This window comes from Budorcas taxicolor, chromosome 8 (genome assembly GCF_023091745.1).
Source record: "Budorcas taxicolor isolate Tak-1 chromosome 8, Takin1.1, whole genome shotgun sequence".
NCBI lineage: Eukaryota > Metazoa > Chordata > Mammalia > Artiodactyla > Bovidae > Budorcas > Budorcas taxicolor.
This window is the reverse complement of record NC_068917.1, coordinates 95531892-95603980: the sequence shown is the minus strand read 5'-3', so window position 1 is coordinate 95603980 and position 72089 is coordinate 95531892.

The window sequence follows — 72089 nt, the reverse complement described above, 5'->3', positions numbered from 1 at the left end:
TAAAATATTTTCTTATTCTTAATTGATATACAATTAAATTTGTTCAAGTTAAATATAGCAATGATGTATTTGGGTTTTTATAACCTATAAAAAGTGAAATGTGTGACAATACTGTTATAAACTATCAAGAGAAATCAGAAATGCTTTTCTCTAAGGTTCCTGCATTAATGTGAAGTGATATAATATTATTTGAAATAGACTCAGATTTATTTTAAGTGTATATTACAAACTCTATGGTACCACTAAGGGAAAAAGAGAAAAAATATGTGCTAACAGAGGAGAATCTCTTCATTGAAAAAGCAAGAGAGTGTCAGAAAAAAATATCTACTTTTGCTTTATTGACTTTATTGTGTCCAACTCTTCATGACCCCACGGACTGCAGCAAGCCAGGCTTCCCTGTCCATCACCAACTCCCTTGGTGATGCCATCCAACCATCTCATCCTCTGTCATTCCCTCCTCCTCCCACCTTCAATTTTTCCCAGCATCAGGGTCTTTTCCATTGAGTCAGTTCTTTGCATTAGGTGGCCAAAGTATTGGAGTTTCAGCTTCAACATCAGTTGTTCCAATGAAAATTCAGGACTGATTTCCTTTAGGATGGACTGGTTGGATCTCCTTGCAGTCCAAGGGACTCTCAAGAGTTTTCTCCAACACTGTAGTTCAAAAGCATCAATTCTTTGGTGCTCAGCTTTCTTTATAGTCCAACACTCACATCCATACATGACTACTGGCAGAAATATAGCTTTGACTAGATGGACCTTTGTTTGTGAAGTAATGTCTTTGCTTTTAATATGCTGTCTAGGTTGGCCATAGCTTTTCTTCCAAGGAGCAAGTGTCTTTTAACTTCATGGCTGCAGTCACCATCTGTAGTGATTTTGGAGCCCAAGAAAAGAAAGTTTGTCACTGTTTCCATTGTTTCCCTGTCTATTTGCCAAGAAGTGATGGGACTGGTCACCCTGCTTATTTAACTTACATGCTGAGTACATCATGAGAAATTCCGGGCTGTAGAAACACAAGCTGGAATCAAGATTGCTGAGAGAAATATCAATACACTCAGATATGCAAATGACACCATCCTTAAGGCAGAAAGTGAAGAGCAACTAAAGTGCCTCTTGATGAAAATGAAAGACTGTGGAAAAGCTGGTTTAAAACTCAACATTCAAAAACTAATATCATGGCATCTGGTCCCAGTCGGTCTGAATCAGACATGACTGAGCAACTGGACTGAACTGAATGTTGGGCTTCCCTGATGACTCAGACAGTAAAAAATCTGTCTGCAATACAGGAGATCTGGGTTCAAACCCTGGGACAGAAACATCCCCTGGAGAAAGGAATGGCAGCGAAATCCAGCATTCTTGCCTGGAAAAGCCCATGTCCATACGGTTGCAAAGAGTCAGACATGACTGAGCAACTATCACTTTTTTCTTTAACCAATATTAATTACTCTAGGAAACTTAGATTTTAAGACTTTAGTAGGAAACACAGTCCAGTTCTCCTGAGGTGCTGACTTCACATGAGAAACATAAAGCCTGATGTTATTTTGCCCGCCTTTTTTTTTTTTTTTTTCCTAGTGATTGGCAGGAGTTCTCCCAGTTAGTGACAGATTTCCTTTCTGCAGAACACTTTTATGTTTATGAAATATTTTAGTTAGTAGCAGTAGCAGACTTTCTTCCAGAAAGTCCTTTCAAGTTCTTACTATGTTTTATGTCTCAGAATTTCCAGGGAAGAGAGAAACTCTTATGTATTGAATATGATTATGAGAAAGTGAAAGTGAAAGTCACTCAGTTGTGTCTGTTTCTTTGCAACCTCATGGACTATACAGGAATTCTCCAGTATTCTGGAGTGGATAGCCTTTCCTTTCTCCAGGGAATCTTCCCAATCCAAGGGTCGAACCCAGGTCTCCCACATTGCAGGTGGATGCTTTACCAGCTGAGCCACAAGGGAAGCCCATGTGAAGACTCATCATGGTCTCAGACCCAAATTCATAAGCCTGTCATGCAAAAATATAAAACGTGACATTGCAAGTTTTATTCCAAGTTTTTTTTTTTAATTGAGGTATAGTTGATGTGCAATGTAAGTTTCAAATGTATAATATGGTGATTCAAATTTTTAGAGATTATATTGGCTATGGAGTATAATATATTTTATAACTATAAAATATTGGCAATATTCTCCTGTGCTATATAATATATCCTGTAGCTCATTTATTTTATGTATAGTAGCTTGTACCTTTTAACTTCCTACTCCTAACTTGCCCTTCCCTGCTTCCTTCTCCCCACTGATAGCCACTAGTTTGTTCTCTTTATCTGTGAGTCTCTTTTTCCTTGATTCACTACTTTTAGTTTTTAGATTCCACATGTATGAAATATCATACAATATTTGTCCTCCTCTGTCTGACTTGTTTCACCAAGCAAAATACCCTCCAAATGCATCAGTGTTGTTGCAAATGGCAACATTTCATTCTTTTTTTTTTTATGGCTGTGTGGTATTCCATTGAGTGTATTTATGAATCTATGCATTCATCTCTTAATGAACACTTAGGTTGCTCCTATATATTGGCACTTGTGAATAATGCTGCTGTGAGCATAGGGGTGGATTTATCTTTTCAGATTAGTGTTTTCATTTCTTCAGACATATACTTAAGAGTGGAATTGTGGTTTTAATTTGGAATTGTGGTTATTAAAGATGTTGAGCATTTTTGTTTTTTTGTTTCATTTTCTTGTTTGCAGTCTGTATGTCCTATTTTGAAAACTGTCTATTCAGGTCTTCTCATTTTTATTAGGTTGTTTGTTTTTTTTTTAATGTTGAGTTGCATGAGATGTTTATATATGGATGTTAACACCTTATTGGTCATATCATTTCATATCATTTGCAAATATTTTCTCTTACTAAGCAGACTATCTTTCATTTTGTTGATGATTTCCTTTACTGTGCAAAATCTTTTAAGTTTAATTAGGACCTGTTTGTTTTTGCTTTTAATCTTTTGCTTTGGGAGACAAATCAAAGAAAATAATACTATGGATTTTGTCAAAGAGGGTTTTGTCAGTTCTTCTAAGAACTTTATGGTTTCCAGCCCTACGTTTAGGTCCTTAATCCATCTTCAATTTAAGTCTGAATTTGGCAATAAGGAGTTCATGATCTGAGCCACAGTCAGCTCCCGGTCTTGTTTTTATTGACTGTATAGAGCTTCTCCATCTTTGGCTGCAAATAATATAATCAATCTGATTTCAGTGTTGACCATCTGGTGATATCCATGTGTAGAGTCTTCTCTTGTGTTGTTGGAAGAGGGTGTTTGCTATGACCAGTGCATTTTCTTGGCAAAACTCTATTAGTCTTTGCCCTGCTTGATTCCACATGCCAAGGCCAAATTTGCCTGTTACTCCAGGTGTTTCTTGACTTCCTACTTTTGCATTCCAGTCCCCTATAATGAAAAGGACAACTTTTTTAGGTGTTAGTTCTAAAAGGTCTTGTAGGTCTTCATGAAACCATTCAGGTTCAGCTTCTTCAGTGTTACTGGTGTGGCATAGACTTGGATAACTGTGATATTGAATGGTTTGCCTTGACTGTGTGGATCACAATAAACTGTGGAAAATTCTGAAAGAGATGGGCACGAGGTGGCTTCTCCTGGTCACCCCTGGCCTCGGACGTGGGGTAGCTCCTTCTGGCCGCCGCCCTGACCTTGGACATGGGGTATCTCCTCCCTGCCGGCACTGACCTCGGACATGGCATAGCTCCCCTCAGCTGTACCCCTAACCTCGACTCAGATCATGAATTCCTTATTGCCAAATTCAGACTTAAATTGAAGAAAGTAGGGAAAACCGCTAGACCATTCAGGTATGACCTAAATCAAATCCCTTATGATTCTACAGTGGAAGTGAGAAATAGATTTAAGGGTCTAGATCTGATAGATAGAGTGCCTGATGAACTATGGAATGAGGTTCATGACATTGTACAGGAGACAGGGATCAAGACCGTCCCCATGGAAAATAGATGAAAAAAGCAAAATGGCTGTCTGGGGTGGCCTTACAAATAGCTGTGAAAAGAAGAGAAGTGAAAAGCAAAGGAAAAAAGGAAAGATATAAGCGTCTGAATGCAGAGTCCAAAGAATAGCAAGAAGAGATAAGATAGCCTTCCTCAGCGATCAATGCAAAGAAATAGAGGAAAACAACAGAATGGGAAAGACTAGAGATCTCTTCAAGAAAATTAGAGAAACCAAGGGAACATTTCATGCAAAATGGGCTCAATGAAGGACAGAAATGGTCTGGACCTAACAGAAGCAGAAGATATTAAGAGGTGGCAAGAATACACGGAAGAACTGTACAAAAAAAGATCTTCACAATGCAGATAATCATGATGATGTGATCACTCACCTAGAGCCAGACATCCTGGAATGTGAAGTCAAGTGGGCCTTAGAAAGCATCACTATGAACAAAGCTAGTGGAGGTGATGAAATTCCAGTTGAGCTGTTTCAAATCCTGAAAGATGATGCTGTGAAAGTGCTGAACTAAATATGCCAGCAAATTTGGAAAACTCAGCAGTGGCCACAGGACTGGAAAAGGTCAGTTTTCATTCCAATTCCAAGTAAAGGCAATGCCAAAGAATGTTCAAACTACTGCACAAGTGCACTCATCTCAAATGCTAGTAAAGTAATGCTCAAAATTCTCCAAGTCAAGCTTCAGCAATACGTGAACCGTGAACTTCCTGATGTTCAAGCTGATTTTAGAAAAGGCAGAGGAACCAGAGATCAAATTGCCAACATCCGCTGGATCATGGAAAAAGCAAGAGAGTTTCAGAAAAACATCTATTTCTGCTTTATTGACTATGCCAAACCTTTGACTGTGTGGATCAGAATAAACTGTGGAAAATTCAGAAAGAGATGTGAATACCAGACCACCTGACCTGCCTCTTGAGAAATCTGTATGCAGGTCAGGAAGCAACAGTTAGAACTGGACATGCAACAACAGACTGGTTCCAAATAGGAAAAGGAGTATGTCAAGGCTGTATATTGTCACCGTGCTTATTTAACTTCTATACAGAGTACATCATGAGAAACGCTGGACTGGAAGAAACACAAGCTGGAATCAAGATTGCCGGGAGAAACATCAATAACCTCAGATATGCAGATGACACCACCCTTATGGCAGAAAGTGAAAAGGAGTAAAAAAGCCTATTGATGAAAGTGAAAGAGAAAAAAAAATGAAGAAAGTGAAAGAGGAGAGCGAAAATGTTGGCTTAAAACTCAACATTCAGAAAACGAAGATCATGGCATCCGGTCCCATCACTTCATGGGAAATAGATGGGGAAACAGTAGAAACAATGTCAGACTTTCTTTTTGGGGGCTCCAAAATCACTGCAGATGGTGACTGCAGCCATGAAATTAAAAGATGCTTACTCCTTGGAAGAAAAGTTATGACAAACCTAGATAGTATATTCAAAAGCAGAGACATTACTTTGCCGACTAAGGTCTGTCTAGTCAAGGCTATGGTTTTTCCTGTGGTCATGTATGGATGTGAGAGTTGGACTGTGAAGGAGGCTGAGTGCCAAAGAATTCATGCTTTTGAACTGTGGTGTTGGAGAAGACTCTTGAGGGCCCCTTGGACTGCAAGGAGATCCAACCAGTCCATTCTGAAAGAGATCAACCCTGGGATTTCTTTGGAAGTAATGATGCTAAAGCAGAAGCTCCAGTACTTTGGCCACCTCATGAGAAGAGTTGACTCATTGGAAGAGACTCTGATGCTGGGAGGGATTGGGGGCAGGAGGAGAAGGGGAAGACTGAGGATGAGATGGCTGGATGGCATCACTGAATCAATGGACGTGAATCTGAGTAAACTCCGGGAGATGGTGAGGGACAGGGAGGCCTGGCGTGCTGCGATTCATGGGGTTGCAAAGATTCGGACACGACTGAGCTACTGAACTGAACTGAACTGAACTGAACTGAATCTTCTTCAGTTTATTTAGATTTGCAGAGTTGTGTTCATCTCCCTACCTTTAACATGAGGGGAGGAAGATGTAGTCGCATAATGTTTTTTTCTATTGCAGTGATTTTCTTGTGGTTCCAGTTTTAGTTGCCCTCAGAATAATTCAGTTTCCTTTTTCTGAGTCTCTTGCTTCTTCAGATATATAAATTTAGATCCCATGACATGTGAACCTCAGGTTTACATTCCACTCTGAAGACACACAGGATTTCTGAGCTATTACAGGTTTCCCAGACACTTTCTAAGCTGGTAGAGGTTTTTATTTTTTGTTTATTTATTTAAAATTATTTCTTTACAAAGTCAAGTCAGCCTTTTTAAAAGGTGCCAGTTGTGGATCTTTAGTTTCATCAATATGCCTTATTGAGTTTAATTTCATCATTTCTATGTTCTAATGGGAATTACGGTCTATTGTCTAGTGTCATTGTTTGAGCTTCCTGGGACACCATAGAGTCAAATGGTAAGTTAACACTGACTTTAAGCTCTCTCCATTTATGGTAACTTGAGATATCCTTTCCTTACGTTTCCCCCAAATCTAACTGTGAATAAATGTTTTACATTTAATTTGTGATTTAAATGTGTGTGTGTGTGTGTGCGTGTGTGTGTGTGTGTGTTTACAGTGAGGATAGTAGGAGAAAAGGGGAAGGATGTCTATAACATCTTGATAGGTCATGGAGTTAGAAGGAACTCTAAGCCATTTTCTGTAATGTTGTTGTTATTCAGTTGCTCAGTTGTGCCCCACTGTTTGTGCCATCCTGGATTGAAGCACACCAGGCCTCCCTGTCCTTCACTATCTCCTGGAGTTTTCTCAAGTTTATGTCCATTGAGTTGGTGATGACATTCAACCATGTCATCCTCTATCACCCCCTTCTCCTCCTGCCATGAATCTTTTCCAGCTTCAGAGTCTTTTCCAATGTGTCAAATCTTCAATTCAGGTGGCAAAATTTTGGAGCTTCAGCTTCAGCATCAGTCCTTCCAATAAATATTCAGGGTTGACTTCCTTTAGAATTGTCTGGTTTAATCTCCTTGCTGTCCAAATGACTCTCAAGAGTCATCTCCAGCACCACAATTTCAGAGCATCAGTTCTTCAGTACTAAGCCTTCTTTATGGTACAATTCTCTCATCTGTACATGACTACTGGGAAAACCATAGCTTTGATTATATGGACCTTTGCAAAATGATATCTCTGCTTTTAATACACTGTCTAGATTTGTCTAAGCTTACTTTCAAAGAGTAAGCATCTTTTAATTTCATGGCTGCAATCACTGTCTGCAGTGATTTTGGAACACAAGGAAATTAAAATTTGTAACTGTTTTCACTTTTTCACCACCTACTTGCCATGAAGTGATGGGACCAGATGCCATAATCTTAGTTTTTTGAATGTTGAATTTTAAGCCAGCTTTTCCACTATCCTTTTTCATCTTCATCAAGAGGCTCTCTAGTTCCTCTTCACCTTCTGCCATTAGAGTGGTATTATCTGCATATCTGAGATTGTGAAAATCTCTCCTGGTGATCTTGATTCCAGCTTGTGATTCATCCAGCCCAGCATTTTTCATGATGTACTCTGCATATAAGTTAAATAAGCAGGGTGACAATATACAGATTTGATATACTCCTTTCCCAATTTGGAACCAGTCCATTGTTCCATGTCTAGTTCTAATTGTTGCTTCTTGACTTACATACAGGTTTCTCAGTAGGTAGATAAGATGGTCTGTATTCCCATCTTGTGAAGTATTTTCCATAGTTTATTGTGATTCGCACAGTCAAAGGCTTTGGCGTAGTCAATGAGGCAGAATTAGATCGATTTCTGGAATCTCCTTGCTTTTTCTATTATCCAACAGATGTTGGCAATTTGGTCTCTTATTCCTCTCCTTTTACTAAATCCAGCTTGTGCATCTGGAAGTTCTCTGTTCACGAAGACACCTAGCTTGAAGAATTTTTAGTATTACCTTTCCAGCATTTTCTGTATAACATGAGATAAAGCTTTAGAACACCTGTGGAGGGGACTGGTTCTTGATACTTGAGGGATACATGAAGGTCTGTTAAGCAAATAAAACAGAAACTATTATTAAAAGGGGATGAAGGAGTGTGCTTGTAAGGATTTAAAGTGTTTTGTGTAATAATGAAATTGCTTGAATATGGTGTGTTGGTGTTCTTTACATACTATGTACATTTCCTCAGAAGTAATACTTCCTCAATAGCATAGACTTTAGGTTGTTCTGTGCCTGTAAAGTCATATTTATTTTTCTGGAGAAGTAGTTGCTTTGTGTCGTTTTGTTTATGAACACTTTCAAAAGACTGCAGGATAGTGCAGCAGGTCTTATTTCTGAGAGAATCAAGTTGGAAAGATTTATTAAAGTATCTGGGTGGAACTTAATAAGTTCTGTCTTGGATTTAACAGATAGTTTTCTGAATTTTATTTTATATGGATTTTTGAATAATGGGACATGTACCTGGGGTTTCCCAGTCAATAATTTGGAAAGAGTTCTAGATAGATACTATTATCTTGTCCTTCAAAAAAACAAAAAACAAAAAACTGATTACATGTAGTTTATCTCCTTGGATCTTCTTGCTAATTTAGAAACTGGATCATTACAGGAAAAAAAAAATCATTCCTTCAAATATTTTTGAGATAGGATATATGATCCTGGAAGTTGCTCAGTCTTTTGAGTTGAGACGTAACTCTTATCCCTTCTAAGGGTTCATTCTCTGAACTGGATTCTGAGCATATTATATATGCTCAAGAGCACCCTGAGGTGAATCCGAATTTTGACACAGAAAGAGTGGCAGGAAGAGAGGAAACTTTCTGACTTGTTAGAAAGGCATCTAGGAAAATCTTCCTGCTCAAAGCATGGTAAGGAAATCCGCAGCATCACTAGGAACATGTGACCTACCTCAGACTTACTACACAGTCTCCATCTAGACAAGTTTCCCAGATGATTTCTAATGAACACTCCAGTTTAAGAAGCCCTGTGGTTAATGAATTGAACAAGATGTGTCAGAGCTAGATATTTTAATTTCTGTCATATCTGTTTGGTAATTTTAATTATTTGTATAATCTATTTAATACTATCCATTTATTATCCTCGAATCTTTAGTAAAGAACTATTAAACTATTTCAATCTAGTCTGTTTGCAGAAGCAAATTAAGTCATGCATGTGCATCTGCTTTGGGTCAAGAGTGACAAAATAGAAATAAGTGCCCTCAGAGGTCACTGTGATAAGAAACATGAACTTTAACACATTAAGTGTTAAGTACTCCAAACTGCAGAAGATACTGACAGGCTGCACGGTTAGTAGCCTATAGATAAAATAGCTCTTGAGATTCACAGGTAGTGGCACAGACAAGATCTGATTTGACTCTACACTGTGTCAGTGGTTGGAACTGGATAAATATTTGTTGAATTAAGTTGAATACAGTGAATAAAAGCTTCTTGTCATGTGGATTATTTCATTATTTATTCATCAATGTAATTATGTTAAGCCTACCACTTTGAATCTTCTGCAAATTAGTCTTCATTCTGCCCTCTAAAACTTTATACAATGAGCTTTTGTTCTTATATAAAAGCAGCCCTTCAGTATTTGAAGCTCTCTGTTATGATATTCCAAGCTCAAGTACCCAACACTTTATCTCTTCTACAGGCTAACCACACACACATTTTTTCAAATATCTTCCCTTGGATTCATTTATCCAGACCCTTTATCATTGTGACCACAGTACTCTTATCAAGCATTAAAGTTTTTGTGTCTCTTTTTAGAAAGAGATACAAGAATTAGATAGGCAAGGGAGAGACTGTTTTCCTCTTCATATCCAAAGTATATTCTGAGGATATCAGAGTTCTAAAGAGTTGAAAGAATTAAGCTGAAGAAAACTCATCTGAAGTGTTTGAATAGACAAAAATCAATGACTGCTGGTTAAATGAGAGGCACATAGAAAATACACTGTAAAATGAATTAAATGGTAATTGAAAATACCTGCAGAAAATCTGATTAGAATCTGGGGAATCTCAAAGGTAGCTAGAGAATAAGAAATGCATTTCCAAAGCCCATTTAATTCTGTCAGTGTATCTTAGTCAGTAAATTTGCAGTTAGTTTCATTAAATGAATTAATTTAAATACATCAAACTTTTCATATTAAAGGTAGTGTTGCAGGAAACTTTTGCATGCACTTGGAGTTATTTCCCAAGTGGCTCTACAGGGATAGGTTGTTTTAACTAATTTTTAGAAGTTTAAAAATATTTTATTAAACTCAGTCTGCCATACTTTGCAAAATTTATAAACTTAGAATGCCATTTACTTTACATGAATTCAAGTTATAAACTTATAGATGTTTCAGGTATAGTATACTTTCTCCTATACTCTAGGAGAGTATTCCAAAATATTATCTTGAAGTTTCAAGTTATTGGGGATTATATCATTGTAGTCTGTCAAAAGGAAGAATCAGTTTTTGTAAAATATAAGTTCAAGTGTGTATATAAATAAATAGAAAGAACTTTTAAAATATTTAGGCATGAAATAAGAAAGTCAAGGATTGGAGAAGTAGCTGAGAACTTCCAATATATTGGGTTGGTCATAAAGTTCATTTGAATTTTTCTGCAACATCTTACTTTTTGATCAATCCTGTACTTGGATATAATCTAAAATAAAGAAACCAATATATGTTAGTAAATCTACTTTTATATGCTCAGTGAGAATATTATTAGGACTCAAATGATCACAAAATGAAATAATTATTTCCAACATAATGAAATTAAAGCTTATGATGTAATAACATACCCTCAAGGACAGGGACAAAAAGAGCAGAATAAACTGAGAATCAGAGACCCAAGAGAAAGAATCAAAATTATAATCTTAAGAAACAACATAAAGCAATGTAATAATAACATATAAGGTTCAAGAAGACAGTTTTTATCAGTGGTCATTTTAGATGGATTTGGATAGCTGGAAATCTATTATTAATAGTGAAGACTCAAAGAATGAAAAACAAAATCTTAGAGTAACATATGGATTAATATCTATAGTTGAATTGTGATCAGGGTTAGTAGCCAGGAAATCAGGGCTTACACAGCAATATATAGAGATTAACATTTAGGCTCTAAATGTGGGCACACCTGATTTAGTTGTGAGCTGTGCCTTTAGAGAATACAGGCATGTAGATTAAATAAATTAATGATTTTGCTTAAATAGTATCACACTGTTCCTGTCCTTGTATAGAAGAGGAAGATAAGGCATATAGAACAATGAGGATGCTACCTATGTTAAATAAATTGCTACAGATTTTAATTGTAGTAAGTATAGAAAAAGATCAAAGTAAGCAATTGCTACTGGAAAAAGATAAAAATTGACTTGGTCATTCAGGGATCTTTGAAGAATGCACTGTCAAGCTGTGTCTCTGTGTGTTTGTTCTAAATAGCTCTGGTATAAATCTTAGCTTGGCCTTCTAGATACCTGTGTGGCCTAGGACATGTTACTTAATTTCTCTGTACAACTGCAGAATAAGAATAACAGTATAAGTTGTTTTGTCATTATGTTGTAGCTTTCTCATTTCTTTCACTAAAGAATTAAAATATTATATGGAAATAAACTTGAAAATGTTTTTTAGTTTTTAATATGTTGATATGTTCTACCATACAGCTGCTTTCAAGCCATAGTCTTTAATTAGTTCTGTAATGACATCAGAGTGCTTCCTTGGTGTCTCAGTGGCAAAGAATCTGCCTGCCAACATAAGAGATGCAGGTCCAATCCCTGGATCTGGAACATCCCTTTGGAGAAGAAAATGACAACCCACCACAGTATTTTTGCCTGAGAAATCCCATGGACAGAGGAGCCTGCAGGCTACAGTCCATGGGGTCAGAAAAGAGTAGGACATGACTTAGCAACTAAACAACAAATTATATCAGAGGGGATATGATATAATGTGTACAGGGAGCTATAAAAATGAAACACTGCGTTAATCTTCATCTTGAAACTCTCAATCTTATGAATCATATTGTCGTCTGTAGTGTCCTATGAAGTCAAGAACTGAATTCCACAGTAAGAGACAATAACTTGAGGAGACTTGCTAAAGGTCACTGAAGACTAAGGCTTTTAGCATCCAAGAAGCTAGGATTAAAAAAAATAATGGATACAGAGGACTACTTTGAACTCAGATTAAGTATGGTTTATTCTTTCGGAAGAATGTTGTATAATTATGGGCCTGAGATAGAATACAAACATATGTTTGAGCATGAAATAGACTGCAGAGCAAGATGTTAGGTTACTGGTTGAGAGAAAATGATGTGATGAATCAGGATATGGTGTGTATTTGAGTGTGTGAGTGAGAGTGAGAGAATAATATTTTCTATGATTGTGTCAAATTATTACATTCTGTAGAAAGAATGATTCCGTGTCAACCAGAGCCAATAGGAACAACGTAAATCCCACAAAAGTATTAGTGTAAGTAATAATTAAAGTTTTGTTTTTACTTATCTGGGAAATTCCAAGGCTTCAAGCTTGGAAATGGCTAGCATGGAGATAATTTTTTTTTTTAAAGGTAAAATATCAATAAGCCCAGGTACTATATAGCACTGGAGAGTCTAAAGGTGGCAGTGAAATAGGACAATAGCTAAGATGAGTGTGAAAACAGAAGCCAGATACATTTAGAAGTACAAAAGTCTACAAGCAATAAATGCTGGAGAGGGTGTAGAGAAAAGGAAACCCTCTTACCCTGTTGGTGAGAATGCAAACTAGTACAGCAACTATGGAGAACAGTGTGGAGATTCCTTAAAAAACTGGAAATAGAACTGCCTTATGACCCAGCAATCCCACTGCTGGGCATACACACCAAGGAAACCAGAATTGAAAGAGACACGTGTATCCAATATGGTCACCGCAGCACTGCTTATAATAGCCAGGACATGGAAGCAACCTAGATGTCCATCAGCAGATGAATGGATAAGAAAACTGTGGTACATATACACAATGGAGTATTATTCAGCCATTATAAAGAATACATTTGAATCAGTTCTAATGAGGTGGATGAAACTGGAGCCTATTATACAGAGTGAAGTAAGCCAGAAAGAAAAACACCAATACAGTATACTAACGCATATAAATGGAATTTAGAAAGATGGTAATGAGAACCCTGTATGCGAGACAGCAAAAGAGACACAGATGTATAGAACAGTCTTTTGGACTCTGTGGGAGAGGGTGAGGGTGGGATGATTTGGGAGAATGGCATTGAAACATGTATAATATCATATATGAAATGAATCACCAGTCCAGGTTCGAAGCATGATACTGGATGCTTGGGGCTGGTGCACTGAGACGACCCAGAGGGATGGTATGAGGAGGGAGGTGGGAAGGGGGTTCAGTATGGGGAACATGTGTATACCTGTGGTGGATTCATGTTGATGTATGGCAAAACCAATACAATATTGTAAATTAATTAACCTCCAATTAAAATAAATAAATTTATACTAAAAAAAAAGAAGTACAAATTTGGAAAGACGTATCTTCCCTGGTGGCTCAGTGGTAAAGAATTTCCTGCAATGTGGGAGACATAGGTTAGATCCTTGGGTGGGGAAGATTCCCTGGAGAAGGAAATGGCAACCCACTCTGTATTACTGCCTGGAGAATCCCATGAATAGAGGAGCCTGGTGGGATACCGTCCATAGAGTCGCACAGAGCTGGATATTACTGAAGCTACCTAGCATGCACACCTGTGCATCACAACATAGAAATTCTTTCATGAGAAAAAGTAGATTGATACATCCATACTACAGTTTCCAGCACGATAGGTACTGTAGCAATACTAGAAATGAAAATGCATTCCTGAAGTTAAACTGATTCCTTATATGCAACATTCAGGGACTTACCAGATGGCTCAGTGGTAAAGAATTTGCTTGCCAATGCAGGAGAAATGGGTTCCATCCCAGGCTTGTGAAGATCCCCTGGAAAAAGAAATGGCAACCCATTCCAGTATTCTTACTGGGAAAATCCCATAGATAGAGAAGCTTGGTGGGCTACAATCCATGGGGTCACAAAAGAGTCAGGCATGATGTTGTTTAGTGTCTAAATAACATGCAATCCCCAAGGGACATATATCTGATTCTTTTAACATGAATTTAGAGGCCCTTTAAGCTTGTCGATCTGCTTTTTAAAATTCCCTCTTGATTCCTTTGAATTTATGGATTCCACATTGACATAACTATTATTGCTTATTTTACTAAATTATATTTACATGTGGTTTTTATATTATATGTTCACTGATGAATGTTTCTAGAGTAGGAAGTACCTTTTGGAGACAAGCCTAGCAGGGGTTGTGTTAAATTTTCTGTCATTTGTGACAAAAGTTATTTGTTAATGCTGGTCAAAATATCTGTGGTTTTTTATTGAAATCATTAGAGGTAAAATATATATAATATATGTTTCCAGCTTGTCAAGTTATAATTTTTCTTTCTACCCCTACATTTAAGGCTTTAAATTCTGGTATTAAATTTACTTTGTTTAAATTCCAACTCCAATACTGAGTAGTTGCATGACCTTAATTGAATTATTTCTTCCTCTATGACTCTGTTTTCTAATCTGTAAAGTTGCGTATATGCTTCAAATGGTTGTCATGAGGATTAAATGGAATATTATTGTAAACTGATTAGAAGAGTGCTTGGCACATAATGTGCATACAACAAATATTTGATATCATTGTCATTTTGTCAATCAAAAGAAAAAAAATACCCATTAAGTGAAACTAAATCTTTTTCACACTTATGTCAATGTCCTATAATAAAATTTAAGAAGCTGTCAGGGTGAATGCTGATTAAACTCCATGGCTTACTAAGATTTTCCTTAAATTTTATTTTAAAATTTATACCTTACAATTGCTGCTGTCATATTAATAACTATCACACAATGCTTTGGATTTTTATATCCCACCTTTACCTTTGGGGCTTCCCTGATAGTTCAGTTGGTAAAGAATCCACCTGCAATGCAGGAGACCTGGGTTTGATTCCAGGGTCGGCAAGATTTGCTGGAGAAGGGATAGGCTACCCACTCCAATATTCTTGTGTTTCCCCTGTGGTTCAGCTGGTAAAGAATCTGCCTGCAATGTGGGAGACTCTGGTTCAATCCCTGGGTTGGGAAGATCCCCTGGGGAAGGGAAAGGCTACCTACTCCAGTATTCTGGCCTGGAGAATTCCATGGACTATATAGTCCTTGGGATTGTAAAGAGTCAGATAGGATTGAGTGACTTTCACTTTCACTTTACAAAGAGTGAAGGGATCATTTCATGTGGAAAGCAATACAAAATGAAATTTAGATCATGTTTAATAATTTACCTTAACTAAAATTCTCTGACTGTGAAGACAGAGTCTTAGTATTTTCAGAGCTGTAGAACTCCAGGTGGGCAATTTAAAATTAACAGCACTGGCTACAGATGCAATTAAGCACAAACTATTACACTTAACACAGTCTTGCTCTCTCTGACCATGTCTATGCCTGTGCATTTGCACATGCACACATTTCCTGTATATCTTTCTCCTTTCTCACCTCTTCTAAATACTATCAAGGAAAATAAGTACTGAAATAAGTAACTATTTTTTCAAATGATTTCATAATTTACAGTTTTCTTTCCACAGCTGTAGTTCATTGGCATACATAGAGCTGTTCACTAATGAAACGTTTCCCTCAAGGTTATCTTTGTGTATTCAGATATAAGCAGCAGTGCATATGATTTTTCTTTTGGGGTATCAGTAAATATTTTGAGAAATTTCTAATGTGCAGTACAAAACAAAATTAATGATCATATTTAGCAATATTCATTAAAGGATATATTATATTTGAACAGGGAGGCCTGGTGTGCTGCGATTCACGGGGTCGCAAAGAGTCGGACACGACTGAATGACTGAACTGAACTGAACTGAACTGAGCTGAAGTTCTGACATACAATAATACTAATTTACAATTGAAATTAATCTTTATGTATGAATTAAAGGAGGCATAACCAAATATATGTGATTTTTATTGTTGTGATTCCTATTTCAGTTTTTTTCTAAAACTAATAAACTTTATAGGAGTTTTAGGTTAACTGCAGAATTAAGCGAAAAGTGCAAAGAGTTGCCTTATACACGCTATGAATCCCCTCCAACACACACACACAGGATTAGAATCCTACATAGCACTGGTACATTTGTTATAATCAATAAACCTACATTGACACATCATTATCTCCCAAAGTCCATAGTGTACATTAGGATTCACTCTTAGTCTTGCACACCATTGTAGCATTTTAGTTTTGATCAATAAAAATAACTTTTAACATTCACACCTATATCTTTATCCATCTTCTTAAGACTTTCTGTGTGCCCTGAAAATTTACCCTTCTGCCACCACTTTAGCGAACAAGTGTTGAAACCATATCTATACTTCTCAGGCCAAAGGAACTCCAATAGGATAACAGTTTTTATTAATCCCAGAACACAAATAAGTAAAAGTAGTAATGTCCATCTACTCAAGGCTATGGTTTTTTCAGTAGTCATGTATGGATGTGAGAGTTGGACTATAAAGAAAGCTGAGCACCGAAGAATTAATGCTTTTGAACTGTAGTGTTGGAGAAGACTCTTGAGAGTCCCTTGGACTGCAAGGAGATCCAACCAGTCCCTCCTAAAGGAGATCAGTCCTGGGTGTTCATTGGAAGGACTGATATTGAAGCTGAAACTCCAATACTTTGGCCACCTGATGCAAAGAGCTGACTCATTTGAAAAGAACCTGACGCTGGGAAAGATTGAAGGCAGGAGGAGAAGGGACGACAGAGGATGGGATGGTTAGATGGCATCACTGACACAATGGACATGGATTTGGGTGGACTCCAGGAGTTGGTGATGGACAGGGAGTCCTGGCATGCTGCAGTTCATGGGATCACAAAGAGTGGGACACGACTGAGCGACTGAACTGAACTGAACTGAGTAACTGTATTCACAGTCTTACAAATTCAGTAAAGTATATTTTAGATATTTATTGCATTACTTCACATTAAAAACTCTCAATTTGTTATCGTTCCCAAGGTGGACTAAATATTCACATTGAGACACATCACAGAAGATGCTTTTCAAAATAAAATAACTCATGTAATATGAGATGCCATCAAAAATGGCTTAAAATATGTTACTAAAATGATCTAACATGTTAGATCTATTTGCAAGTTATTATGTGTTCATTTTAACACTCGTATACCATGCTTGATTTTGGCTTTGCAGGTGGCACTGTGATAAAGAACCTGCCTGCCAACGCAGAAGACAGAGAAGACGTGGGTTCAATTCCTGGGTCAGGAAGATCCCCTGGAGGAGGGCATGGCAACCTACTCTAGTATTCTTGCCTGGAAAATCCCATGGACAGAGGAGCTTGGTAGACTACAGTCCACGGGGTTGCAAAGAGTTAGACACAACTGAAGCGACTTAAAATATTGAGCTTATTTGCTGAGTCATGTTGGACTCTTTGTGACCTCTTGAACTGTAGTCTGCCAGGCTCCTTGGTCCATGGATTTCTACAGGCAAGAATACTGGAGTGGGTAGCCATTCCCATCTCCAAGAGATCTTCCCAACCCAGGAATTGAACCCAGGTCTCGTATACTGTAGGCAGATTCTTTACCTCTGAGCCACCAGGAAGCTCTTAACATTCATAGTATATATATATATATATATATATATATATATATATATATATATATATATATATATATAATATATATATGATTTTTAAAGATTTACTTTATCTTGAATTAGGAATGAATATATTGGCAGATATGTAGATAAATTATAATATTTAAAACCTTTAACATCTTAAAGATATACAGTTATTAAGAGTGAAAGTTCTATAGTAAGATTGTCTGGTTTGGAATCTCAGCCAAACATGTAATATCTGTATGATCTGGGGCAAGTTGCTTTTCACGTTTAAGTTCAGATTACTCATCTGGAAAATTAGAATAGCCATGGCAACCACAATATAGCAGAATTCAAGTGGTAAATCAAGGACTTCCCTGGTGATCTGGTGGTTAAGAATTCACCTTGCGATGCAAGGGATGCTGGTTCAATCCCTGGTTGGGAACTAAAATCTCATATGCCATGGAGCAACTAAGCCAATGCACCACAACTACTGAAGCTCATGCATTCGGGAGTGCTCACACCATAATTAGAGAGTCTGTGTGCCACAATAAAAGATGCCACGTGCCACAACTAAGACCCAATGCAGCCAAATAAACAAATAAATATTTAAATGGAGTAAACCAGATAACTGCTGTCAAGATCTAATCAGAGTGACTAAAACTTAAGTGGTCAGTCATTTCTACCTGATTTTTATTGTTGTATCTGCATTTATTAACTCTCAGTTTAAAGACAGTGTGTGAATTCTGTATCTCCAAAGAGGTAAAAAGATATGTGAATCTCTAATGCTAGATGTAAAAATAACTTAAGATGTGCACATATACAATGTGTATATACTTGTATAAATTTTTTCTTCCATATCATATTTGGAAAAGAGTCCAGTGATTATGTGCTAAGCTAATTATGTGGATTAAGCAGTAGTACTTGGCAAGCATTGCATTTTTGAATGATTACAGCATGCCTCAGGTGGCATTAAAACATACCAAGCTGAAGGCTATCAATTTTACCACCTGAGAGGTGTTCTAATTAACCAAAAATGCAGAACCTAGAATGGCTGTTCCATTACTGTCAATAAGAGCAAACAGTTGGATCCTTAGATTTATTAGCCTGCAAATTGCTGACTGTCAGTTCCAAAATACCAACTGTGCTTTCCATTTGCAAGTTTTTTTCAGTGTTTTGCTGAAGTATACTGTTAATTGTAGAAGAACAAATATTAAGTGGTAATAGAAGGGCCTGGGAATCAGGGGGCAAAATTACCTGCTTGGAAATGTAGCTCCCACATTTTGCTATGTGACCTTGAAGAATTAATTAATTACAGCATATTTCCCTATATATGCATTGAAGATGGATAATTTCTTTATATATTTTAGCAAAGTTTAGTGAAAATACACTTAATGTGTCTGGAATAGTTTTGAACTGTAATAATCACAGGTGCTATTTTTTCCTACTTTTATCTCTCATCCTTCATACTATACCCAGGAATTTAATCAAACAAATGATTCCATTTTAGACAACTGCATGTTTTATTTATTTATATATTTTTAATATAAATCTATTTATTTTAATTGGAGGTTAATTATTTTACAATATTGTATTGGTTTTACCATACATCAACAAAAATCCACCACAGGTATACACATACGTGTTCCCCATACTGAACCCCCCTCCCTCCTCGCTCTCCATACCATCCCTCTCGGTCGTCCCAGTGTACCAGCCCCAAGCATCCAGTATCATGCATCGAACCTGGACTGGTGATTCATTTCATATATGATATTATACATGTTTCAATGCCATTCTCCCAAATCATCCCACCCTCGCCCTCTCCCACAGAGTCCAAAAGACTGTTCTATACATCTGTGTCTCTTATGCTGTCTCGCATACAGGGTTCTCATTACCATCTTTCTAAATTCCATATATATGGATTAGTATACTGTATTGGTGTTTTTCTTTCTGGCTTACTTCACTCTGTATAATAGGCTCCAGTTTCATCCACCTCATTAGAACTGATTCAAATGTATTCTTTATAATGGCTGAGTAATACTCCATTGTGTATATGTACCACAGTTTTCTTATCCATTCATCTGCTGATGGATATCTAGGTTGCTTCCATGTCCTGGCTATCATAAGCAGTGCTGCGATGAACATTGGGGTACACGTGTCTCTTTCAATTCTGGTTTCCTCGGTGTGTATGCCCAGCAGTGGGATTGCTGGGTCATAAGGCAGTTCTATTTCCAGTTTTTTAAGGAATCTCCACACTGTTTTCCATAGTGGCTGTACTAGTTGGCATTCTCTCCAACAGTGTAAGAGAGTTCCCTTTTCTCCACACCCTCTCCAGCATTTATTGCTTGTAGACTTTTGGATCACAGCCATTCTGACGGGCGTGAAATTGTACCTCATGTTTTAGTCTTATTTTATTAACTTATTAGGGGATAATATTGCCCAGTCTTCAATAGTACAATGTTATTTATTCTGTGTAATGCATAACTATTTCCTCAAATTCACATTTTTTCCCCTGAAAGCATTAACAGGTTAATAGCAGCAGCAGCAGTGTATCTGTTCATTGCTAAGGAAATCAAAGTGTTCCACAGAGAGAGACCTTTGTATTTATAATAAAACTTCTATTTTACTCAGTAGAAAAGAATACCTGTGATTTCAGCCCTACTGTTGCATCTAAAATGTTTACAGTGACACAGTGACACTTTTACTTCATTGCTATTTTCAATGATCCATACTGTAGAACTGCTTTAAAGAAGAGCATGGTTTAAAATGTTTCTAAATCAGTAACCAAATCGTTTCCTTTGAATGAAAAACAAAGTACATCTAATTATATGCTGAATTATTCAGGATGATGAAGGCAGTTTTATGAAATGTTTTAAGTTTATTTGATAATCAGGAAGCCCTTTGAAATAATAGTATGAAGTGTAATCCTCATAAAAAGTAAAAAACAAAAATGTGAACTTATATTAGGAACATGGTTACTATAGTCTTCAGATAAAATAATCAGAAATTAATAAGGATTTTTATCAACTTTGTTGTGATGATATTGTATAGATTCAGGTCTGCCTTCATAGTTCCAATATACAATTTTTCTCTGGCTGGAGCATGAAGTTATATTTGTGTAGCCATGTGAAAGCTACCCACTCTAACTTCTGAGGCAGAATACAGATTCTCAACATCCCCACTCTTGTCCTAGCCTAATAACGACATTATCAAAAGGCAAAAAGATAGGACACTGAAAGATGAACTCCTGAGGTTGGTAGGTGCCCAATACGCTACTGGAGATCAGTGGAGAAATAACTCCAGAAAGAAGGAAAAGACAGAGCCTAAGCAAAAATAACATCCAGTTGTGGATGTGACTGGTGATGGAATTAAAGTCTGATGCTGTAAAGAGCAGTGTTGCATAAGAACCAATGATAGGTCCATGAATCAGGGCAAGTTGGCAGTGGTCAAACAGGAGATGGCAAGAGTGAACATCAACATTTTAGGAATCAGCAAACTAAAATGGATGAGGATGGGTGAATTTATTTCAGATGACCACTATATCTACTCCTGCGGGCAAGAATCCCTTAGAAGAAATGAAGTAACCATCATGGTCAACAAATGAGTCCGAAATGCAGTACTTGGATGCAGTCTCAAAACTGACAGAATGATCTCTGTTCATTTCCAAGGCAAACTAATCAATAACACAGTAATCCAAGTCTATGTCCCAACCAGGAATGCTAAAGAAGCTGAAGTTGAAGTTCTATGAAGACCTACAAGACTACTGAGAACTAACACCTAAAAAAGATGTCCTTATCATTACAGGGGACTGGAATGCAAAAGTAGGAAGTCAAGAAATACCTGGAGTAACAGGCAAATTTGGCGTTGGCGTACAGAATGAAGCAGGGCAAAGGCTAATTAAGTTTTCCCAAGAAAATGCACTGGTCATAGCAGTCATAGCAAAAAACCCTCTTCCAACAACATAAGAAAGATTCTACACATGGACATCACCAGATGGTCAATACCAAAGTGAGATTGATTATATTCTTTGCAGCCAAAAATGGATAAGTTCTACAGAGTCAGCAAAAACAAGACCAGGAGCTGATTGTGGCACAGACCATGAACTCCTTATTGCCAAATTCAGGCTTAAATTGAAGAAAGTAGGAAAACCACTAGATCAGTCAGGTATGACCTAAATCAAATCCCTTACAATTATACAGTGAAAGTGAAAAATAGATTCAAGGGATTAGATCTGATGGACAAAAGGTCTGAAGAACTATGGACAGAGGTTCCTGACATTGTACAGGAGGCAGGGATCAAGACCACCCCTAAGGAAAAGAAATGCAAAAAGACAAAATGGTTGTCTGAGGAGGACTTACAAATAGCTCTGAATAGAAAAGAGAAATGAAAGGCAAGGAAAAAAGGAAAGATATACCCATTTGAATGCAGAGTTCCAAAGAATAGCAAGGAGAGATAAGAAAGCATTTCTCAGAGATCAATTAAAAGAAATAGCGGAAAACAGTAGAATGGAAAGTCTAGAGATCTCTTCAAGAAAAGTAGAGCTACCAAGGGAACATGTATGGAAAGGTGGGCACAATAAAGGACAGAAATGGTATGGACCTAACAGAAGCAGAAGATATTAAGAGGAAGTGGCAAGAATACACAGAAGAACTGTACAAAAAAAAGATCTTCAAGACCCAGATAATCATGATGGTGTGATCGCTCACCTAGAGCTAGACATCCTGGAATACTAAGTCAAGTGGGCCTTAGGAAACATCACTATGAACAAAGCTAGTGCACGTGATGGAAATCCAGTTGAGCTATTTCAAATCCTGAAAGATGATGCTGTGAAAGTGCTGAACTTAATATGCCAGCAAATTTGGAAAACTCAGCAGTGGCCACAGGACTGGAAAAGGTCAGTTCTCATTCCAATCCCAAAGAAAGGCAATGCCAAAGAATGCTCAAACTACTACACAATTGCACTCATCTCACATGCTAGTAAAGTAATGCTCAGAATTCTCCAAGCCAGGCTTCAGCAATACATGAACCGTGAACTTTCAGATGTTCAAGCTATATTTAGAAAAGGCAGAGGAAGCAGAGATCAAATTCCCAACATCCTTTGGATCATGGAAAAAGCAAGAGAATTCCAGAAAAACATCTATTTCTGCTGTATTGACTATGCCAAAGCCTTTGACTGTGTGGATCACAATAAACTGTGGAAAATTCTTCAAGAGATGGGAATACCAGACCACCTGACCTGCCTCTTGAGAAAAATGTATGCAGGTCAGGAAGCAACAGTTAATAATGGACATGGAACAGACTGGTTCCAACTAGGGGAAGCAGTACGTCAAGGTTGTATATTGTCACTCAGCTTATTTAACTTATATGCCTAGTACATCATGTGAAATGCTGGGTTGGATGAAGCACATGCTGGGTTCAAAATTGCCAGGAGAAATATCAATAACCTCAGATATGTGGATGATACCACGTTTATAGTAGAAAGTGAAGAACTGAAGAGCCTCTGGAGGAAAGTGAAAGAGGAGAATGAAAATGTTTACTTAAAATTCAACATTCAGAAAACTATGATCATGGCTCCTGATCCCATCACTTCATGGCAAATAGATGGGGAAACACTGACAGATGGGGAAGCAGTGAAAGACTTTATTTTTTTGTGCTCTTAATCACTGCAGATGATGACTATAGCCATGAAATTAAAAGACACTTGCTCCTTGGAAGAAAAGTTATGGCCAAACTACACAGCATAATAAAGAGCAGGGACATTACTTTGCCAATAAAAGTCCATCTAGTCAAATTATGGATTTTCCAGAAATCATGTATGGATGTGAGAGTTGGACTATAAAGAATGCTAAGCACAGAAGAATTGATGGTTTTGAAGGGTGGTGTTGGAGAAGATTTTTTTTTTTTTAATTTTACTTTATTTCACTTTACAATACTGTATTGGTTTTGCCATACATCAACATGAATCTGCCACGGGTGTACACAGAGAAGACTCTTGAGAGTCACTTGAACTGCTGAGATCCAACCAATCCATCCTAAAGGAAATCGGTCCTGAATATTCATTGGAAGGACTGTTGCTGAAGCTGAAACTTCAATATTTTGGCCATCTGATGCGAACAACTGACTCATTGGAAAAGACCCTGATGCTGGGAAAGATTGAAAGCAGAAGGAGAAGGGGATGACAGAGAATCACATGGTTGGATGGCATCACCAACTCAATGGATATGAATTTGAGTAAACTCCTGGAGCTGGCGATGGACAGAGAGGCCTGTTGTGCTGCAGTCCACGTGGTGGAAGAGTCAGACATGACTGAGGGACTGAAGTGAACTGATCCAAATAAGGATGTATTGTTCAAAGTAGTGAAAAGTGAAAGTGTTAGTTGTTCAGTCTTGTCCAACTTTTTGTTACCCCATGGAGTATAGCCCCCCAGGCTTCTCTGTCCATGGAATTCTCCAGGCAAGAATGTTGGATTAGGCAGCCATTCCTTTCTCCAGGGCATCTTCCCATCCCAGGGATTTACCTTGGTCTCCTGCATTGCAGGCTGATTCTTTACCATCTGAGCCACCAGAAAAGCCCAGCAGGTGACATGAAAAGACTGATATTTCTGTTGGAAGATCAAATATATTTTTCCTGTATTGTTTTTGTTTTGTGTGTCTGTGTTCCTACATGTGTATGTTTTATAAAATCTATTAAAATTCTACCTTAAGGTGGGATAATAGCAAGGAAGGAAATTATTGCTTTATGGTAATATAAAATGTATGCTTTTTCTAAATTTAATTGTGCTCTAAAATACACTCACCAGAAGCTATATCTGATCATTGAACACTAAACATGTAAATACAAATTGAGATGTGATATTAGTTTAAAAATAACACACTGGATTTCAAAGATCTTTATTTTTAAAAAATGGTTAAAAATACCTCAAATGATTTTCTGTTGATTACATAATATTTTGGTAACTAAAACATTTTATTAAAATGTTTTGCTTATTTTTATTTACTTTTTAAAATGTGGCTTCCAGAAAAATTAAAATTATATATGTTATACATACACACATACACATACATGTATGTATACACACATACATATCATTTGGGCTTCCCTGGTGTTTAAGACGGTACAGAACCTGCCTTCATGTAGGAGACTGAGTTCAATCTCTGGGTCAGAAAGATCCCCAGGAGAAGCAAATGGCTACTGACACCACTGTTTTTGCCTGGAGAATTCCATGAACAGAGGAGTCTGGTGGTTCTACAGTCCATGGGGTCACAAAAAATCGGACAAAACTGAACTACTAAACACTATATATATATATATATATATATATATATATATATATTTAGTTGCATCATCTGTGGAATACCAACTACAAAACAACTATATATTTAAAATCTGTAAGATGTATAAATAAAGCATGTTTCTAATGCATAACATTGATGCTGCAGGTCACGTGCAGTTATGTGAATAGCATATTTAAATTATTATCAGAAATGGCCCAAGGATGTGTTTTGTTACCCTAAAACAATAAAATGGCCAAATATTTTTACTAGCAAAATGGATCTATTTGGGAGGATCAGAGAACTGCACTTCATCCTCTGCAACCATTGGTGAACCACAGCATGTCTGGTAAAGCAAAGTAGAGGAAACTTTTTCATAGAGAAGGGGAAGTTGGGAGGGACTGTTATAAACAAAATGTCCACTGAAGGAAACTAAGAGTTCTAGGTATGGAGCTTTTTATTGGCTGAATTGTGACAGTCTCTCATTGGCTAAGCTGTTACTAAAAAAGAGAAAATCAATTTTTCTTCTAGATTGACAACAATTCTAAACATATGCACAACATGAACAGCAAGCTAATTTGCTTACATATAAAATTTTTATTTGAAGATAAAGAAGTAAGAATAGCCATAAATTCCTAAAACTAAGTAAGTGAAATTTTTTTCCTTTAAATTGTGAAGCTTGTTATAAAGCAACTGTAAATTAAGAGAGTGTGGTATTAGCGAAAAGAGAAATTAGACTATTCAGCTGTATATTCCACATATAGAGGGAACTTTGTAAATGTGAGCGGTGTCACTGCACAGAAGAAGGAGAAAAAGCTAATTTATGATGAAAGTGAAAGAGGAGAGTGAAAAAGTTGGCTTAAAGCTCAACATTCAGAAAACGAAGACCATGGCATCTGATCCCATCACTTCATGGGAAATAGATGAGGAAACAGTGGAAACAGTGGCTGACTTTATTTTTCTGGGATCCAAAATCACTGCAGATGGTGATTGCAGCCATGAAATTAAAAGATGCTTACTCCTTGGAAGGAAAATTATAACCAACCTAGATAGCATATTCAAAAGCAGAGACATTAATTTGCCAACAAAGGTCCGTATGGTCAAGGCTATGGTTTTTCCTGTGGTCATGTATGGATGTGAGAGTTGGATTGTGAAGAAAGCTGAGCGCCAAAGAATGGATTATTTTGAACTGTGGTGTTGGAGAAGACTCTTGAGAGTCCCTTGGACTGCAAGGAGATCCAACCAGTCCATTCTGAAGGAGATCAGTCCTGGGTGTTCATTGGAGGGACTGATGTTGAAGCTGAAACTCCAAAACTTTGGCCACCTGATGCAAGGATCTGACTCATTTGAAAAGATTGGGGGCAGGAGGAGAATACGATGACAGAGGATGAGATGGTTAGATGGCATTACCGACTCGACAGATGTGGGTTTGGATGGACTCCGGGAGATGGTGATGGACAGGGAGTCCTGGTGTGCTGTAGTTCACAGGGTCACAAAGAGTCTGACACGACTGAGCAACTGAACTGAACTGAAAATGGTGTAATGGCGTAGAAAAATATTCTTTTTTCCACAGGGAAAAATGAAAGTGGATGTCTGTATAGTAACAACCTGTTATTAATTCCATATAAATAATGGGCTTTAGTATAAAAGAATAAACTTTAAAGCAATGTTAGCTATTAGTAGTGTCTATGAAACTGGAGTAGGAAAATGTTTTCAAGCAAACATACATATATACTTATTCCTGTAACATATAGTAAACTTTAAAGGAAAAATATTAATAAATTTGACTACTTTAAGATTAACTTTCATTTATTAAAAGAAGCCATAAAGTAAATGAAATGACATAAATTGAAAGTGCATATTTGCAATCCATTAAACTAACAAAAGGTTAATATCAAGAATAAAAACATGATTCCTGATACTCAGTAAGAAAGACCAAAACCAAAAAAAAAAAAAATAAACCACATAAATATGAAATTTGTATAACAAGCTTGCCTAGACACTTCATTGAAAGGAAAACATGACACACCAGTGAATACATGAATGCCCTATACCCATTTCCAGCATTAGTATTCACCATACATACCACATCTCCACACCAAAAACAAAGAAAAGAAAAACTATTTACAAGGCTTTAACTGTAGGACTATTATACTCCTTTTAGGCATGTGCTTTCTGATATCAATAATATGGGGTGTACATAATCTAAGACATGAAAATTTTTCTATAATTAATAATGTGCATGTGAACTAAGTGATATGTAAGACAGTGAATAGTATTCTGGGTTTTGATTAAAAAAAAAAAAAAAACACTGGAAAAAAAAATCCAAGTATCTGTTTATTAAAGAATAGCAGCAAAATTATGGTGTTTTTTAAATGAAATATTATTCAATAATGAAGATGAATTAACTGAATTTTTATACATCATTATGGTTGAATGGCCCATGCATAATAACGTGTATCAGGACAAATCACAAATTTATGCAGTATGAATCTGCTTATACAGAATCTCAAAACAAAAGCTAAGAAATACTAGAGAAAATGCAATTCATATATACAAGCAAAAAGGAAAAACAATTTCATGCAACTAGATGGATACAAGTCAAATTATTATACTCAAAAAAAAAAAAATCCAAGCACAAAAGACTAGATACTGCATCATATACAAACTACATTTTGGCAAAAGCCAAAATATTGGGATGGAAATCAGCTAGAGACTGCAGGAAAGAAGAGAGAATCAACCTCAAAAGAACCAGATGGAACTTTGTATGGGGATGGAAATGTTCCATATGTTCATTTTTTGTATTGGGTATGTGAAATATATACATTTTCTAATAGAACTTGCATAAATTTAAAAAGCTGTCTATTTAAATAAAGCTGACATTAAAGAAAACTGAAGAGAATTCTGTGACCTTCCAGGAGTTAAGACTTAATGCTTCCACTGCAGGAGGCACAGGTTCAATTCCTGGTCAGGGAACTAAGATTTCACATGGCCCAGCCAAACTAAACTAACTAACTAAATAAAATGTATGAAGTAAATAAATGCATAAAAACAACTAAGATACAATATTCAGGAAGTATGTGTATGTAATTAAATCATAAATACAAAAGAATTATAAGCCTATATTTATCATGATAGTAACTGATGTAAGAAATGAAAGGAAGATGGGCTCAGAGGAAACAGTGATTTTAAAGTTATGTTTGAGCTCCATTTCTTAAGGCTGTTTGTTATGAAACTGTATTATTTTTACTACTACTATTAAAATTGTATTATATGTATGAACTGCATATCACCCATAATGATATGAACCGTAATATATATATATATGAAATAATTAGGTTTTTTTAAAATTTTTACTTTATTTTACTTTACAATACTCTATTGGTTTTGCCATACATTGACATTAGGACGGAGTTAAACAGAAAAATTGAGCACTTTTTAAAAACTACAATTATTTATTTATTATTATTAGTGAAGAGATGGACCAAGGTTGTTCAAAAATTTTACCTAAAATAGATATAGCAGTACACACCTATGAGAATGACTTAAAGGATGAATACCAAGTATTACTAAGGATAATAAAGGAATTCTTTTTTTTTTTTCATTATGGTATAAAACACAGAGAATGAAATCTACCCTATTCATAAATTCCAAGTGTACAGTATTGTTAATATAAGCACAATGTTGTATAGCAGTTCTCTGGAGAATCCCATGGACGGAGGAGCCTGGTGGGCTTCAGTCCATGGGGTCGTGAAGAGTTGGACACGACTGAGCGACTTCACTTTCACTTTTCACTTTCATGTCTCGGAGAAGGAAATGGCAGCCCACTCCAGTGTTCTTGCCTGGAGAATCCCAGGGATGGGGGAGACAGGTGAGCTGCCGTCTATGCGGTCTCAGAGTCAGACACGACTGAAGGGACTTACCAGCAGCAGAGGCAGGACTTCTCCATCTTGCATGACTGAAACTGTGTCCATTGCAAGGCAACTCTCAGTTTCTCTTCTCCACAGGCGTTGGCAACCTTCATTCTACTTTCTACTTACATGAAATTTGACTACTTTTCGTATCTTATATAAGTGGAATCATGTAATATTTGCACTCTGTGATCAGCGTATTTTACTTAGCATGTGGCCTCAAGATTTATGCATTTTGTAGTATGTAACAGGATCTTCCTTTTAAAGGGTGAATAATATTCTGTTGTGTGTACATGCCACATTTTCTTTATTCAGTTCAGTTCAGTCGCTCAGTCATGTCTGACTCTTTGCGACCCCATGAACCACAGCACGCCAGGCCTTCTTATCTGTTGGCAACTACTGGATTCTACCCAAACCCATGTCCATTGAGTCGGTGATGCCATCCAACCATCTCATCCTCTGTCGTCCCCTTCTCCTCCTGCTCTTAATCTTTCCCAACATCAGGGTCTTTCCAAATGAGTCAGCTTTTCGCATGAGGTGGCCAAAGTATTGGAGTTTCAGCTTCAACATCAGTCCTTCCAATGAATATTCAGGACTGATCTCCTGTAAATGGATGGACATGAAAGTTTTTTTCACCTCTTGGCTATTGTGAATAATGCTGAAATGAACATGGGAGTGCCAATATCTCTGAAATTCTGTTTTCAGTTCTTCTGGATAAATCATCCAAAGTGGGATTTCTAGATCACATGGTAGTTTTATTTTTAAATTTTTTGAGTAATCCCAATGCTGTTTTTCACAGCAGCTACACCATTTTACATTTCTACAAACAATACACAACAAGGGTTGTTTTCAGACACTCCTGCTAACCTTATATTTTAAATAATGAACATTCTAAGAGGTATGTGATGATACATAATTTCATTTTTTTATTGTTTTTCTTTAATGGTTAGTGATATTGAACATATCTATTGGCCATTTGTATGTCTTTTTAAATAAATGCCTATTCAGTATTTGCCCATTAAAAAAAATAGGTTATTTGCTTTTTTTTAATTGAGTGGTATGAGTTCCTAGTTTATTTCAGAAAGTAACCCCTTACCAGATATATGGTTTGCAAATATTTTCTCCCATAAATAGGTTGTCTTTTTAAAAGTATTTTTATTTATTTGACTGTGCTGGGTCTTCATTGTTGCACAGGCTTTTCTCTAGTGTGGCATCTTCAACTTTGTTCTTCTTGATTATTTTGGTTATTCTGGGCCTTTGGTGGTTCCATTTGAATATTAGGATTTTTTTTTTCTATTTTTACCAAAAAAATAAGTGTCATTGGGATTTTGATGAGGATAGCATTGAATCTATAGATGACTTTGGTAGTATGAACATTTTAACAATATTAAGCCTTCTCATCCATGAACACAAACGTCTTTCCATTTATTTTAGTCTTCTAGTTCATTTCAGCACTGTTTGGTAATTTTCATTGTATGTGTCTTGCTTTCCTGGTGAAGTTTATCCCTAAGTTTATTTCTGTAAACAAGGAAAAGGGCCTTCACTAAGAAACCTACTGTGTTGGCACCCTGAATCCAGACTTTCAGTCTCCAAAACTGTAAGTAATAAATGTTCATTTATACCACTCAGCCTGTATTTTTGTTGTTGTGCTTATAGCACCTTGAACTGGCTAAACAGAAGGTACTTGTTTTATTTGTTCATGTTTTTATTTAAATACTATCTAAAACTATGATATAACTGAAAAATTACAGATGGTGAGATGTAATAAGGTTTTACTGCTAATTTATAAAACTAAAGTAACAGGGTATCAAACTGTCTAAAAATGAAAGATTGAATAAAGGAAATTCAAAACAGATTATAATATCTGTAAATTCATTGTAGTCAAATTTCTTCACTTTAGAAGAACTTTTCTATTCTAATACCCCTAATTGTAATGTAACCATTTATATGAAATGGAACAAATTTCTCTATTTCAGTTAAATGTTACTTTTATCTATAAAATTCAATTATATTTAATAGCACTTCTATTCATAAAAGTTGACGTGAACACTATGGCCATTATTTTTAAAAAAGTCTATTTTTCTATCTGTATGTGAGAATAAAGAGAATTTTAGCTTATTTATTTTTATTTACTGAACTTTTTCTCATTCTTAAGAATAATATACCTATATATACACATTTATATACATTATTTATATATATACATATATAAATTCACATTTATACACACATATAAACACATATATTTGTACATATTTATTTAAATTAGCTATTAAAATAATAATTTGTGCAAGGGCATTGGGTAGACTTATTTTAAAATAGTCTGTATCTTTAATTCTGTGGTTTAAAGTGGTTATATGTATAACTTTGAATTGGAAGGGAAAAAATAATTCTATAATAACATCAGGTTATAAAATAGAATATACATAATCACCAGTACTTAACACATAAATACTGTTTAGTGATGCAATATGACATTCTTTTATACAGAACATCTTTTCACCTAGGTTCTTAATACTGTTTATGAAATCAAATATATTACTTTGTAAGCTCTCACACAAGATGTCAGAATCTTTACATATTTTGCTTTCTTCTTGGGTATTTCTCTATTCATTTTATTTGTGATGAATTTCAAGATTTACTTTAAGACTCTGCTCAAATAAAATCTTCTTTCAAGCTTTTCCAAACTTCATTGTTGAATTAATCATTTTCTCCTTTCTATTTCCCAAAAGCTTTATACATAACTTCTTTGACTGTAATGAAATACGTGCAGTGTCTAGCCAATAGCAGGTCTTAATAATGACAATTATCTTTCGTGTTCTTTACTATGATACTTTCCCAATATTAAATTGTTAAAAGATCTCCACTGCACTACTGTGACTTCTTAATGTCAGTCTTTTTATTTCCAGTGTTCAACTTAACGCCTACAACATAGCTGATTATTCAATAAATGTTTGCTCAAAAAAATGTTTGCAAAAAATAATGTGTTTAGAGTGACAAAAGAAGAAATGTTCAGAAAATGAATCACCTGTGTTAAATGACTCCCCATTTGGGGAAGAAATCTGATGCAGAAAAAAATTACATTTTTTAAAGATGAGTATAAGTATATGAATAACAAGTATTGGGAAGAAAACTTTTACAAAAATAAAGACTATGAAATTCACATTTTTTAACAGCATGAAGTAAGACAATCTGAGTGCTGTTTTAGTCAACTCAGCTCAATCCTGTAAAACTTTATTGATCTCCATATATATATATATACACACACACACACACACACATATATATATATATATATATATATATATATATATATACACACATACACACACACATATATCACACAGTGTTGATGTTGTGATATTTTCAAAGTTGAACAAAATGTGTCTTAAAATTCTACTACTACTTAGGGAAAAACATAAATGTAGAAAACAATTAAGAAAAGCAAAGTATATTATTTCTATCTTTCTTTTCTATTTATTGGAACACAAGTTTATCTGTGAATCCAAAGAAAATCAGGCATAGACATTTCCCTTAAGTGACATTTTTTATATCTTTTGACAGTTCTTTAAGGGAAGTGGGATTAGAAGGATTACATTATTTATTCCCACTTCTCAGGTAATAAATAAATAAATTGAATAGCTTCTACCTTAGATAGTTCTATCAAGAATGAGAAGGATTCTCACATGGGGATTCATCAGAATGTGTAGGCTCTACAGACATCTGATTACAGTAGCTGAAGCAATCCCTCTAATGCTACTACTTTCAGATTCTCTTTTATGCCTAGAAGTCTACCCAGTACATTATATGAATTAATCTATTCAAAGGCTATTCCCTTTCCCACTTAGATATCTTCAGTGCCTTACTATGTAGGTATTTTATTTATGAACAGAAGGCAGATTCATGTTTAGCTATATCTTGAATGATATATCAAAGTTATTAAAGATAATGTAACCATATGTCTTAACTTGCCCAGAAAGATTCTGATATATGCTTGTCAACCTGATGTGATTATTAATAGCACCACTTTTTATTTTCCAAAGTGTCTCAGTTTGGACAATAAATTATATGGTCACTATCTTTATAGACCTACTGGTGTTTTAGAACTTCTGAAACACTTCTTAAGCAGTGAGAAAGGCTTCATATATCACGACTTGACTAACTCAGAGTCATTCTTTCTGGTTTAATTCCAAAGATTCCTACTTATATATTTTTGCACCTTGTTACAAAATTAGTAAATCTGAATTAAAATCTGATCATGCCACTCTTCTGCTGATAAAATGTAAAAGGTTCCACAAAATTTACAGGATGAAAGTTAAATCTCTTCTCTGCATGGAAGATATAAATAATCTGATAACATCAAAATGTTTCCTGCTCCTTTTTTAATACTTACCCATACTTACTGAACTCTAGACCTATTAAGTTTCTTGTGATTTGTCAAGCATGCCTCTTTCTGATGCTGCTGTGATTTTGCTCTTGCTGATCCCTATATCTGAAATTGATTTCAGTTCTTATTTGTCTACATTCTTTCTCATTTTCATCTTTCTCATTCTCATCAATCTAGCTATAAGATTGTCTTTTTTTTGTTGCGAGTCAAGCACCTTCTCCTCCTTAAACATAGTGGCATTAGGTATATATTTCTCAGTCTAGTACTTATAATGGGCTCTTCCCTGATAGCTCAGTTGGTAAAAAATCCGCCAGCAATGCAGGACACCCCGGTTTGATTCCTGAGTCAGGAAGATCTGCTGGAGAAGGGATAGACTACCCACTCCACCATTCTCGGGCTTCCCTGTGGCTCGGCTGGTAAAGAATCTGCCTGCAATACCAGAGACCTGGGTTCGATTCCTGGGTTGGGAAGATCCCCTGCAGAAAGGAAAGGCTACCCACTCCAGTATTCTGGACTGGAGAATTCCATAAACTGTATGGTCCATGGGGTTGCAATTAGTCAGACACAACTGAGCCACTTTCACACACTCACTCAGTACTTATAATATCCTTGAATTTAAAACTTAACAATTCTGTTTTTCATTCACAATGGGCAACTTGAAGGACTATATATTATTGTTAATGTTTTACTTTGCCAGAAATCACTGATATCTTTGACATACCAAATACTTAACAAACAGTTCCAAAGAGTGAATAATTCTCTTCCTCTATTCCACTGATGAAGTTTACCATCTGCTCTGCAGGTGGGCTGCATTTCCAAGCAGCAGGACTCCCAAGATAATGAAAGCCAGGGGTCTCTGTTGGCTTCAGACCTTCCATCAGAAGGAGTTGGGTTTCCTAGCAGCACTAGTTCCAGGCAGTAGATATCCCCTGTGCTACATTTCTGGAACTGCATGGCCAGGCAGGAATTTAGTTCTGACTCTTTGTTCACTCCACGTTACTGAGGGAATCATTAGTATATTTTCTTATGCTAACTAACATGCTTAAATTCAGTGGGTTGCCTCGTCTGATTTGAGGTGGTGAGACAAATAAGTCTACAATGACCATTAAGTATTGAAAGTTAATAAATAAGTGAATGATATTACACAGTTGTATTGAATTGTTTCCTTTAATATGAACTTTAATATTAATAGAAATAGTTTATATACAGAAATAATAGAAATTTTCTTGCAAAATTTCATGAAAAGATTTATTGATTTTGGAGTTGGATAACATTTAAAAAACCAATTAATTGCTTAGGTTTTGATACTTCTGGGTCTTGTTGAAGGATAAAAAACCTTTTTCAATTCTTCAGTTTTTCTCTTCTCCATTGATTTTTCTAAGTGAACTTGCAGTACCAGCCTTAACTGTATTTTAAACACTCCAATTTTAAATAATAATTAAAAAAAAATCTTCAAAAGTCACAAAGCAGTCAGATCTCATAGATTGGAAGGTATGTTTTGAGGTGTATTGGAATATATATATATATATATATAATATATGGAATTCCTAGCTTTTAGTCATCCAAGATAAAAACCAAAATCAAACATCCTTCTCTCTTGGTTAAAAATATTTTTATCTGTAATAGAAAACTTACAACTAGAACATACTTGGTAAACCTGTAAACATTCAGACAGGGAAGCTAAGTGCTATCAGTAAAATTGACAGTAGGCTGCCCAGCTATGTATAGCGTTAGCACACGGTCTCATCTCTGTAACACAGAACTATTGGCGTACCCAAAGGAGATAAGAAAACATTTTCACAACTGTCAGAGTCCATGGCCATATAAATAGGGAAACAATTAAAAACCACTTTGCAAGCTGCCAATAAGAAGGCGCTTAGGAGTTTTTAGTTTCTTCCTAATCAACCCCCTTTCCAGACAATTATTTTCTTGATGGATGTCAAAGCAAATAGTTAAGCGCTGGATAATCGTCATGTTGCAATGATTTACTTTCAGTTTATATATTTTGATACTTAAATAAACAAGTTATTAAGAAACACTAAGTATATTTAAAATTTTTATAACCACATGATTGTAGTTTATTTCATAATACTTATAATTTTCTTCAAGGAATTTATACCTATCCAAAAATATCGTCAATCTTATTTTCTCAGTAGACAAGGAACTTGAGTAAAAATAAACAGTCTGAAAAAATATGAAGTAGGGTTATACAGAGGAGACAGAAAATTTATTGATATCCTCAACTGACTCAAGGCTGGCTTTAGCTATCACTTGTAAGTTTGAGTGCCACACTTTGCTTTTGAGAAATTAACAGCAGATTCTGAAAGTGCTAAAAGTAAGAGATTACATTTAATCTACAAGAATTGGTGTAATACTGCGGGCCTGATTCTTCCATTGTTCTTCAAATCATAGGCTTGGTATCTACACTAGAATCTGGGAATTATTGTTTAATTATTGATAGGGCCTACATGGGGCTCATTGTTAAAATGGCTCATTATGTTGACCTCGGAAACAAAGGATAAAATCACAGTGACTCTTGAGACTTTCCAAATTGTCCAAACAACATTCTGTTTCCCTGCTGGTGCCTACCTTCTTAAGGCTACAAGACCAGCAGATTTCAGAGCTCAGGGTACATGACTGCAGGACTCAGCTACAGGCTAAAAATTCAAGAGAATGAATTCTTGTCCCTTCAGAGAATGTTTCATTGGCAGAATATAAGAAAAACACTGTCAGAAAGGGAGGTCACTGGTTCTTCTCAAGGGCTAATCACCCTCTCGTTTTCCCTCTAATAAATTTCCTTTTCTTGCCTGACTGCCCCGCTCACTCTTTATCCACACTTGCCTTAAAATTATATTCTCTAGCCTTGACGTAACACTGACATTAGTGTAACTAACTTGTTTTTCTTCTATTGGCCAACTCCAGCAAAATGTCCTTGAGCTAATATAAAACAGAGTGTATGATTATGTGCTCACATCTATAATAATGATTCTGGTGTTTATCAAGTTAACTTGATTTTTCTAAAACTTTATGAAAATTTCCAAACTTTCTCCTTTTTGAACTAATTAAATAGCATGATACATTATTGCAAGTTATTATGAGTATGCAGAATTAGTATGTTCTATTCCTCTGTGATTTAAATTCCTAATATTATGGAACAGTATCTGAATTTACACCGATGTATAATAAATCCTTGGCACATTAAAATCTTTCATGTTTGACAAGTTATTCTTATTGCCAGAATTATTATTGAAGTGGGAGGGAAAATGTGAATCAAACTTTTTGAAGCCTTTTCTAGGCAGACATTTATTATATATACTTTGGAACTACATTGTATAAGTTTCATAAATGCAATTTTTATAAGTCATACTAAAATTATGACACACGTTTTTTCTATGAGAAACTTACCACTTTCCAACAGGGATTGGATGATAGCCAATTATCTTTGGTTGTTTTGCATGGGTCTTCTGGACATATTTCAACTTTTAAAAGAGAAATATAGTTTTATGTATTTGCATATTGTTCCAACTTATTTTTCAAAGTAGCCATGCTATATAATATGTAAGTTAACCATACGGAGATATATTTGAACATCTTATTCATCTCTAGGATTGTAATATATAGCATATACCTTGCAAATGTACATGCTCAATAATTTGTTAAATTTTTGATGGCTTGAAGGAACATGATTTTTAATTTGTATATAGTTGAGAAGCACAACAATTAAATAGTTTGATAACATTTTTGTGAGAATTTTATAAGGGTGGAATTATAGGGGGAAATCAGTGGGAGGAAGACATAAAGGAAGCCCTTGAAATAATGTAAATGCTAGATGAAGAGAATCTAGGTTAGATAGGTTTTCCAGAAATATGAATATGAATTCCCAAAATATGGCAAGGGATTGTCAAGGAATTGGATAGGAAAACCAAAAAGAAGTCTATTAAATGTAAGTTAAATATAACAAAAGATTGGCAATTGGTATTCCTTTTCTACTCTATGGTAAATCTGAAGAGTATGGAATTTTTTTGCCTGGAAAATTCCATGGACAGAGGAGCCTGGCTGGCTACAATCCATGGGGTTGCAAAGAGTCAGACATGACTGAATGACTGAGCATGCGTGAACACATGCACAAGGAAATTTTCTCCATCACCCAAATCATAAACTGAGTGCAAGGACTTTGTTTTCCCATATCTGTTATCATGCATGTCTTATAATAGTTTCTCACTTATTTTTCAATAAATATATGAATATAAAATTTTTTAAAAAAATCTATAGAATGTCTGAGGGACAACAATAGAACTCAGAACAATTATGTTTTAATGTTTGAAAAAATCCTTGAAAAAGCAGCAAAGTACCACTTATATAGGCACAAGGCTCCTATGCCAACTAGAAGCACAGTTAAAAAGTTAAAAATAGCTTTGCTTATGTACTTCAAAATGTTCAGCAGTCAGTATCCAGTGATGGTGGAGCCATTCTTCCTCATTCCTGCTTGGCACATGTCTTATACCTGTGAAGTTATGAGAGAGAAATCAACATTCCATTTTAATTAGCAGCTGAATGTAGTTATTTTAAGGAAACTCAGAATGTTGCACTGTTCCTGCATTTTGAAAATTGCCCATATCTGAATGAGAACAATAAGTAGGCATGAAAGACCCCTATACAGTCCTCAGCTGATTAATTGACTTAGAGTTTGAGACAGCTGTGCAGGCAAACCATTTTGCATCTGAATATACCATTTTATGATACTACATATTCTTGGTAAATAAACCTGAAGAAATGCTACACTTGTGCTCTGAGAATATTGTCAAGATTCTTAGATGGCAGTTCATTTTGATTAAAATGTATCATCCCAAACTTGAGACAGATTGTTGCCTTGGCATTGTCCCATGTGTTTGGGAAGCATAAAATGCTCAAATGAAGTGTTCACCAAGTCTTGAAAATGATAATACAGAAAAGAAGCATCACAACATTTTGGGAGAAAGATTGGAAGATATTTTGTTGAAAAAAAAATCAGTACACAGAGTAAAAATGCAATTTTTGTAGTATTGTGAGGTTGTTAAATTTACATTTGTTCAGTAGAGCCTCAAAGTCTCTGCAGTTCAACAAAAGACCTCAAGGAATTGAAACAGAGAAGTTTATTACAGGTTCTGGAGGAGGTACACACAGCACAGACTTAAGGGTCACAAGTAGAGAGAGTGCAGCAGGACCCGTGGATTTTATTAAGATCTGTGAGTAGAGTGCTTTGGGGTTCCTAGGCTAACGTGGGATTGGTCAGTACAAACCAAAGAGCAAGTTTTGCTAAGCTACCATGGGACATGCAAGAGGAAGACCCTGGGAAATGGAGGAGACTGTTTATCACAGGACCACTTTGTCAGTCCTGTTAGGAACTTACATTACTTGTGACTGTGGGCTGTTATCTGGAGGATGTGCTTGAGGTGGAGACTAGTGTCACTTCAAGGCCTCTGCCAGGCCTCTTGTCCACACTAAATGGGTGTACTGAGAGCCAGGCTTCAGCAATACGTGAACCGTGAACTTCCTGATGTACAAGCTGCTTTTAGAAAAAGCATAGGAATCAGAGATCAAATTGCCAACATCCGCTGGATTATCGAAAAAGCAAGAGAGTTCCAGAGAAACATCTATTTCTTCTTTACTGACTATGCCAAAGGCTTTGACTGTGTGGATCACAATAAACTGCGGACAATTCTGAAAGAGATGGGAATACCAGACCACCTGACCTGCCTCTTGAGAAATCTGTATGCAGGCCAGGAAGCAACAGTTAGAAGTGAACATGAAAGAACAGACTGGTTCCCAATAGGAAAAGGAGTATGTCAAGGCTGTATATTGTCACCCTGCTTATTTAACTTCTATGCAGAGTACATCATGAGACACACTGGACTGGAAGAAACACAAGCTGGAATCAAGATTGCCAGGAGAAATATCAATAACCTCAGATATGCAGATGACACCACCCTTATGGCAGAAAGTGGAGAGGAGATAAAAGGCCTCTTGATGAAAGTAAAAGAGGAGAGTGAAAAAGTTGGCTTAAAGCTCAACATTCAGAAAACGAAGATCATGGCATCTGGTCCCATCCCTTCATGGGAAATAGATGGGGAAACAGTGGAAACAGTATCAGACTTTATTTTTGGGGGCTCCAAAATCACTGCAGATGGTGACTGCGGCCATGAAATTAAAAGATGCTTACTCCTTGGAAGAAAAGTTATGACCAACCTAGATAGCATATTCAAAAGCAGAGATATTACTTTGCCGACTAAGGTCCGTCTAGTCAAGGCTATGGTTTTTCCTGTGGTCATGAAGGGATGTGAGAGTTGGACCGTGAAGAAGGAGGAGCGCCAAAGAATTGGTGCTTTTGAACTGTGGTGTTGGAGATGACTCTTGCGAGTCCCTTGGACTGCAAGGAGATCCAATCAGTCCATTCTGAAGGAGATCAGCCCTGGGATTTCTTTGGAAGGAATGGTGCTAAAGCTGAAACTCCAGTACTTTGGCCACCTCATGTGAAGAGTTGACTCATTGGAAAAGACTCTGATGCTGAGAGGGATTGGGGGCAGGAGGAGAAGGGGACGACTGAGGAAGAGATGGCTGGATGGCATCATTGACTTCATGGACATGAGTGTGAGTGAACTCCGGGAGTTGATGATGGACAAGGAGGCCTGGCGTGCTGCGATTCATGGGGTCAGAAAGAGTCGGATACGACTGTGCAACTGAACTGAACTGAACTGAACTGAGGCAACAATGTTATGAAATAATTTAGGTAAACTCTCATAAGTAGGCTTAAGCAAGTAGGTTGAATGGGGGCAAAGTGATGTGGATCTAGAAAGTATGCCTGGTTTCAGTGCCGGGGTCCAGCCCCGGTGGATTCAGGGTGATTCGAAGTGTGGACGGAGCAGGTGAGAAGAAACTTATTTATTTATTAATATAAGATTAGATTATGAAGAAATAGTGCAGTAGGAAAATTAAGTGGAGAAAGGAGCCTGAATAACTTGGCTTACAGGGAAGACCAATACAATCTCAGGACAAGAGATTTGCACCTTCTACGTTGGGCCACAGACGCCCACTTGAGTATCGAAGGGTGCCCCACCTTAGGCTCCCTTTCACACGGGTCTTAGAAGCCAGGACAAGTAAGTAGACTCAGAGAGCCACCCCGCTCCAGATGGGAATTCAGCCTGAAATTAGAGTAAAGAGGAGACACTTGGGAAACCAGTCCAGCAATTGGTCCATACTCTACTGTTCAGAAGTCCTTTTATACTTTTTGATTATAATAGAGATCAATGGGTAACACAAAGTTATGCAGTGTTAGCAGCCCAGACTCTTATCAAAACCAGCCGTTTCTCTCTGTATACCTAGTTATATACAGAAATCTTAGGTAATTTACATCATCTTCCAGACAAAAGGGCCAATTAACATTTTACAGCGTTTTTTCTGATTAAGGTTTGTCAACCAGAAGACTTATTTGTGTTGATCTTCCCAAAGTCTGGTGCCACTCTCAGAAAGCACTAAATAAAGTTACAATCTTACATAGCAAAGCTAAAGCAATTTATAACAAGTAAAAGGAGTAGAGTGATTTATAACAAAAGAAAAGTAATTAACTCAAAAGTCTAGTGTTGCTAGCATCAAAACTACTATATATCTTTTTCCATATCCCGTTTACATTGATTAACATCCTCCCAGGTTCCTAAAAGATAAAGAATATGGAGGACTGGCAGCAATCATTGAGTCAACAGTGAAATCCTGTCACCAATATGATTTTTAACTCTCTAGAAAAGGCATCTGTATCTTTCAGATGCTTTTAAGCTTTGTGCCTCTCGCGGTTGGGGGCTGCAAGCAATTCACACGCTGTAAGAGATCGGGGGGAACCTGTTAGGCAAGCTAGAGAGCTATCAGAGGGGGTTTGAACTGAAACATCCCTTTCAAATGCAGAAGACTAAAGCCCTAAGTTGACTTTTTCCAGAGAATATTAGAAGAGTGGAAAAGCAGAGTACAAAGGCCTGCAGATTCATATTTTTTGGGTGGTGGATGCTCAGGAAATTCCGGGGGAACCCCTGAAGCCTGATCACGTCCTTGCATTTTGTCAGGCTTCCTTCTGCATGACCTTGTCACGGGTGGGATTCCTCACCTGGCCCCCGGCAGTTCAGGAGTTACCTAGGTTCAAACACCTTCAATGCATTACTTTCCCTTGTGACCTTGACCGAGTTCATTTATCTTTTCTCTAAACTTTTGCTTTTTATCAATAGTATCATAAATATACTCACTGTGAAGATTTTATATTAAATAAAACAATGTGTTAAGTCTCTGACTTACTGTGGTCCAAGTATGCCTAACATAATCTCTCAAGCCCCTTAAAAGCATAGAGATTTTTTTAGCTAGTTATAGAAATGGAACCCAGATTTAAAATGTGAGAGGGATTTATGTGAAGGAGGCTCTCCATCAGTGGCTTTGATCAGGAGGATTCTATAAAGTAAGGACCTAGAAGCTGAGAACAGTCCCTGATTAAGAGAAAATAGAGACTTTAATGGTAAAATAGCAAATAATTGAATTCTGCCAATAATAGAAATAGGCATGGAAGTAAATTCTTGCATAGAACATAGCCTTGTTGACACCTTGATTTCAGTTTGATAGACAGAGGCAGAGAAATTAGTCAAGCCTCCATGTATATCTGACCTGCCATGCTATGAGAGAATAAATACATATTGTTTAAAACATCTACCTGTGGTAATTTGTCATGAATCAAGAGAAAACTAACATATCTTTTATGTTTCTATTACTGTTAAATTCTCATCTTGTCTATATTTATCTTTAGATAATTATTTTACTCTAAACTTTGAAGATGCCGTTTCATTGTGTGTTTTGTTTTTTGGCAGAAATGGGTTGGTTTGTTTGCCTTCTTTATTAAGAGGTTGAGTTTGGAATTTTTTTTTTTGTCTGTGATAAGTGTATGATTTTTATTGACTTGATCTTTGGTAGTCATATAGGCTCAAACACATTCTAGGGGCAAAAATTAAAATCTACATTTTCTTACTCTCCTCCCCAACATCTTATCATTTAGATGTCCTCTTTTACATCTTCATGTTCATTCTTTTGCTGTCCATTGTGGTTATTGTCATTTTCACAGAAGTTTTTTTTTTTTTTTTTTAAATCTCTGTATAGGATTATTGAAATGATTTACTTTCCAATTGTAATTTTCTCTTTCCTGTAGATCCTTCTATTTAGAGAAGATCTTTCAATATTTCCTTTAAGATAGGATAGGCTTAGTGTTGCTGCATTGTTTTAGTTTTTGTTTGTCTGAGAAATTCTTTCCCTCTCCTTCCATTCTAAATGATAATCTTGCTGGGTAGAGTGTCCTAGGTCAGAGATATTTCAGTTTTATGACTTTAAATATATCTCTATACTGCCGTCTGACCTGCAACATTTCTGTAAGGAAATAAACAGATAGACTTCTGGGGATTCCTTTGTGCTTAATTCTTTGCTTTTCTTTTGCTACCTTTAGAATCTTCTGTTTGTCTTTAAGTTTGCCATTTTTATTATAACATGTCTTGGTGTAGATCTGTTTGCATTTATCCTGTTTGAACCCACTGTGCTTCATTGTGAATCCATGCAGGCAATGTCCTGCCCTCTGTGAGTGTGAGCACAGGGAAAAAATGCTACAGTAGGGGTCCTGCCTCTCCCCTTGTGCATCCCCAAGAAAATGGCAACTAGGCTCTAAGGCTGTCCAGTCTTCCTCTGCATACATCCTCAGTTGCAGCCACACTTCAGCTTGGGAATTTCTCTGTCACAACATATATATATAGCTGTATTGTCTTTAAATGCTGACTTTTTAAAGGAAGGGGAGTTTTCAAATTGAACTTAGTTTCATGGTTATTTCCAAGGTTTTGTTTATTGTTCATTATCCAGGCAAAATAAATGAAGGATCAGATCAGTAGCGATTGGTATGTATCTAAAAATCTGTGCTATTATATTTACTTTTGGTATGTGAGGGCATCATGTGTGTGTTTTTTTTTTTTTTTTTTTTTTTTGCATCTCTGATAATTTTGTAAAAAACTATTTTCTTAAATGTTGTTTCAATAATTTTTGTATAGTTTCCACATGGAGAGTTTTTCAAGACACCCAGTTTTCTGAGCAGATATATAAGTAGAAAATGTTTTGAATATGATTTAATTTGTAAGGTATGTAATGCAGAAGCAATGAAGACAGTAAACATAATGAATAGCAGTCACATTTGCATTTTGGTTATTCTTTCAGTAGTGTGGGGAGTGAATTGAAAGATGTAGGATACTAAGGTGAGAATGAAAGTCTCAGCTAGAAAAACAGTATTATCGACAGAAAAGAAAGGAAGATACAAGAGAATCTTGAGTGCTAAACTCAACAAGAATTTGTAAATTGTTGGACTTAAAGAGAAAAGGAGGTAATTAGATTTTAAATAATTACTCATATTAAAAGTTTGATAGATTTTCTTCTAACCAACACAAAAAAGATTCAGAGAGAGGTAGACTGAGGGATAGTAGTGGCACAGAAGTAACTATTTTAGTAGGAATGTTTTGAGATCAGTTGCATGGAGACAGAACATTGTCATTCAACTAGACATTGGCATTGCTGATTTGAAACTCAAGAGATTATAGCCAGAGATATATGTATTAAAAAATAAAACTATTAACAAAAGAAAAACTTAGCTTTATTACTGGGTAATATTAAACAGGCAGAGTTTATAGTAAACAGATAAGAGGAAAACCCTGGGTCAGATCAGTTAATTGTTATATTGCAGAACAGGGATTAGACTTGGGGAAAATGACAACTTTCAATAATATGCTCATTTCATTTCTGCCTACTAGTTTCTCTTTTCTAAATGCCATTGATAATGGAGAAAAACCAAATTCCCCACATTGTTAACGTCACTTATTGTTCAGTCACTCAGTCGTGTATGACTCTTTGTGACTTAAGGAACTGCAGCATGCCAGGCTTCCGTTTTTCACCATCTCCCAGAGCTTGCTCAAACTCATATTCATTGAGTCAGTGATGCCATACAATCATCTCATCCTTTGTCATCCCCTTCTCCTCCTGCCTTCAATCTTTCCCAGGATCAGGGTCTTTTCTAGTGAGTCAGCTCTTTGCATCAGGTGGCCAAATTATTGGAGCTTCAGCTTCAGCATCAGTCCTTTCAGTGAATATTCAGGGTTTGTTTCCTTTAGGATTGACTGGTTGGATCTCCTTGTATTCTAAGGGACTCTCAAGAGTCTTCTCCAACACCACATATAAAAGCATCGCTTCTTCGGTGCTCAGCCTTCTTTATGATCCAAATCTCACATCCATACATAACTACTGGAAAAAAAAATAGATTGGACTATAATGACCTTTGTTGGCAAAGTAACATCTCTGTTTTTAACCATGCTGTTTCAGTTTTTCATAGTTTTTCTTCCAAAGAGAAAGTGTATTTTAATTTCATGGTTGCAGTCACCATCCTCAGTGATTGTGGAGCCAAAGAAAATAAAGCCTGTCACTGTTTCCATTGTTTCTCTAGCTATTTGCCATGAAGTGATGAGGCCAGATGCCATGATCTGTGTTTTTGAACGTTAAGTTTTAAGCCAGCTTTTTCAGTCTCCTCTTTCACCTTCATCAAGAGGCTCTTTAGTTTCTCTTCCCTTTCTTCCCAAAAGCAGTGTCATCTATGTATCTGAGGTTATTGATATTTCTCCCAGTAATCTTGATTCCAACTTGTGCTTCATCCAGCCTGGCATTTTTCATGTGCACTCTGCATTGAAGTTAAATAAGCAGGGTGACAATATCCAGTCTTGATGTACTCCTTTCCCAGTTTAGAACCAGTCCAATGGCTCATGTCCAATATTAACTCTTCCTTCTTCACCTACACACAGGTTTCCAAGGAAGGAAGAGAGATGGTTTAATATTCCCATCTCTTTAAGAATTTTCTTTTTTTTTTCTTTCTTTAAGAATTTTCTATAGTTTGTGGTGGTCCATACTGTCAAAGGCTTTAGCGTAGTTAATGAAGCAGAAGTAGATGATTTTTTTTGGAATTATCTTGGTTTTCCTATGATCCAATGGGTATTGGCAATTTGATCTCTCATTCTCCTGCATTTTTTAAATCCACCTTGACTTCAAGTTCATGTACTCTTGAAGTCTTGCTTGGAGAATTTTGAGCATTACTTTCCTAGCATGAGAAAAGATTGCAGTTGTACATTAGCTTGAACATTCTTGGCCTTACTTTGTGATTGGAATGAAAACTAACCTTTTCCAGTCTTATGGCCACTGCTGAGTTTTCCAAATTTTCCTGCATACTGAGTGTACCACTTTAACAGTGTCATCTTTTAGGATTTGAAATAGTTCAGCTGCAATTCCATCACCTCCATTAACTTTATTTGTAGTGATGCTTCCTAAGGCCCACTTGACTTCATACTCCAGGATGTCTGGTTCGAGGTGAGGGATCACACCATTTTGGTTATCTGGGTTATTAAGATCTTTTTTTGTATAGTTCTGTGTTTTCTTGGCAGCTCATCTTAATATCTTCTGAACCTGTTAGGTCCATACTGTTTCTGTCCTTTATTGTACCCATTTTGCATGATATGTTCCCTTGGTATCTCTAATTTTCTGGAAAAGATCTCTAGTCTTTCCCATTCTATTGTTTTCCTCTATTTCTTTGCATTGATCATTTAGGAAGCCTTTTTTATCCCTCCTTGCTATTCTTTGGAACTCTACATTCAAATGGCTATATCTCCCCTTTTCTCCTCTGCCTTTAGCTTCTCTTTTTTTCTCAGCAATGTGTAAGGCCTCCTAAGACAACCAGTTTTTATTTTTGCATTTCTTTTTCTTGGGGTTGGTCTTGATCCCTGCCTTCTGTACAATATTCTGAACATCCATCCATAGTTCTTCAGGCACTTTATCTATCAGATCTAATCTCTTGAATCTATTTGTCACTTCCACTATATAATCATAAGGGGTTTGATTTAGGTTATACCTTACCACCTAACCTGCCTCTTGAGAAACCTATATGCAGGTCAGGAAGCAACAGTTAGAACTGGACATGGAACAACACACTGGTTCCAAATAGGAAAAGGAGTACATCAAGGCTGTATAGTGTCACCCTGCTTATTTAACTTATATGCAGAGTACATCATAAAAAACGCTGGGCTGGAAGAAACACAAGCTGGAATCAAGATTGCTTGTAGAAATATCAATAACCTCAGATATGCAGATGACACCACCCTTACGGCGGAAAGTGAAGAGGAACTAAAAAGCGTCTTGATGAAAGTGAAAGAGGAGAGTGAAAAAGTTAGCTTAAAGCTCATCTGGTCCCATCACTTCATGGGAAATAGATGGGGAAACAGTGGAAACGGTGTCAGACTTTATCTTTTGGGGCTCCAAAATCACTGCAGATGGTGATTGCAGCCATGAAATTAAAAGACGCTTACTCCTTGGAAGGAAAGTTATGACCAACTTGGATAGTATATTCAAAAGCAGAGACATTGCTTTGCCAACAAAGGTCCGTTTAGTCAAGGCTATGGTTTTTCCAGTAGTCATTTATGGATATGAGAGTTGGACTGTGAAGAAAGCTGAGCGTCAAAGAATTGATGCTTTTGAACTGTGGTTTCGGAGAAGACTCTTGAGAGTCCCTTGGACTGCAAGGAGATCCAACCAGTCCATTCTAAAGCAGATCACTCCTGGCTGTTCTTTGGAAGGAATGATGCTAAAGCTGAAACTCCAGTACTATGGCCACCTCATGCGAAGAGTTGATTCATTGGAAGAGACTCTGATGCTAGGAGGGATTGGGGTCAGGAGAAAAAGGGGATGACAGAGGATGAGATGGCTGGATGTCATCATCGACTCTGAGTTTGAGTGAACTTCAGGAGTTGGTGATGGACAGGGAGGCCTGGCATGCTGCAATTCATGAGGTCACAAAGAGTCAAACACAACTGAGTGACTGAGCTGAACTGAATGGCCTTAGTAGTTTTCCCTACTTTCTTTAATTTAAGTCTGATATTTGCAATAAGGAGTTTATGATCTGTGCCACACACAGCTCCATCTTGTTTTTGCTGGCTGTATAGAGCTTCTCCATCTTTGGCTGTAAAGAATATAATCAACTCATTTCAGTATTGACTGTCTGGTGATGTCAAAGTGTAGGATCGTGTCTTGTATCATTCAAAGGGAGTTTTTGCTATGAACAGTGTATTTTCTTGGCAAAACCTTTAGCCTTTGCCCTGCTTCATTTTGTACTCCAAGGCCAAACTTGTCTGTTTCTCCAGGTGTCTCTTGACTCCCTACTTTTGCATTCCAGTCCCCTATGATGAAAAGGACATCTTTTTTTGGTGTTAGTTCTAGAAGGTCTTGTAGGTTTATAGAATTCTTCAACTTCAGCTTCTTCAGCATTACTGGTTGGGGCATAGACTTGGATTACTGTGATATTGAATAGTTTGCCTTGGAAATGAACAGAGATCGTCCTGTCGTTTTTGCGACTGCACTCAAGTACTGTGTTTTTTTAACTGAATAAAAATACATTCCACAATTTAATTTCAAAATATTACTATACTTCCTGGGAAGAATATAAGGTTGTTGGTTTTAAAAGTTGCAACCTGATCTCCCTTAAGAACATTTTACACCTAAATAATCTTTGGAAATGTTATCTACCTGATTACTCAGATGGTCAGTTCTTTTTCTCACACTGAAATAAAATTGTAAATTTCTGTGGACAGTTATATTTTATTTCAGTTATATACATGTATATATATAAACACCAAATATAGGATGTTTTTCATAGAAACACTTTGATTTCATGCTTGTTTTAAGTTCTGCGACACAGAATTGCAGGAGATTTTGCACAAGAAGCAGAATAATTCACCCAAGTGCTAAAAATACACTGAAGGCATATTCCCCATCCATAATTCATTAGAAATAGTATTCAGAAAATATTGAAGCTATGAAATGAGGTGAATATTATAACGTTATGTTAAAACTGTAGGTGACCTAATTCAGATAGCAATATATATATTTCTTATAACATATCTTTCATATAACATATGTTTTGTTTTGTTTTATGGTGCATCTTATTTGCAATATTGCTTGGAGGATATTGTTGGATAAAAGTGTAAAAGTTTCCTTCTGCTGTGGTCTCCAAACATTATTTGTATGCACCCTTTGTGAGACCTTAACTATTCACATATTTTCACAAGATAGCTTCCTCTACTTATCATGTTCCAACTGAAGATATTTTATACTGATGAATGAAAGCTTCTTTCATGAGTAACAATGCTCAACTCACCATAAACAGTGTGGTGAAGAAATACCTTTATGTATCATTTTAAACTAAGAACAGTTGAATTTACAAATGTCTTTTACAAGACAAATATTTTATCACTACATACTTTTTTGGTTTTCAATATGATTTGGTGGTATATTTCTGATTTGCTCTGCAGTTGGTTAGAATTAATTTCTGTTTATTAACTACAATGAGTTTATTAAGAAGGAGATCCTTGTGAGAAAGACAAGAATGCAAGTTTCATATTTGATTCCAAGTACACTGTTAGATGAAATTAAAAGACGCTTACTCATTGGAAGAAAAGTTATGACCAACCTAGATAGCATATTCAAAAGCAGAGGCATTTCTTTGCCAACAAAGGTCCGTCTAGTCAAGGCTATGTTTTTTCCAGTAGTCATATATGGATGTGAGAGTTGGACTGTGAAGAAGGGTGAGCACCGAAGAATTGATACTTTCGAACTGTGGTGTTGGAGAAGACCCCTGAGAGTCCCTTGGACTGCAAGGAGATCCAACCAGTCCATTATAGAGGAGATCAGCCCTGGGTGTTCTTTGGAAGGAATGATGCTAAAGCTGAAACTCCAGTACTTTGCCACCTCATGCGGAGAGTTGACTCATTGGAAAAGACTCTGATGCTTGGAGGGATTGGAGGCAGGAGAAGAAGGGGATGACAGAGGATGAGATGGCTGGATGGCATCACTGACTCGATGGACATGAGTTTGGGTGAACTCTGGGAGATGGTGATTGACAGGGAGGCCTGGCGTGCTGTGATTCATGGGGTCTCAAAGAGTCAGACACGACTGAGTGACTGAACTGAACTGAACACTGTTAGAGATACGTGCAAGTAAAACAGACCAGGAAAGTAGTTAATAAAGGGTGATTATCAAATCAGTTACCGCTAGGGAAAAAAAAAAAAACACAACTCAATTCAGCTTTGAAATTCTGGAAAACAGTAAAGAACATATCCTAAAATTAGCAGAAGTAGAGAACATGTGGGGATCTGTCTATATCAGATATCTCTCCTTCTGTCATATGTTGAGACATGCTTCCAAACGAAATTTCAAATTCCTGCACTTCCAGTTTGCCCTGCTTTGGTTTAGTGTGCTCCTTCAACACTTGGTCGGAGAGTCTCAGGTTCTCTAATAATCCCCATGATTATGTAAGGGTGAATGATGAGATGATCTGGGCAAGATACTCTCAGTATTTCCTGTATGTGCATGATTGCAAGTACATCTGTGCATCTGTTTTTTATTTAACAGTCACCCATTTTGAAATTTTATAAATCAAGAATAAAAATCAATACTATCAGTAATTGCTGTAACAACTGAAAGAATACATCAAAACTGTACCTTAATAAATAGACATAAAGTTTAAGAAGAAGAGGATGACAAAGGAGAGATGGCTGGAAGACCTCATAGACTCAATGAATATGAGTTTGAGCAAACTCTGGGAGATAGTGAAGGACAGGGAAGCCTGGTCTATTGCAGTCCATGAGGTTGCAAAGAGTCAGACATAAATGAGTGACTGAACAACAATACTTCACTATTCACTTCTGGAGTAGGGATAGGCTACCCACTCCAGTATTCTTGGGTTTTCCTTGTGGCTCAGCTGGTAAAGTATCTGCTTGCAATGTGGGAGACCTGGTTTCAATCCCTGGGTTGGAAAGATCCCCTGGAGAAAGGAAAGGCTGCCCACTACAGTATTCTGGCCTAGAGAATTGTATAGTCCACGGGGTCCTAAAGAGTTGGACATGACTGATTGACTTTCACTTTTTTCACTTTCACCATGGCCAGTGACCAGTTTTCTTACTTCTTCCAAAGTCAGTTATTGGTCACTATATACCTAGTCAGATCATTCACAAACAGCAAATCATATAGTGGTAAACCCATGTGATTTTTTTTTTCAATAAACGTGGGTAGTCAAAAGAAGGATTGGCCAACAAAGATGAAAGTGCAGCAAGAAACAAAGTGTGATAAAGCTGAAATTGAAGTTGGAATTGAACATAAATGAAGTTCATCAATGAAACTGATGACCATGAGAGTATTGGCCTGGCCATAGTTTGAGAGGCTCTAGATACAAGGATAGAGGAACTTAAAAAGGAAATCAATGAGAAAGTACTTGTGTGAAAAAAGAGAAGACATCACAGAGGAAGGGATGCCAATAGAAAACTTCACATTAAAATAATTCTTGGAGATATTTCTTGACATTCAAAGTGGAAAGAATAAGATGTTGGAAGCTAATCGAAAGTTAGGAAGAATATAATAAGTCACCAAGACATAGAAAAGATGTTCACGTTTATCACAAGTTATCCAATGAAAAGGAGGCAAACTCTCCTCAAATTATTCTTAATAAGTTTTTACAAAGAAATAAAATTTTAATTATAAATGTTTCTAATATTTGAAATTACAATGTATAAGATAAATGTTAGGGCTTTCCTGGTAAATGCTGGTGGTTCAGCAGTAAAGAATCTGCCTGACATGCCAGAGATGTGGGTTCAATCCTTGGATTGGGAGAAGGAAATGTCAAACCACTCCAATATACTTGCCTGGAAAATCCCATGGACAGAGGGCCTGGCTAGCTACAGTCCATAGGTCATAAAAGGATCAGACATGACTTAGTGACTAAACAAGATAAATATTATTTTTACTATTTTTATTTTCTTATATGTGTATAAATGACAATAAATTAGTTTTTAATGCACTGACAAACAATTTTAAAGTTCATGAAACGATTATGAAGTTTTCCATTTACTATTAAGATTTCTTCACTCAACTTTGTAGCATTATTTTTGTGGTACTACACTAATATCCAGCAATGTGCAAGTGTCTGCATGCATGCTAAGTCACTTCAGTCGTATTTGACTCTTTCAAACCCTGTGGATTGTAGCCTACCAGGCTCTCCTGTCCATGAAATCTTCTCAACCAAGGGTTCAAATCCCTGTCTCATTCATTGGCAGGCAGATGCTTTACCACTGAGCCGCCAGGGAAACCATTTTATATATAGTAGTTATATATATGTATATTTATATGTTAACTTCAAACTCCTAATTTCCACCCCTCCTTTCCCCTTTGGTAACTGTGTTTGTTTCTTAAGTCTATGAGTCTGTTTCTGTTCTTAAACAAGTCCATTTGTATCATTATTTAGATTCCACATATAAAAGATATCATATTGTATTTGTCTTTCTCTGTCTGACTTATTTCACTTAGTATGATAATATGTAGGTCTATTGGTGTTGCTACAAATGGCACCTTTCATTATTTTTTATGGCTAAATAATATTCCATTGAATATAGGTACCATATGTTCTTCATTCATTCCTCTGTTGATGAACATTTAGGTGGCTTCCATGTGTTGTCTATTGTATACAGTGTTACAATAAATATTGGGGTGCATGTATCTTTTTGAATTATGTCTTTCTCTGGGTATATGCTTAGGAGAGTGATTTCCATACAAATTTAATTTTTTTTTTTTTTTTCTCTAGTTCTGGGAAAAAAATGCCACTGATAATTTAAGGGATTGGAGCTGTAAACTGCTTTGGGTGGTATAGTAATTTTGACAAGATAGATGCTTCTAATCTAAAAATATGGTTTTTCCATCTGTTTATATCATGTTCAGTTTCTTTCATCAGTGTTGTAAGGCTTTCAGAGTGGAGATATATTGCCTCCTTAGATAGCTTTTATTGTTGTTGTTCAGTTCCCAGTCTTGCCCGACTCTTTGTGACCTCATGGACTGCAGTACGGCAGGCTTCCTTGTCCTTCACTATTTCTTGGAGGATGCTCAAACTCATTTCCAATGAGTTGGTGATGCCATCCAACCATCTCATCCTGTTTTCCCCTTCTCCTGCTGCCTTCGATCTTCCCAGCATCAGGGTCTTTTCTAATGAGTCTGTTCTTCACATCATTGGGTCAAAGTGCTGGGGCTTCAGCTTCAACATCAGTCCTTCCAATGAATATTCAGGAGTGATTTCCTTTAGGATGGACTGGTTGTATCTCCTTGCAGTCCAAGGGACTCTCAAGAGTCTTCTCCAACACCACATTTCAAAAGTATCATTTCTCCAGCACTTAGCCTTCTTTATAGTCCAACTCTCATATCCATATATGACTACTGGAAAAACCATAGCTATGACTATATGGACTTTTGTTGGCAAAGTGGTGTATCTGCATTTTAATACACTGTCTATGTTGGTCATAATTTTTCTTCCAAGGAGCAAGTGTCTTTCAATATTATGGCTGCAGTCACCATCTGCAGTGATTTTGGAGCCCAAGAAAATAAAGACTGTCACTATTTGTTGTTTTTTTATTTTTTTTCCATCTACTTACCATGAAGTGATACGACTGGATGCCATGATATTAGTTTTTTGAAAGTTGAGTTTTAAAACACCTTTTCACTGTCCTCTTTCACCTTCATCAAGAGGCTCTTTAGTTCCTCTTTGCTTTCTACCATTATAGTGGTGTTATTTGCATATCTGATATGCAGATAGGTTTATTCCTAGGAATTTTATTATTTTCTGATGAGATGATAAATGGGATGGTTTCATTAAATTCTCTTTTTGATCTTTTGTTGTTAGTGTGTAGGAATGCAAGAGGTTTTTGTGTGTTAACTTTGTATCCTGTGACTGTACTGAATTCATTGATGAGTTCTAATGGTTTTCTGAGAGCATCGTTAGAATTTTCTATGTATAGTATCATGTCATCTGCAAATAGTGACAGTTTTACTTTTTTCTTTTTTTCTAATTTGGCTTCCTTTTATTTCCTTTCTTTCTCTTATTGCCATGGCTAGGGATTCCAAAAATTATCTTAAATAAAAGTGGTAAAAGTGGATATGCATATATTTTTTTCTTATCTTAGAGGAAATGCTTTCAGCTTTTTACCATTGAGTACGCTACTGGCTATGGTCTTTATTATGTTATTTTACCATTATTTCTGAATTCTGGAGAGTTTGTATTACAAACAGTTTGTATTTTTGTCAAAAACTTTTCTGTGTCTATTGAAATGATCATATGATTTTTATTTTTCAATTTTTTAATGTGGTGTGTCACACTGATTGACTTATGAATATTGAAAAATCCTTGCATTCCTGGGGCAAATCCCACTTGTTTATGATGTATGATCCTTGTAATGTATTGTTAGATTTGGTTTTCTTATATTTTGTTGAAGATTCTTTGTCTATATTTATAGTGTATTGGCTTGTAATTTTCTTTTTCTATGATACAATTGTTTTGGTATCGCGGTGATGGTGGCTTCATAGAATTAGTTTGTAACTGTGCCTTCCTCTGCAACTTTTTTAAAATAGTTTTAAAAGAATAAGCATTAATAATTTTCTAAATGTTTGATGGAATTTGCCTGTGATGCTAACTGGTCCTGGACTTTTGGTTTGTAGGGAGATTTTTACAGTTTCAATTTCAGTTTTGTGATTGGTCTGTTAATACTTTTTGTTTCTTCCTGGTTTAATCTTGCAAGATTGTACTTTTTGCCAGTGGTCATGTATGGATGTGAGAGTTGAACTGTGAAGAAAGCTGAGCGCCAAAGAATTGATGCTTTTGAACTGTGGTGTTGGAGAAGACTGTTGAGAGTCCCTTGGACTGCAAGGAGATCCAACCAGTCCATTCTGAAGGAGATCAGCCCTGGCATTTCTTTGGAAGGAATGATGGGTGGTAAAGCTGAAACTCCAGTACTTTGGCCACCTCATACAGAGAATTGACTCCTTGGAAAGGACTCTGATGTTGGGAGGGATTGGGGGCAGGAGGAGAAGGGGACGACCGAGGATGAGATGGCTGGATGGCATCACCAACTCAATGGACATGAGTCTGAGTGAACTCTGGGAGTTGGTGATGGACAGGGAGGCCTGGTGTGCTGAGACTCATGGGGTCGCACAGAGTCGGACAAGACTGAGCCACTGAACTGAACTGAACTGGAGAATTATTCTATTTCTTCTTCTTCTGCTGCTGCTGCTGCTGCTAAGTCGCTTCAGTTGTGTTCGACTCTGTGTGACCCCATAGACGGCAGCCCACCAGACTCCCCCATCCCTGGGATTCTCCAGGCAAGAACACTGGAGTGGGTTGCCATTTCCTTCTCCAATGCATGAAAGTGAAAAGTGAAAGTGAAGTCACTCAGTCATGTGTGACTCTTAGCAACCCCATGGACTGCAGCCTACCAGGCTTCTCTGTCCATGGGATTTTCCAGGCAAGAGTACTGGAGTGCGGTGCCACTGCCTTCTCTGCTATTTCTTCTAGATTTGTCTATATTATTGGTATATAGTTGCCAGTACTAGTCTCATGTGATCCTTTGTATTTCTGTGTTGTCTGTTGTAACTTCTCCATTTTCATTTCTATTTCTATTGATTTGAGCTCTCCCCTTTTCAGTCTTACCAGAGATTGTTGTATTTTATAACAATTTTCAAAGAATCACCCTTTTATCACCTTGAACTTTTTTTTCTCTTCTATGAGTTTCTCCTCTTATGTTTTTATTTCATACTTTCTAATATATTTGACTGGTTTTATTCTTTAAAAAGTTTTCTTTTTAATTCCCTAAGGTGAATATGTTCTAACTACTACACAGTTGCACTCATTTCACACATTTGAAAAGTGATGCTTAAAATTCTTCAGGCTCGGCTTCACCAGTATGTGAATTGAGAACTTCAAGATGTTCAAGTTGGATTTAGAAAAGGCAGAGGAACCAGAGATCAATTGCCAACATCCATAGGATCCTAGGAAAAGAGAATTCCAGAAAAAAATAAAATCTACTTCTGCTTCATTGACTAGCTAAAGTCTTTGACTGTGTGGACCACAATAAACTGGAAAATTCTTCAAGATATGGGAATATCAGACCATCTCACCCGGCTCCTGAGAAACCTGTATGCAGGTCAAGATGCAACAGTTAGAATGGGACATGGAAAAATGGACTGGTTCCAGATTGGGAAAGGAGTACGTCAAGGCTGTATACTGTTACCCTGCTTGTTTAACTTATATGCAGAACACATCATTATATGCAAAATGCCAGGCTGGATGAAGCACAAGCTGGAATCAAAATTGCCGGAAGAAATATCAATAAACCTGAGATATGCAGATGGCACCAACCTTATGTCAGAAAGTGAGGACCTCTCAGTGAAGGTGAAAGAGGAGAGTGAAAAAGCTGACTCAAAAATAAACATTAAAAAAAATTAAGATCATGGCATCCAACCTCATCACTTCATGTTGCATAGATGGAGAAACAGTGGAAACAGTGACAGGTTTTATTTTCTAGAGTTCCAAAATCACTGCAGATGGTGACTGCAGCCATGAAATTAAAAGACACTTGCTCCTTGGAAGAAAAGTTTTGACCAACCTAGACAGCATATTGAAAAGCAGAGACATTACTTTGCTAACAAAAGTCTGTCTAGTCAAAGCTATCGTTTTTCCAGTAGCCATGTATGGATTTGAGAATTGAACCATAAAGAGGGCTGAGCGTTGAAGAATTGAAGCTTTTGTACTGTGGTGTTCAAGACTCTTGAGACTTCCTTGGAATACAAGGAGATCCAACCAGTAAATCCTAAAGGAAATTAGTCCTGAATATTCATTGGAAGATCTGAAACTGAAGCTGAAGCTCCAATTCTTTGGTTACTAGATGTGAAGAACCGATTCATTGGAAAAGACCCTGATGCTGGGAAAGATGGAAAGCAGGAGGAGAAGGGGACGACAAAGAATGAGATGTTTGGATGGCATCACCGACTCAATGGACATAAGTTTGAGCAAGGTCTGGGAGATTGTGAAGGACAGGAAGCCTGGCGTGCTGCAGTCCATGGGGTCACAAAGAGTCAGACATGACTGAGCAATGGCAACAGTGGTGGATACTTACCCTGAAAATTTTCAGCATTTTTTGAAATTTATTCTTGTTAAGCCATACAGTTTAGCTGTATAGCTATAAGCTATACAGCTTTCTTTAGCTGTGTTATTTTTTTGTAATTTGTAAAAATTTTTTTAGTTAAAATATTTTCTAAAATCCAGTATGTTTTGTCACTCTATAGGTTATTTATGATTATAGTTTTAATTTTCAAACATATCATGAACTTCTTGGTATCTTTTGGATACGAGTCCCAGTATATTTGCATTGAAGATAGAATGCACACCAACATGTAAACCATTTATTTTAGCATGCTCATCTTCCCATTTGTGTGATCTCCTTTCAAGAAAGTTTCTTCACCAACACATCTGATCTTGAGCAACTAGTAACCAGTCTCTGTAGATTTGTCCTTTTCCAAAGTTTCACAAGAATGAATTACAAAATACATATGCTTTGTGTCTGACTTTTCTAGTTATCGAGTAGGGGTTTATCTGCCACAGGTTACTTAAATTCAGAAGAACTTGTTCTACCTAATAATTTTGAATGTCCCCTTGATAACTTTAAAGTCTAAATTACATACACTATAAAATTCTTTCATTTTAAGAGTACAGACTGATGTGTATTAACAATACTAACACTTATGTAACCAATTCACAATTTAAGTAATAAAAATTTTTCATCACTTACAATGCTCCTTTGCAGTAAATCTCCCCATCCCTAGACACAAACATTGTGGGTCTGCTTTACATCACTTTGAAGCAGTATTTATTGTTTTTAATTTCATTTATATTTCATTTCAAGTCAATTTGTGGGAATGCTTTAATATTTAAAATATTTAAATTTTATTAAATATTAATTTTTTATTGATTTAAAATATTATTTTATTAATATTTTTATTAACTAAAATATTTTTTAATGCTTAAAAATAAATAAAAATAATTTGTTTAAATACCATTGTCCAGCAACTATTTGGTCTTTGTTGAAGTAACTTGATATTTTGTCAAAAATCTATTCTGAAGTAAATATTCTATTCCATGTGATCTATAAACCTATATTTACATCATGTACACCCGTGGTGGATTCATGTCAATGTATGGCAAAACCAATACAGTATTGTAAAGTAAAATAAAGTAAAAATAAAAATTAAAAAAAAAATGTAGTTCATTCAAACATATCCAAAAAAAAAAAAAGAAACTCTCTTGAATGTTTCTTTCTCCCCAATCTTGAAACAAAGACCATTTAAAAAATAATCTATTGTTTTTACAATTGCAGATATTTTGCAAATGCCTTTTACCAGGTTGAGTGAGTTTCCTTTTTTGAGGTGATGGGATGGAAAATATTTAGCATTCAATTTTCTGGAAGTAGAGTGAAGGCCATGATTTGTAGCATTTGGCAGTTTCCGTGTTACCAATATGACATTAATTGAAATGCAGAATTGCTGAAAGTTTAAGAGTTAGCTCTTGGGCTAGCTCCTGCATAGCCCTGATTCCTAGGTTACTGGAAACTTTTATTACTCTCACTGAATGCCTCTATATTTAGAAATGATACATCTTTTTTAAAATAAGTTGACCTCTTCTTACTATGCAGTATCACTCTTTGTCTTTTCAGATAATCACTTGCTTTTGTGAATCATTATCTCAGCCAATTTTCTACAGTTTAATTTTATTTCTACTTGTGTCTTTTGATTTCTGATATGCTAAACATTTGTAAAGCTTAAAGATATTGGGAGTATTTATCAGATCACCTAAAATACGCAGAAGAAGTGTGAACATTTATTCATTAATCTTCAGTATATGCCTTTTAATAACTAAAGTGTTATGACTATACATTTTCCTCTGACTATAGCTTTTACTGTTACCCATTTCTCATCATAAACCCATCAGTTTGTAAAGTTTATTTTTTATTTCCTCTTTGGGAGAAAGTCCACACAGCACCAAGATTAAAACCTGGGAATGTTGCCTGAATATATTTATCCTTATTAAATTTGCTTTATGTTTTCCTTATGTCTACATTGAACATTTTCCTGCATTTTTCGTAGTAAAGATCATTAGTTTACTCTGTAGTAGAGGAAAAAGTGAGTGGTTTATACAGAGTTATGTGTATGATTGGCTCATTGAATAATTGTTTCCTTTATCCAAACTTATATTTATTTACTAGATTTGACTGATTCTGATTAAGGGAAATTGAAATATTTCAGGACTTCCCTGGTGGCTCAGATGGTAAAGCGTCTATCTACAATATTTCACCCTAATTATTTTTAAATCAAGACAATGTATATTTTTGACATATTTTGCTTAATATTTCCCTAATATATTGTTTGATTTATTCAATTTTAAGATTTTTAGAGTGGCTTCATGTCCATCTGAATTTCAAAAGTACCTCATACATTCAGCATGTATATAATTTCCAAAGAAATATGATTTACTTTGCAAATGTTTGTCAGACTACAGCCATGTTCTAATCTTAACTACATCCTAGAGTGTCTCTTCCCTTGATAGTGTATTTTAATCCTTTGCAGGTGGTGAGAATTACCAGTCAAGCTGTGGACTTGTCATGTAGTTGATGCTCTAAAATATAATTGTGTTGAGGAAGAAAATATGTAATACATTATTATAATCTTTTTGTAAAAATACTGTCAGGCACTTCTGGATACAAAGTGTGCCTAATTCACAGTCTTAGTTTCCTCTTCCCAATATTTCCTAATGTTTTGCTTTTCTCTAATTCTTCCTTATTAATAATTTTGTTAATATTTTTTCTTGATTTTTTTATAGTTAGATCATCCTACATCAAGTTGTTCTAGAAAACATTTTGAGTACAAGGATCTGTTAGTAAAATATTAAAATAAGGATCATTCTTTAAGGAGTAAAATTTTGTGGAAGCCTCAATTTATTACTTATTACACAATGGATCTCCTTCTCAAGAACATAACTGCCCTATTTGCCAAGAATTTTAGAATAAAGCAAGATTTAATTTGACTGTATACACCTATCTAACATATTTTTAGATGAGAAATATTTAATTATCTTTTATTGGTAAAGTATTAATTTGCTCAAATGTCAGGATAATTTTGAAACAGAGATGGGGAGGAACTACTTGTCTTACCATACCTGAATCCCTATGGGGTCAGCAACACAACTAAAGTTGCCATTGCAGAAAATATTTTTTAAATGACCTTCTAAATTTTCTTGGTAATTGTTTAATTAAGCAAGTACGGTAATTATTCTTTTCTCTGTTGATCATGGAAAAGGCTGTTTTTGATGGGGAAAAGAGGTATAAAATATCAAATCTGCCACATTTATACTTTTATTCACTATTTTTTTTAAGTTTACTTTTTTTGCAGCTTTCACTCAGAGGATTTTGCACTGTGTTTGGTATTGGCAAAAGCTTGATTATTCCCCAGCAGCTATGGAAGTACAAAATAATGCTTCCAACCTTTAAAACCAAACACTTTGGTAAATACCACAGATGCCAAATTACTCTAGCAGGTGCTAAATTGCTGCTAGTGTATCACCTTGGGATATGATGAAGATAAATGGAGTACTATGCATTTCCCCAGTATTTCACAATTACTGGAACACCTGTGCTAAATGATGTGGTGCTAATACACCATAAACATCCTCACAAGGCACAGAGGACCTTCTAGTTTCACATTTCAACTTGCTAATCAGGCCTCAACTTAATGTAGTTGTTTAAAATGTATCACCTATACTTGACATTGCACCTGTATAGTGAGTATCAGTATCATGTCACTAACAGCTGACTTGTTTCTCTCTCTCTCTTTTAATACCTTTATCTTATTAACCTTAATATCTTATTCTATACATTCTTATCTCATTTTTGCTATAAGAATATGTATCTTTTTCTTTGCTTCAAGTGAATCATCTTCACATCTTTGCTTTAATATCAGAGATCAGTATCATTGTCAGCAATACTGGGTGTCATTAGCACTAAAGTTCTAGCACCTCTGCTTTTCTAACAAATCACCTTTCACACATATAAACCCTTGTATGCAATACAGAGGTTTTAAAGATGACATGCTAAATGGCGATGTCTACAAATATATAGCATCAGATATGGACCTAAGTCTATTTTTAATGAATTAAACATTTAAAAAAATAGCTATGTGTGTATGTATCAATGAGTTTATGATAGTGAATTAACATTCCCCTAGTCCTGAGGGCAAGAGGAGAAGGAGGCGACAAGGGATGAGATGGTTGGATGGCAGCATTGACTCAATGGACATAAATTAGAGCAAACTCCAGGAGATAGTGAAGGACAGGGAAGCCTGGTGTACTGCAGTTCATGGGACTGCAAAGAGTTGGACATGACTTTGCGACTGAACAACAGTTCCTGTTATAGACTATTTTTAACAGCTTTATTGAGATGCAATTCACATAACATATAATTCAACATTTGAATGTATATTATACAGTGTTCATAATATATTTACAGGGCCGTATGGCTATTGCCACAATCTAATTTTAGAGTAGTTTTGTGCCCTGAAAATGGAAATCCTCTGCCTCCTAGCAGTTGTTTCCCATTCCCGCCACACGCTAATGCCTCCTGTCTAGGCAGTCACTTATCTATTATGTGTGTCTATACATCTGCCTTTCCTTTCATTATTTTAAAGATTTTATCTTTTACTCTTCAACAGTTTTAACTTTATGAGATTAAATGTGGGTTTCCTTGTTTTGACACCCTTCCAAAGTTGGATTCATAAAATTTTGTAATTTATAGCCTTACATTTTGTCATGTTACAAAAGTGAAAAGTGAAAGTGAAAGTCACTCAGTCATGTCTGACTCTTTGCGATCCCTTGTAGTATACAGTTCATGAAATTCTCCAGGCCAGAATACTGGAGTGGGTAGCCTTTCCCTTCTCCAGGGGACCTTCCCAACCCAGGGATCGAGCCCAGATCTCCCACATTGCAGGTGGATTCTTTATCGGCTGAGCTACGAAGGAAACCAAAGAATATTGGGGTGGGTAGCATATCCCTTCTCATGTTACAAAAACTATTTTCAATTATTATGTCTGCCCCACTTGCTCACTCTCTCTTTTAAACTACATCTGCTTTGCCACTCTGTGTGTATACCTTCATAGAGCTTATATATATATATATTTACTTGGCAGCACAAGGTCTTAATTGTGGCATGTGGAATCTTTTAGGTGGGGGTGTGCAGAATCTTTATTTGTGGCATGTGGGATCTAGCTTCCCAACCAGGGATTGAACCTAGGCCCCTTGAATTGGAAGCCCAGAGTGTTAGCCACTGGACAACAAGGGAAGTCCTATTCATCTTATACATTGAGTTCCCATAGTACATTTTGTATAGATCCGGCAACTATATTTTACATTTTAAGTTTCAGCCTTGAGATGTGTCCTATATCTAATCTGTCTGGATTAGGAGCAGTAGTTGGAAAAACAAGGGAAATTTTGAGAAACTGTACATTTTGTGTAGCTCACGGTCCAAACCATTTTTTAATGGATTTATTTGAATAACTTCCACAGTTTTCAACCTACTCTGAAATGACCACAAAGGGATCACTAATGAATCTGGAGCATATTAAGCTCTTATCTCAAAAAGTATATGTTTTGATCATTTATTTATTAATTTTTGGATCTTGATTAGAAAATAAGAAACTCTTGTGAGTTTCCATAAAAAAATAAACATGGAGAAAGGTATGAAATACTTTATCATAATGACTTCCATTGCCTTTGAAATCTTAATTAATTCTTGTAATGGATTCAGAAGTCATTTAAGCTTATCCAGGAAGTGATGATTTTTAAAAAATGATGATACAGAGTAATGGCAAGGTTAAAAAAAATTTTTTTTAACTTAAAAAGTATCATCCTGAATCCATAGATATGAACCCAACAGACCCTAATATGGGCAACTATTAAAAAGTAACTTTTTAAATATTCTTTTAAAAAATTTGCTAGTGAACTACAGTATCTGAAACTTTCACTGTAAATTTGCCATTTGGAATGAAGAATGCTGAGATGGAAAGTTTATTATAATTAGTTTTTTTATAAAATAGTATGAAATCTTCATTAAAAAAGTTTAATAGAATTTTGTTTGAATAAGGTATTTACTTGTATTTGCTTGAAGGCAAACACTCTTCTCTCTAGAAAATGAGTAATAAGGTCAGTGTCCTAATCTCAAATTTAAAACGGTAGATAAAGAAGACAGCTTACCCATCCAGTTTTCCTCACCCATCCATTCACTCAACAGATGTTCATAGCAAGGCCTAATGGCTAACATTTTAACAGCCAATCTATTATATGAAATTATTGGTTTGGGGGTCATATAAAGGTCTATAAACAAACAAGTAAGAGACTATGAGCTGAGCTGTCAGAACAAAACCAACAAAACTATCCTGCACTTTATCATCATAGTGCTGCTTTTTTTATCTGAAGAAAAGTCCCATTAAAATTCTGAATGAATTTCAATGGAGTAATCATGCTTAAAAAAGACATGAGTCAAAATAACCACCTCAGAATGTTAAACATCTTTGACTAAAACAGTACTGAAGTGAAAATAAGTGGAGGATTCAATTCTAGCCAGGGATGTAAGTCCAAGATTTTAATAAATGAATAATGAAAGTGTTTGCCTAATAATAATCAATTCTTTGAATAACAGGTTTGCTGTCAGTATATAATCATTTTGAGTAATTAAATTTCAATGAATTCAGTTGCTAACTCAGGCATATGCTTTGCATTATCAACATGGCCAGAAATCTCTCCTAGGTACCTTCCTTGAGCCATTTTCCTGGGTTAGATTAAAAGAGTTTCTACAGATTGCTACAGTTTCCTTCTGTAGAGGCTTCGCTCATTAGATCAGTTATTAACCAGTGCCTGCTATGAGAAGAGAAGGAGGTAGAAGCCAGGGCCATGTGTGCCACACTGCCAAATCACAGATCCCTGCCCAAATATGGATACCTAGTTCTGTATCATGGTTCTGGATAAAATAAATAATGTCCTCTTATAATCTCCCTCTTTTCTCTACCAGGGTCTCCTCAAGCTTTCACTTTCAGGGTAATTTAGTATTCTGTCTCTCCATCCCTCCCTTCTCTTCCCCTCTCCTTTTCCCTGTCTCTTTCTCATACAGACAACACTTTTTCTCTCTTGTTACCACTATAATTTAGCATAACTCTCAAATTATGACAAACCTAGACAGCATATTAAAAAGCAGAGAAATTACTTTACCAACAAAAGTCTGTATAGTCAAAACTCTGAATTTACCAAAATTCAGGTATGGATGAGAGAGTTGGAGCATACAAAAAGCTGAGTGCCAAAGAATTGATGCTTTTGAATTGTGGTGCTGGAGAAGACTCTTGAGACCCTTGGACAGCTAGGAAATCAAACCAGTCAATCCTAAAGGAAATAAACCCTGAACATTCATTCATTGGAATGAATGAATGATGCTGAAGCTGAAGTTCCAATACTTTGGTGACTTGATGTGAAGAGCTGACTCACTGGAAAAGACCTTGATACTAAGGAAGTTCGAAGGCAGGAAGATAAGGGGGCGACAGAGGATGAGACAGTTGGATGACATCACTGCCTCAGTGGACATGAATTTGAGCAAACTCCAGGAGATAGTGAAGGACAGGAAAGCCTGGTGTGTAGCAGTCCGTGAGGTTGCAAAGAGTTGAAAAGTTTGTTTTAGCAGAAACTGACTTCAGTTCAGTTCAGTTCAGTTCAGCCACTCAGTTGTGTTTGACTCTTTGCGACCCGATGGACTATAGCAGGCCAGGCATAGTAAATAAAGCAGAAGTAGATGATTTTCTGGACCTCTCTGGCTTTTTTGATGATCTAATGGATGTTGGCAATTTGCTCTCCAGTTCCTCTGCCTTTTCTAAATCCAGCTTGAACATCTAGAAGTTCATGATTCCTGTACTGTAGAAGACTGGCTTGGAGAATTGTGAACATTATTTTGCTAGTGTGTGAGATGAGTGCAATTGTGTGGTAGATTGAGCATTCTTGGTCATTGCCTTTCTTTGGGATTGGAATGAAAACTGACCTTTTGCAGTCCTGTGGCCCCAGCTGAATTTTCCAAATTACTGGCATATTGAGTGCAGCATTTTCACAGCATCATCTTTTAGGATTTGAAATAGCTCAACTGGAATTCCATCACCTTGACTAGCTTTGTTCATAGTGATACTTCCTAACGCCCACTTGGTTTTCCATTCCAGGATGTCTGGTTCCAGGTGAGCGATTACACCATCATGGTTATCCGGGTCATGAAGAACTTTTTTGTACAGTTCTTCTGTGTATTCTTTCCACCTCTTCTTAATATCTTCTGCTTCTATTAGGTCCATACCATTTCTGTCCTTTATTGAGTCCATCTTTGCATGAAATGTTCCCTTGACAGCTCTAATTTTCTTGAAGAGATCTTTATTCTTTCCCATTCTATTGTTTTCCTCTATTACTTTGTGCTGATCATTGAGAAAGGCTTTTTTTATCTCGCCTTGCTATTCGGTGCAACTCTGCATTCAAATAGATACATCTTTCCTTTTCTCCTTTGCCTTTCCTTTCTCCTCTTTTCACAGCTATTTGTAAGGCCTCCTCAGACAACCATTTTGCCTTTTTGTATTTCTTTTCCATGAGGATGGTCTTAATCTGTGCCTCCTATACAATGTTGTGAACTCTGTCCATAATTCTTCAGACACTCTGTCTATCAGATCTAATCCCTTGAATCTATTTCTCACTTCCACTGTATAATTGTAAGGGATTTGATTGAGGTCATATCTGAATGGTCTAGTGGTTTTTCCCACTTTCTTCAGCAAGTATGAATTTGGCAATAAGGAGTTCATGGTCTGAGCCACAGTCAGTTCCTGGTCTTGATTTTGCTGACTGTATAGAGCTTCTCTATCTTTGACTACAAAGAATATAATAAATCTGATTTTTATATTGTCCATCTAGTGATGTCCATGTGTCAAGTCTTTTCTTGTGTTGTTGGAAAAGGGTGTCTGTTATGACCAGTGTGTTCTCTTTGCAAAACTCTATTAGCCTTTGCCCTGCTTCATTCTGTACTCCAAGGCCAAATTTGTCCATTACTCCAGGTAATTCTTGATTTCCTACTTTTGCATTCTAGTCCCCTATAATGAAATGGACTTCTTTTATAGCTGTTAGTTCTAAGTGATCTTTTAGGTCTTCATAGAACCATTCAACTTCAGCTTCTTCAGCATTACTCGTTGGGGCATAGACTTGGATTACTATGATATTGAATGGTTTGCCTTGGAAATGAACAGAGATCATTGTGTCATTTTTGAGATTGCTTCCATGTACTGCATTTCAAACTCTTGTTGACTATGATGGCTACTCCATTTCTTCTAAGGAATTCTTGCCCACAGTAGTAAATGCAATGGTCATCTGAATTAAACTCACCGATTCCACTCCATTTTATTTAACTGATTCCTAAAATGTCAATGTTCACTCTTGCCATTGTATTAGTATCAGGTGAACAGCACTATATATATATATACACACACACATGGAACAACAGACTGGTTCCAAATTGGGAAGGAGTGTGTCAAGGCTGTTTATTGTCACGCTGTTTATTTAACTTATATGAAGAATGCATCATGCGAAATGTCAGGCTGGATGAAGCACAAACTGGAATCAAGATTGCTGGAAGAAATATGCAGATGATACCATCCCTATGGCAGAAAGTAAAGAGGTGCTAAAGTGCCTCTTGAGGAAAGTGAAAGAGGAGAGTGAAAGAGCTGGTAATAGACCAGTTAGACCTAACTGATATCTATAGGACATTTCACCCCCAAACAATGAATTTCACCTTTTTCTGAAGCACACACGGAACCTTCTCCAGGATAGATCACATCCTGCACCATAAATCCAGCCTTGTTAAATTAAAAAAAAAAAAAAACAACAAAACATTCCAAGCATCTTTTCTGACCTCAATGCAGTAAGATTAGATCTCAATTACAGGAGAAAAACTATTAAAAATTCCAACATATGGAGGCCGAACAACACGCTTCTGAATAACCAACAAATCACAGAAGAAATCAAAAAAGAAATCAAAATATGCATAGAAACGAATGAAAATGAAAACACAACAACCCAAAACCTGTGGGACACTATAAAAGCAGTGCTAAGAGGAAAGTTCATAGCAATAGAGGTATACCTCAAGAAACAAGAAAAAAGTCAAATAAATAACCTAACTCTACACCTAAAGCAACTAGAAAAGGAAGAAATGAAGAACCCCAGGGTTAGTAGAAGGAAAGAAATCTTAAAAATTAGGGCAGAAATTTAAAAAAAAAAAAATTAGAGCAGAAATAAATGTGAAAGAAACAAAAGAAACCATAGCAAAAATCAACAAAGCCAAAAGCTGGTTCTTGGAAAGGATAAATAAAACTGACAAACCATTAGCCAGATTCATCAAGAAACAAAGGGAGAAAAATGAAATCATTAAAATTAGAAAAGAAAATGGAGAGATCACAACAGACAACACAGAAATACAAAGGATCCTAAGAGACTACTATCAGCAATTATATGCCAATAAAATGGACGACGTGGAAGAAATGGACAAATTCTTAGAAAAGTACAACTTTCCAAAACTGAACCAGGAAGAAATAGAAAATCTTAACAGACCCATCACAAACACGGAAATTGAAACTGTAATCAGAAATCTTCCAGCAAACAAAAGCCCAGGTCCAGATGGCTTCACAGCTGAATTCTACCAAAAATTTAGAAAAGAGCTAACACCTATCTTACTCAAACTCTTCCAGAAAATTGCAGAGGAAGGTAAACTTCCAAACTCATTTTATGAGGCCACCATCAGCCTAATACCAAAACCTGACAAAGATACTACAAAAAAGGAAAACTACAGGCCAATATCACTGATGAACATAGATGCAAAAATCCTTAACAAAATTCTAGCAATCAGAATCCAACAACACCTTAAAAAGATCATACACCATGACCAAGTGGGTTTTATCCCAGGGATGCAAGGATTCTTCAGTATCCACAAATCAATCAATGTAATACACCACATTAACAAATTGAAAAATAAAAGCCATATGATTATCTCAATAGATGCAGAGAAAGCCTTTGATGAAATTCAACATCCATTTATGATAAAAACTCTCCAGAAAGCAGGAATAGAAGGAACATACCTCAACATAATAAAAACTATTTATGACAAACCCACAGCAAACATTATCCTCAATGGTGAAAAATTGAAAGCATTTCCCTTAAAGTCAGGAATAAGACAAGGGTGCATTCTTTCACCATTACTATTCAACATAGCTTTGGAAGTTTTGGCCACAGCAATCAGAGCAGAAAAAGAAATAAAATGAATCCAAATTGGAAATGAAGAAGTAAAACTCTCACTGTTTGCTGATGACATGATCCTCTACATAGAAATCCTAAAGACTCGACCATAAAATTACTAGAGCTAACCAATCACTATAGTAAAGTTTTAGGATATAAAATCAACACAAAGAAATCGTTTGCATTCCTACACACTAATAATGAGAAAATAGAAAGAGAAATCAAGGAAACAATTCCATTCACCATTGCAACGAAAAGAATAAAATGCTTAGGAATATATCTATCTAAAGAAACTGAAGACCTATATATAGAAAACTATAAAACACTACTGAAAGAAATCAAAGAGGACACTAATAGATGGAGAAATATACCATGTTCATGGATCGGAAGAATCAATATAGTGAAAATGAGTATACACCCAAAGCAATTTATAGATCAATGCAATCCCTATCAAGCTACCAGTGGTATTTTTCACAGAGCTAGAACTAATAATTTCACAATTTGTATGGAAATACAAAAAAAACAAACAAGCAAACAAACAAACAAACCTCAAATAGCCAAAGCAATCTTGAGAAAGAAGAATGGAACTGGAGAAATCAACCTGCCTGACTTCAGACTCTACAACAAAACCACAGTCATCAAGACAGTATGGTACTGGCACAAAGACAGAAATATAGATCAATGGAACAAAATAGAAAGCCAAGAGATAAATCCACACTCCTATGGACACCTTATCTTTGACAAAGGAGGCAAGAATACACAATGGATTACAGACAATCTCTTTAACAATTGGTGCTGGGAAAACTGGTCAATCACTTGTAAAAGAATGAAACTAGAACACTTTCTAACACCATACACAAAAATAAACTCAAAATGGTTTAAAGATCTAAATGTAAGACCAGAAACTATAAAACTCCTAGAGGAGAACATAGGCAAAACACTCTCTGACATATATCACAGCAGGATCCTCTAAGACCCACCTCCTAGAATATTGGAAATAAAAGAAAAAATAAACAAATGGGACCTAATTAAAATTAAAAGCTTCTGCACAACAAAGGAAAATATAAGCAAGGTGAAAAGACAGCCTTCTGAATGGGAGAAAATAATAACAAATGAAGCAACTGACAAACAACTAATCTCAAAAATATACAAGCAACTCCTGCAGCTCAATTCCAGAAAAATAAATGACCCAATCAAAATATGGGCCAAAGAACTAAATAGACATTTCTCCAAAGAAGACATACGGATGGCTAACAAACACATGAAAAGATGCTCAACATCACTCATTATCAGAAAAATGCAAATCAAAACCACAATGAGGTGCCATTGCATGCCAGTCAGAATGGCTGCAATCCAAAAGTCTACAAGCAATAAATGTTGGAGAGGTGTGGAGAAAAGGGAAACCTCTTACACTGTTGGTGGGAATGCAAAATAGTACAGCCACTATGGAGAACAGTGTGGAGATTCCTTTAAAAACTGGAAATAGAAGTGCCTTATGACCCAGCAATCCCACTGCTGGGTGTACACACCAAGGGAACCAGAATTGAAAGGGACACATGTACCCCAATGTTCATTGCAGCACTCTTTATAATAGCCAGGACATGGAATCAACCTAGATGTCCATCAGCAGATGAATGGATCAGAAAGCAGTGGTACATATACATAATGGAGTATTACTCAGCCATTATAAAGAATACATTTGAATCAGTTCTAATGAGGTGGATGAAACTGGAGCCAATTATACAGAGTGAAGTAAGCCAGAAGGAAAAACACCAATACAGTATACTAATGTATATATATGGAATTTAGAAAGATGGTAACGAGAACCCTGTATGTGAGACAGCAAAAGAGACACAGATGTATAAAACAGTCTTTTGGACTCTGTGGGAGAGGGCGAGGGTGGGATGATTTGGGAGAATGGCGTCGAAACGTATAATATCGTAGATGTAACAAATCGCCAGTCCAAGTTCCATACATGATACTGAATGCTTGGGGCCAGTGCACTGAGACGACCGAGAGGGATGGTATGGGGAGGGAGGAGGGAGGAGGATTCAGGATGGGGAACACATACGTGTATACCTGTGGTGGATTTGTGTTGATGTATGGCAAAACCAATACAATATTGTAAAGTAATTAACCTCCAATTAAAATAAATAAATTTATATTAAAAAAAACTCAGACCATGACATCTGGTCTCATCACTTCATGGCAGATAGATGGGGAAACAATGTAAACAGTGACAGACTTTAATTTTGGGGGCTCCAAAATCACTTATAGATGGTGACAGAAGCCATGAGATTAAAAGGCATTTGCTCCTTGGAAGAAAAGTTATGACCAACCTTTGCAGCTTATTAAAAAGCAGAGACATTACTTTCCTGACAAAGTTCCATCTAGTCAAAGCTATGGTTTTTCCAGTAGTCATGTATGGATGTGAAATTTGGACTTTAAATAAAGCTGAGCACTGAATAATTGATGTTTCTGAACTGTGGTCTTGGAGAAGACTCTTGTAGTCCCTTGGGCTGCAAGGAAATCCAACCAGTCCATCCTAAAGGAGATCAGTCCTGAGTGTTCATTGGAAGGACTGATGCTGAAGTTGAAACTCCGATACTTTGGTCACTTGATGGGAAGAACTGGCTTATTTGAAAAGACCCTGATGCTGGGAAAGATTGAGGGCAGGAGGAGAAGGGGACTACAGAGGATGAGATGGTTGTTGGATGGCATCATCATCTCGATGGACATTAGTTTGAGCAAGTTCCAGCAATTGGGGATGGACAGAGAATCCTGTTGTGCTGCAGACCATGCAGTTGCAAACCGTCAGACCTGACTGAGCAACTGAACTGAACTGATACCCATACACACACACACACACACAACTTCATTTACATAAAGTGAAATGATCACTGCAGTAAGTCTAGTTAACGGGCTTCCCTTGTAGCTCAATTGGTAAAGAATCTGCCTGCAGTGCAGGAGACACAAATTCAATCCCTGGGTTGGGAAGATCCCCTGGAGAAGGAAATGGCAACCCACCCCAGGATCCTTGCCTGGAAAATCTCAATCACAGGAGCCTGGTTGGCTGCAGTCCATGGGGTTGCAAAGAGTCAGGGATGACTAAGCTACTATCACTTACTTACTACATAATGTTACATTTTATTTTCTTGGGATGAGAACTTTCAATATCTACTTCTTTGGCAACTTACAAATACACAGTGCAGTATTATTAAATATAGTCCCTGGATTTTACATCCAGGATTTTTGACGCTCACTCTTTCTGGACTTTTTCTTTCTAGACTTTTTTCTTCTTACTCTCTAATTGTGGGCCTACCTTAATCTGCATTCTCTAGGAACTCAATCCAACATACTTCAGTGTAATTGTTGAGGGCCATGTGTGACTCTGACTGAAGTCAGCCCTCATTTTATAATCCATAAAAGCATGAAACACATTTTAGAGTGTATTTCTTCTTTCAAGAGAACATTTCTATTACTGTCATCTGGTTTCACAGCTGTGTATTACATCCCAAGTCTTACTTATTTTGTAACTGAACTCTGTGCCTTTTGACCACTTTCAATCATTTTTTTTCCTACTTCCTACCCACTGCCTCTGGCAGCCATCAATCTGTTCTCTGTATCTATAAGTCCATTTTTTTTCTTTTTCTTTTTTAATTCTATATATATATAAAGATTTTACAGCATTTGCGTTTCTCTATGTGACTTATTTCACTTAGAATGATGCACTCAAGGTCAATTTGTGTTGTCACAAATGGTAGAATTTCCTGCTTTTTATGGCCGAATAATATTCTGCTGTGTGTGTGTGTTTGTGTTTGTGTATACATGCACACACACATTTTCTTTATCCATTCATCTATCAGTGAATACTTAGGTTGTTTCTATGTCTTGGATATTGTGACTATTGCTGCAATGAACACGGATGTAGATATTTTTGAGGTAGTATTTGTGTTTCTCTTGGTTATATGCCCAGATGTAGCATTGTTGGTTCATATGGTAGTTCTATTATTGATTTCTTTGAGGACACTCTATAGTGGTTTCCACCAATTTACATTTCCATATATACAAGATTTTTGATACTCACTCTTTCTGACTTTTTAGTTTCTAGTATTTGTCTCCTTACTTTCTAATTGTGTTCTTTAGTAATTCAGTCCAATATACTTCTATGAAATTGTTGAGGGCCATGTGTGATGCTGACTGAAGTCAGCCCTCATATTATAAGCCATAAAAACATGAAGCATATTTGAGTGTGCATTTCTTCTTTCAAGAGAACATTTCTATTGATATCTTCTTGGTTTTGGCCACTATATGTTTCACAAGTGTGTAGTTTTGTTTTGTTTTGTTTTGTCATTGTTTTCCAAAAAGGTAACTAGTTATTATCTGTGATAGGTTTGGTCTAATTTGGTTTGTATGCCATCAGAAGAAGTAGAAGCATTTTCTGTTAAAATTAAACTAGTCTATAATTGATGACTGAATAATCTTATCCTGAAAGTTATATTCAGTAAAAATACATATGCCCTAAATGAGAGGAACAGAAATACACATAGGA